Genomic DNA, 72,089 nt, shown 5'->3' with positions numbered 1-72,089 from the left:
AGTAAGAAAAACTCTAAGGGGTAGTTACAGGGAAATTTCGTACAAAGATTATACCTATGGAAAATTGATAGGAGTTTGCACACAAGAAGGATTAAACTTGTGTAATGAGTTAAAATTGTCCAGACAACTTAAGATAGATAAGCTTAAGGAAAAATCACAATTAGGAGACTTTTGCACCCAGTTCGGTTTACCCGAGACTTCTGCTCATAGCAAGAAAAAGAAAAATAGGCATCATAACCCAAACAGTCCTTATAAGAAAAAGAGTTCGAGATATAGATCCAAATAAGAGCGTGATGCTAGGAAAGCTCATCGCAAGTCTACTAGATTTACGAAAAATAGGTCAAAGCGAGATCTTGCTGATATTAAGTGTTATAAATGTGGAAAATTTGGCCATATAGCTCCAAATTGTAAGCTTCAAAAGCTGAAAACCTTAGAACTAGACGATGAGTTACGTGATAAGGTTTATGGTTTGTTATACACTTCTGGATCAGAATCTGATTATAATTCTGAGTCAGAATCTGAAGCTGAAGTCGATTTACTTGATTTATCTGATAGTGATAAAAATATTGATAATACTTGTACAACTTGCAAAGGTAATACATGTACTTGTGATGATGATGAATTTTATAAATTACAATCTCAATTTCAAGATTTGAACATGAAAACTATTACACTCTACTCAAATCTCAATTGCACCCACAAACAGGTCGAACGACTTGTGCCCCATTAGCTCAACAACACTCAAAGAAGTAACCCTGCCTTAACGCAACCGAGTGAATCCTTGTTTTAGCACATTACATACATCACGAATAACAAACTCAAATCATCCCAAGATTTTCATGTATCTGTAAAGTGTAACACATCATGCATCCAGAAATTCCTTACTCGAGTATCCTCAAAACAATTTTCTTCAAGTAATAACGGATCCTCAAACATGACTCAAATCAAAATCAATACAAAACATAACCATGCAATCAAATTGTCGATAGAATACTCCCCCACTTGGCTCAAAGCCATAGAACAAAACATTCGATAACTCACAATACCCATGCTCTATTACTGCCATAATCCTGCACTGAAATTCAACTCATAAGCTCATGAAACACAAACCATAAAATACCTCAAATCATCCGCTAAGCTCGCATTCATCCTCGTGACAGTCAGGTCAACTTTCTCAATCGACCCAAACTCAAATCGCAACACATACAACCCACTATTAGAAAGAAACTCTCCATATAATCATCTTAAGAGTCACACAACTTCAGAACACCTCGTAGGAGATAACCCACCTACTCAGCCTCAATCTGACATCTCTCTATGTCCTTTCATGGCCACAGCCTTTATGCAATCACTAAATCTTCCCGAGTCTGAACTCATCGATAAGACATAAGAATCTACTTCATCTCAAAAATGAACAAACGAAAGATCCCTCAAACTCTCATAACTCAAGACTATACAACACATCAAAAGAGAAATCAAGCACCCAATAGTCCTTTTTACATCACAAGCAACCCTTCTCGTAAGATCTAAGCCATCTGAACACATCCCGCAGTCACATGATACACATCATATAGATATCCAACCACTCACCGAGCCATAAAATCCACTCATAGGGACACTACCAGACATATAAGTCCAAAATCACATGCTCACACAATTGAAACCGCCGAGCATAAGCTGCAGTCTAAACCTAGCTTCAAGTCCTCCACACTGGCCCATCAGCAAAACACAGAAAATACATCTCACACCTCATCCATAGAATCACAAGCCGTCGATGCACAGCTGATACCGAGCGCTCACATACGCATCCGAATGAGTGGAAGGAATTCAAAGAGGTACGCTTCAAGCTAAATCAATACCGTGCGATAAGGAAATAAAGATGAGAAGTTTATCCTAAATGCCTTGTAGCCTCTCGAAGATAGATATAGACGTCATCATACCGATCTGTAAAACTCTACTAGACACTTGTTCATGACTCATAGACCCTATAAACCTAGAGTTCTGATACCAACTTGTCACGACCCAAAATCCAACTAGTCATGATGGCACCTAACCCAACTCGCTAGATAAGCTAATTAATAATAACCCAATTCAAATGAGATTTACTGAGAAAATAAATGATGAAATAGCTAAACTTTTATACAACAATCAAAGGACTGGTAGTACAAATCATGAACTTCTAAGACTTAGAGTTTACAAAGCTGGTATGAAATAAATACACCATTTATTCGAGATATACATAAACAGATTTATAAATCTAAAGCTACAAAGAACAAGAGGCAGCTATAACCGGAACGCAGGCACATCTTCAATGCCAGCTTCCGCCATGCACAGCAATGTCAGCTCCAAAATCTGCACGCAAGGTGCAGAAGTGTAGTATGAATACAACCAACCCCATATACTCAATAAATAACAAACCTAACCTTAAGTTGAAAGCAATGACGAGCTCAAAAAACGTTCAGAATCCAACACCAATAGCCAAGAATAACTCGAAACAACATAATAAAAGCAGTACAAGTAATAAGTAAAAAGATATTATGCTCAGCTCGTTCATAGTTACGGAAAAATAGACATGCTTTTCAGATATAACAGTAAAACCCAAGTCTTTCACCGAAATCACAAAAATATGAGGGTATATCAGAAAACTTTGATTTTTTTTCCAAACTTTCAACAACAGATAAGATATTTTATTTTCCAGATAACAAGGGGAAAGTACATCTCTATTCTTACATGTCAATATGTATGTCAAGTCATCAAGTATCATATACCGTCTAGCATGAGGAATATACATCTCAATGCCTACATATCATATGTACATGTCTAATAATGAATGTCATAATACCATATAGTATGAGAAAAATGCATCTATATGCCTACATGCCAAATATACTTGTCAAATGAATAATTTCATGATGATATTCCCAGGTTCTCTCACCCTCAAACATACCCATGTTGTCTATCTCAAATGTCCACTCCATCACACACACACAAAAAATCACTCAACACTGTATAAGTGCCTGGCTCATAAGCCCTTTACCCAAGCAGGTGTATATATATATATATATCATTGCGTCTGCATTCACTGTTGATATGTCAGACTCCGAAGGGGAAAATCCTTCCTAAGCACTAATATAAAGCCTATAAGGCCTGCTACGGCATGCAGCCCGGTCCACAATAATAAATAAGCCCATAAGGCCTGCTGCGGCGTGCGACCCGATCTATAATAATATAATAGTAATAAAACCAATAAGGTCTGTTGCGGCGTGGAGCCCGATCCATAATAATAATAGATAATAATAAAGCTAGTATGGCTTGCTGCGGCATGTAACCCGATCCACAATAACATTCACAACACCGCTCTCAGGCCCACCTCAATCATCAATCTCTCAAGTCTCAAGGGCTCACAATCTCATACCACTCAGCCCAATAACTCTACATATGGAAAAGAAATGATAACATGCGATGTAACCACGAATGATGAACAGAGGCTGAAATATGATATGCACATGATGAATCATGACTGAGTGTAAAATAACAATGAAATCAGCTAACTCAAAGCAACAGAAATAGTCTCATTATATCTCAATCGAATAAGCACATAGCCTAAACATAATTTCTAGCATGAATCACAGATCAATTACTCTAACATATAGGAACTTCACAAATAAAAAAGACTGGATAGTAACTCAATACATAAATCAATCTGGTTCATGTTTACCATGATGCACGCCACGCGCCCGTCACCTAGCATGTGTGTCTCCCCAACACAACACCAACAACATGTTTCACATGGATAAATACCCCCAAGTTTTGAAGTGTACTTACCTCATACAAACCAAATCCAATACTGAACAAGCCAAACAATACTCTAGAAATGCCATCCTGCATGTCTCGACCTCCGAACGGCTCAAAACTGGCCAAAAGCAACTCAAATGCATTAAATAATGCCTAAGGAAATAATCTCAAATGATAAAGGTCGAATCTTTACACATTTACTCAAAGTCAACCAAAACGTCAAACATGGGCTCGTACCTCGAAACCCGACAAAACTCATAAAAGTTGACAACCCATTCAATTACGAGTCCAACCATACTAATTTCATCCAATTCCGGCTCTGAATCGATGTTCAAAATTCAATTATTCTCTTTAGAAAAGCTTTTGATAAAAAAAACCTCAATTCTCCAACCAAAATATGGATTAATTCACAAATGAACTACTGTAATCATATTTAAATACAAAACTTAAGCTTGTATACTGTCCCCCATAAACATACGAGAAGAACACCGCGAACATCACCTCAATCGGAGCTCTAGAACTCAAGATATGCCTAAAATACCAAAAGAACACAACCTGTTTTTTTTTCATACACGGGCATTTCCGCTTTTGTGCCCAAAAAGCCACACCTGCGCATTTACAGCTGTCATTTCTGCTTTTACGGACCATCTTTCGCACTTGCGGGTCGCAGATGCGGACCTAACTTTACCTCTGCGAAGCACCAGCACCAGCTCTTTTCTCCGACACTAAAATGAGCATAACTCCCCCATACGATGTCTGAATTCGATGATTCTTTTTGCTATGGCTCCTTAATTATGATAAGGATCTAATGATTCAATCAAAACATAAATCGGAGCTATTTTATTAATGTGGTACCATTTAATCTTGAAGAAACGACGTTAAAACATCAAAAACGAGCGCACTACAACTCAAACCTATTTGTAACTCACTTGAGCCCCTCGGGACCCCGTCCAAACATACCAACAAGTTTCATAACATAAACGGACTTAATTTAGGTCTCAAATCACGTATAACAACATCAAAATCACGAATCACACCTCAAATCGAACTTAATAAACTTTTGAACTTTCAACTTTCAAAACTCGTGTCGAACCATATCAAATCAACTCGGAATGACCTCAAATTTTGCACATAAGTCACAATTGAGGTAACGAAGCTATTCAAATTTCCGGAACCACAATTCAAACCCTATATCATCAAGGTCAACTGTCGGTCAATCTTGTGAACATTCCAAATCTTCAAATTGCCAACTTTTGCCAAATATGCTGAAACCTTCTAGAAGCATCCAAATACAAATTCGGGCATATGCCCAAGTTTAAAATCACCATCCGGACCTAACGTAACCATCAAAACTTCGATTCGGGGTCAAATAAACAAAAGTCAAACTTGGTCAACTCTTCCAACTTAAAGCTTCCTAGTTGAGAATCATTTTTCCAAATCAATCCAGAATCACCTGAAAACCAAAACTGACGATTCACACAAATCATAATGCATCATATGAAGCTACTCAAGACTTCAAAGAGTTGAACATAATGCAAACGCTTAAAACAATCGGTTGGGCCGTTACAACGTATCTTATTTGAACTGGGATGGCCAAATCGGTCATGCCAATTGATATTTATTTCAGTAAACTTCTAGTTTACTGTGGCATGTGATTTCATCATCATGCTTATACTTATGTAGTATAAAATAGGAGGAAAGTCGAATAACCTATCATATTTATCTGGTATTATTATAGTAATATGAGGATATTTTATCCTCCCATCATTTATAGTCTCAATATGCCAACCACTTTGGCTAATATCTTTGGAACTCAATAAGTTTTATTTTTGTTGAGACTTAGTATAACACCATGAATAATTTTATTCATCCGGGTAATAACAAATTAGCTCTTCCGGAGTTCTTAATTAAATTTGTACTGTATATCTTTCGTCATACCATTTATATGGTGAATGTCTCCTCCACGGGATAAATCATATTATTATTGTCATAATCAAAATCATTATACACAAGACATGTTTCTTGCTTTATTTTTGCCTTTAATAATTATTATAAGTCACGATGGAATATTTTTGACGTACCACAAATACGCAACCAATGACATATTCATATGACCGCATAATAATATTCATTCTCTTTATTTTGCCCAAACATCCAGTGTAGGTAAGTTGTGGTATTTATCCCACAATACGTGAAAACGCCCTTATTCATAAAATTTTATTACAAATTGTCACATTCACTTTCAAGAATGAGTCCATTTGCAAAGCTTATCACATGTCACACTCTCTTCAAGGAATGGACTATGATCATCTAGACGTGCCTCATATTTACATACCAAATTGATGGTAAATATTTCCTTCACCTTTTGAAGGATTACTTTGAGAACCTTATTGTTCTCTTTTTTATATTTACCATAATGATGTCTATTATTATTTTTTTATTTTTGTCATGCTCATGTTTATTCGTCAATCACTTGTCTTCGTCGAAATTTATTATGCACCGCTGTCATATTCACTTCAAGAATGGAGCAAATCAAATCGAAAAAGATTCATGACTTTTCATAAAAAAATATACTACCTCTGTTCCAGTTTATGTGAACTTATTTCCTTTTTGGTCCGTTCCAAAAAGAATGACCCCTTTCTAAATTTGGAAACAGTTTTGCTTAAACTTATAATTCTACCCTTTGCTTAAAATTATAATTCTACCCTTAATGAGAAGCTTTTATAACCACACAAATACTCTGAACCCTTTTTTGAATTGTTTAGGACCACAAATTCCAAAAGTCTTCATTTTTTTTAATCTCTATGCCCAGTCAAACAGGTTCACATAAATTGGAATGGAGGTAGTATTATTTTTCCTTAATCATCATTATATCATCAATATGATGTATTGTGGCTACAACCCAATGCCTTACCAATACGAAGGCATGTTAGGCCATATAGTACGCTAGGACTCGTTCCAATATCATGATCTTATTATCATGGTGCACCAGAACTCAAACCTGATGTCTTAGCCTTAGCCAATGGCATAACAAGCCAAAGTGGACTCACTATTGAGCCTTTCATGATATACCACTTTCTAATGATAAGTTATTTTTGCCCAAAATTTAGTAAGAGTTCGCATGGATCTTTTTCGCGAACAATAACATGATCAAATATAAAGGGAGAGAACTATCTAGTCATACAAAATATATTTTGACTACAACATAAATTTAAATCCTTATTGTTTTAAAGATTAATTAGAAATATTTTTTAATAGTTAACAGTTCCATAATCTTGTCTTGCAAATTGCGCTCTCGTTTGCCACTCGAAAGCAGAATACGCCATATATATACAACTGCACAAATAAAACTAAATTGTTAAGCAACACAAATTAAGCCAAGTCTTAAATATTAACGTGAGTTAATTATAGAATTCATGGTACAATTGGAAAATGCTCTTGTATAATAGAAGCAAACAGAACATTGATATGGCATAGGAGATGCCCAGATTAACACATAGTCTCAACCAAATTGATTCAAGGTTGTTGGACATTCATAATTCCATCGTCAAATGAGTTCTAATTTGGTTAGAGGTTCGTGTTGATAACGGGTTAAGAAATTAAGCTCAAAAGGTAACAATATGAAACAGAAAATAGACAATAGACAATAGATGAATAGAAGAAGAGAGAACTTTCTTATTCTACAAGTGTTCAAATATCTATAATATCACTTCTCATCATCTATTTGTAGTATTACATAAAGGTATACAAAATAGTATCATAAATATGGCATTAAGTATTTAAGATCATGGAGGAAGATTATGTGAGAGGTTATGGAGGTATAAGAGTTACAATCATAAGTATCGAAGTAGTGGAAATTATGGAGATAATGAAGAAAAGTAGTGGATATTATTCCTTTAGGAGTTATGGACATCCACCATAATCTAATATTTTATAACAAATTTTGTTTTCATGTGAGTTTTATGACATGATTCCTAGTTACATCATGTTTTATCAAATAAATGACATGTTGAGCCTTACGTGCCAAGATAAAGTTAGGTTTAAGGGTTAAAAGAGCCAAATAAAGTTATTAATGAGGATTTTTGGCAAACACCCACCCACCACAAACTATTTACCCGCACATACCCATAAAAAGGATTTCCCTAATAAAGCGTAGAAAGCAATGTACATACATTGGAGGCTCGCTTTGAATGGTGTGAAGCAATTTATTGAGACCTCTTTCTTTTGGCCCTACAATCTTCTTCTATCCAGAATGGAACAAAAATAAAGTACCAGGCATCTTATAATATAGCAGCCCTAAACAGGAAATATGAGATGGCAGCAACAGTTGTAATACAAATTTTCATACCTAAATATTTGAAGCAGAAATTAAAAAGAGAAGTAGAGAAAAGGGAAAATATAAAAAGAATGGACACCATTTGATAAACAGGTTAAGAGATGAGTCGGAAGAAAACGAAGAAAACTATGTGTAGCGAAGACAATCTTTAGGAAGAGGCGACATTCGACACCCACCACAAACTATTTACCTGCCCCTTCCAAATTTAAACTATAATTACGATTTTAGCTTTGTACATTAGCACCCAGATGATAAAACAATAACAGTTGAAGTATATTGTTATAGTGTATTGTATATTATTTTATAGTATATTGCATATTATTACAATATACCATTACAGTATATTATATACTATTACAGTATATTATTGCAGTATAATTGTATACTTTCATAGTATATTGTATACTGTAGTTGTATACTATTGGGTAACTGTATTAAGCTTTTAATTCTCAAATCAAAGCTTCAAACCTTCTTCACGTGGACAATTTTTATTTTTATTTTCAATTATCAGCAACCAAATTCGGACTATAACCACGATTTTAACTTTTTACAATAGCACCCAGATGATTTAACAAATAGCAGTCGAAGTATACTATTATAGTATATTGCATATTATTATAGTATACCAATATATTATTGCAGTATAGTTGTATACTCATATAGTATATTGTAAACTATAGTGATATACTATTGAGTAACTATGTTCTTTAAATTTCAGCAAATTCGTCCTCAAGTACCTCAAACCAGGTCCAAATGCGACCAAATTTAACTATAAACTTTCTAAAGGTACTATAAGCAATATTTTTACCGCACCACTTTGAATTAGACATCAAATTTTCAAAATAAAATTTGGAGCTTCAAGCTCAACAATGGTGGGTCTTCAAACACACAAAAGTTTTGATATGGGAAGCTTAATATATAACTACAACAACACATGGGTTCAGAAATACAAATAAATACGCAAAAAAAGAATATACTAATATAGAAAGAGGATTTTGGAGTGAAACTCATGTAAAATAATAATATGAAAACTTGTCTTTTAAAATTTATTAGAAAATTCTAAAATAAATTTGGATAAATGCATGGGTTTGTAATGGATTTTCATCATCCACTAAAAAGACTAAGCTATGGGTGTTTTTTGAAAGGGAAAAGGAACGTTTGCGGTGTAGGACTCTGCTTGTTCAGAAATTGAAAAGGGAAAGGGGATTGGGTAGGGGAGTAAATAGTTTAGGCCGTATAGGTAGGAAAAGTAAATCTTTTAAATTTAGATATCGAAAGATAAATAATTTGGGTTTAATGGGTATAAAGTGAAATTTTCTCTTATTAAATATAGGGTGGGGGGTCACCAATGACACCATTATCATATGGCAAAAGGTTTGTGAGACTATTGCTTGAATAAATCAAAGACTGTCGATAGATTCTCTCCTAAAATGTAAAGTATAGGAAATGACAAAATCATATGGGTATGTTTTCAAATCTCCAAAGTTCATCAAGAATTGGGGTGTGACGGTACTTTTCTTATATTGCAATTATTCATCCCAAAAGACGGTAATATTGATGCTAGCACATAATAAAAAACATACGATATTATAGTGAGACGACTCAATCGATGGAGTGTTGGTCAACCATCGATATATAATATATATACACATGGTGCAAGAAAGTTATGTCACTGATCACAAGTGCTCCACATAATTGTATAGCTATGTTGATGTGTTATGTTATGCACACAATTTCAAATTAATTATGTTTTCATAAATGGTTTTATGATTTCAGAAATGATACAAAATGTTTAATGAAATATTTTATGTCGAATATACACCTATATATGCATAATTTTTCTAAAATCTCATATCATTTTTAACTGAGGATAACGATGATACTTACGAAGTACATAGTAATATTTAGGGGTGTACATTACATGAATATTATTTCGATCTTACTTTGTTAAAGTTATAGATAAAGTTTTGATAAGTGAATATATTGTCACGACCCAAAATCCAACTAGTCATGATGGCACCTAACCTCACCCGCTAGGTAAGCCAAATAACAATAATCCGATTCAATTAATATTTAACTGACTCTAATACACTCCCCAAGGACTGGTAGTACAGATCATGAGCTTCTAAGATTAGAATTTACAAAACTGGTATGAAATAAATAAATCATCTATTCGAAATGTACATAAACAGATTCTTATAAATCTAAGGCTACCATGAACAAGAGGCAGCTACAACCGGAACGCAGATACGTCTTCAATTCCAGATCCCGTCGAGTACAGCAACATCAACATCCAATATCTTCACGCAAGGTGCAGAAGTGTAGTATAAGTACAACCGACCACATGTACTCAATAAGTAACAAACCTATCCTTAGGTTGAAAGTACTCACGGGCTTGTACCAAGGTCGGGTCCACCACCAATAACCAACAACAGTTAATAACAATATAAAGCAAGTAACAAAAGAAGTAACTCAGAGATAAAATGCTCAGCTTAATCATGATTTTTGAAAATAGTTTTGCCTTTCAAGTACATCAGTGAAAATCCAAATCGTTGCCGAAATTGCCAAAAATATGAATAAGTTTGAAAAGAGTAATTTTCCCAAAAATTCTTTCAATAATAATTAATATGTTTCATTTTCTTTCCAGATAACCAGTAGAAAAATGCATCATTATGCCCATATGCCAATATGTATGAGAAATCATAAATGACGTGATATCGTACAGCATGAGGAAAATGCATCTCTATGCCTGTATGCCATATGTGCATGTCAATGTGATGCACTCAGTGATAAAACCATATGCATACTCTCAGAGTATCATTTCACTCAGTTCTCCCAGTCACTCAGTCCTCCCAATCGCTCGGCACTCGGCACTCGCACTCAATAGGTACTTGCGCTCACTGGGGGTGTGTACAGACTCCTGAGGGGCTCCTTCAGCCCAAGCGCTATAAACCGCACGGACAACTCACGTGCTGCATGGACAACTCACGTGCTATAGTATAAATATCTGGATCCGCACGGATAACTCACATGTTGCACGGACAACTCACGTGCTATATAAAGCCTATAAGGCCTGCTGCAGGCGGGCAACCCCGATCTACATAATAATAATAATGTATATAAAGCCAACATGGCCTGCTGCGGCGTGCAGCCCAATCCCAAAAATATCCTCACAGTCAGGCCATCGGCCTCTCTCAGTTATCAATTTCTCGAGTCTCTCTCATGGGCTCACAATGTCATGAAAATAGCCCAAAAATGATGATATGATATATCAATAAATAACAACGGAGACTGAGATATGATATGTAATGAAATGAATATGACTCAGTATGAATTTTCAATTTAAAACAAATAATTTACAGCAATATGACCTCTGTGGATCCCAATGATACTGACATGTAGCCTCAACATGATTTTTAATATGATTCTCAGCTTAGTTTCTTTAACACATAAAACTGCATGGAAAATGCCAAGATTATTTGACTACAAAATTCTACGGAACAATTATGTCACAATTTCTATGGTGCACTCCCACACGTCTGTCACCTAGCATGTGCGTCACCTCCAAACAATTCACATAATACGTATATTCAGGGTTCATACCCTCAGCTCCAAGATTAGAATAGTTACTTACCTCGAACAAGCCAAATCCAATACCGAGCAAGCTAAACAATGCTCCAAAAATTTCATTATGCGCGTATCAACTTCCGAACAGCTCGAATCTAGTCATAATTAATTCGATTCAATCAATTCAAATTATAGAAATTAATTCCATATAAAAATACTAATTTTCCAACAAAATCCAAAATTGCACTCAAAAATTGCCCGTGAGGCCCACATCTCAGAACCTGATAAAAGTTATAAAATTCGATAGCCTATCCAATTACAAGTTCAACCATACTAATTTTACTCAATTCTGACTCCAAATTGATGTTCAAAACTCAAATATTCGTATTATGAACTTTAGGCCAACACCCCCGATTTTCTCTTTAAATTCATCAACCAATTGCTAAAAATGAAGATAGATTCATGGAATATAATCATAAAGAAGTCAAGAACACTTACCCCAAGTTGTGTGAAAAAGTTCCTCTCCAAAGTCGCCTAAACTGAGCTCCAAAATCCGAAAATGGTGAAAAATCACGAACCCTCGAACTTAAAGGATTCTGCCCGGCACTTTCGCAGATACGGACAAGAGGTCGCACCTGCGACCCTCGCTTCTGCGAGAATAGCTTGGCCAGTCCAGATCGCTTCTGCGATTCCTAGGACCGCACCTGTGGTCGCGCTTTTGTGCAACAGGCACCGCACCTGCGAAGACCCTCGCTTCTGTGTGTGTATTGTCGCTTCTGCAACCATCGCACCTGAAAGCCCATTTCCGTAGGTGCGAAAACACCAGAACCAGTAACCTTCAAGAATGCAATAAGCAACGAAATTAATCCGAACCTCGTCCGAAACTCACCCGAGCCACTCGGGACCCCGACCAATTATACTGACAAGTCCCATAACATAACACGGACCTACTCGAGGCCTCAAATCACATCAAACAACATCAAAATGACGAATCGTACCTCAAATCAAAATCTATGAACTTGAACTTTCAAATTCTATATCTTGTGTCGAAACACATCAAATCAATCCAGAATGTCTTTAAATTTTGCACACAAGTTACATTTCACATTACGGACCTATTCAAATTTTCAGAATCAAATTCTGACCTCGATATCAAAAAATCAACCCCTCGGTCAAACTCCCCAAAATTTTAACTTTCGCCATTTCAAGCCTAATTCCAATACGGACCTCCAAATAATTTTACGGACACGCTCCTAAGTCCAAAATCACCATACGGAGCTATTGGAATTATCAGAATTCAAATCCGAGGTCGTTTACATATAAGTCAGTATCCTGTCAACTTTTCCAACTTAAGTTTTCAATTATGAGACTAAGTGTCTCATTTCACTCCAAAATCCTTCCGGACCAGAACCAACTAACCCAAGTAAAGCATAAGTTGAGCAGTAAATGGAAAAACGGAGCTGTAATACTCAAAACGACCGACTGGGTCGTTACATATATGCTTAGTAAAAAAATAGAAAAACTAACAAATATATGATCTATTAAATATTCTTATGAGAGAATTGTTTTGGTAACATATGATAGTTATTTTCTTAGTCGTCTAACAATAATTTTTCGTTGATGTACGCTTTCAAGGTTAACCGAATTTAATAATTAAACATAAAAATCAATATGATACTTAAATATTGATATGTACTATTTAATTTAAAATTATCAAAATACCATTTCAAATTCGAAAACGATATAACAATATTATAGATGTTGACATATGAATATGAAAGTGTTAGAAAATTAGTGATATCTCAAAAAGTAATATCCATCTTGGTTTGAAAAATCTTTTCTCTTTGAAGTATTATTTACATCTACTTATTATTTAGTAAATTATTTTACATTTAATAGAATCAAACTAGCCGTTAACTAGCCGTTGAAACAACGCCTATATAAATATAGTATTTGTAGAGCTAAAGACATGCCTTCTAATACACCTTTCTGAATCGTCTTTTTCTCCTATATGTTGGGTTTCTTTCTTGAATTTTCTGCTAGTTATGTTCCCAGTTTAATAACTGGAAGAGCTTGTTGAATCCTATGGGATACGCCTAATTTTATTTATCACTATGTGGACGAAATATCATGTAACGACCCGACCGGTCATTTTTTAACTATTTGAAGTCTTGAATAGTTTCATATGATGTATTATGACATGTGTGAATTTCATGTTGGAAGCTTAACTGAGAAGGGTTAACCGGAGTTTGACTTATATATAAACAACCCCGAAATAGAATTTTAATGATTCCAATAGCTCTGTATGGTGATTTTGGACTTAGGAACGTGTCCGAAAAATTATTTGGAGGTCAGTAGGAATTAGGCTTGAAATGGCGAAAGTTGAATTTTTGGGAAGTTTGACCGGGGAGTTGACTTTTTGATATCAGAGTCAGAATTCAGTTCTGAAAATTTTTATGGATCCGTTATGTAATTTATGACTTGTGTGCAAATTTAAGGTCAATCAAAATTGATTTGATATGTTTCGGCACAAAATATAGAAGTTGGAAGATTTAAAAACTCATAATTTGATTCGATGCGCGATTCGTAATTTCGACATTGTTTGGCATGGTTTGAAGCCTCAACTAAGTTCGTATTATATTTTGTGACATGTTGGTATATTTGGTTAAGGTCCCGAGGGCCTCGGGTAGATTTTGGAAGGTTAACGGAATGGATTTCGGACAAAAGAAGCTGCTGAAATATTTCTGCTACAGAAGCTGTTTTTGGATAGCAACTGGTGCTTTAGCTATAAGGAATCTAAAAATTATCAAAACATAAAATTTGTATCCCTTTGATTCTACTTTCCAGAAAGTAAAACTATTCATCATCTCGACATTTTTACTGAAAGTTATGATCGATTAACTGAAGTTGGTATTGCAGATTTTGGCTACAGCAGTGTGCATTGCTAGAAATTTCTGTTGCACAGGGCTGATTTTGGGAGGTTATATCTCGCAATCTATAATGAGATGGGCGATGAACAAAACATGAAAGTTATAGTCCTTTGTATCTAGTTTGAAGAAATATAAATCGTTTGGCAGTTGGAGTTGAGTACAAGAAGTTATGGTTGATACACTACAGGTTATCAGGAAAGAGTTTGATGTTTTCAGCATAAGCATGTAATGATCCAAAGGTCCATTTTTAGTTCTAGAGATCGAAATTCGATTTCGAGACTTCTGAGATTTTGATAATGAATTATAGGAGTAATCTGAAAAGTTTAGTCTAATTTCACCAAGTCGCGTTTGGGTTTTTAGTGTGAAACATGAGTTAATTATTTAACAAGCAAAATTGGTATCACGTTGAGCAAATTAGTTCTGAATTGAGTTTCGAATGAACGAGTAGGTTCGTATTATTATTTGTGACTTATAGAAATAAGAATCGTCGAATTCTGAGTTCATATGATGGAGTTAGAGCATTTTTAGTGAAAACAAAACTGCTGGTGTAAACAGTTCTGGTGCGCACCTTTAGCGACCAGATTTGACACTTTTAGCGACGGGATTGGACTTTTAGCGACCAGAATAGTGTTTTTTGGGCAGAAACTTAAGGACCAGAAATGGTCATTTCCTTCATTTCGTTTAAGATTTTTGGAGCACGGTTCTTGGGTGATTTTGAGGATTCTTTCAAGACTTCAACTTGGATAAGTGTCTTATATCCAAAAGTGAATATATTTCATAAATCCATGGTTATATTCATCATTTATTTCGGATTTAAATGGAAGAAATCAAGATTTTTGCAAAACTTTTCAAGAACGAAAATTTTAGATTTGGAGGTCGAGTTATTATCGGAATTTGATAAAATTAGTATGGGTGGACTCGTAATTGAATGTGTTATCAGATTTTGTGAGTTTCGTCAGATTCTGAGACGTGAGCCCCACGGGCGATTGTTGAGTTAAATTTCGGATTTTTATGGAAAATTTGCATTTTTTTATGGAATTAATTCCAATAAATTTTATTGACTGAATAGAATTATTTGTGGCTAAATTCGAGGCGTTTGGAGGACAATTCACAAGGCAAAGGCTTAGCTGAATAAGAATTTCACGGTTTGATGTAAGTAACAGTTTTAAATGTGGTCCTAAGAGTATGAAACCCCAAATTATTGTATTATGTGAGTATTTTGGAGGTGACGCACATGCTAGGTGACGGGCGTGTGGGCGTGCACCGTGGGAATTGGAACTTGGTCCATTCCGTAAAACTGAAAAGTTGAATAAGCTTGTTGTTAGCTATATGCCCTTTCTGTGCTATAAAAATTTGACCGTGAATCATGCTTAGGCTATGTGTTGGTGCTGTAAAGACCACAGAGGTCATGTATATATTGAATTATCTGCTAAATTGTTATTTTGTACTCAGTCACAGTTTACTCGTTTATTTTATCTCAGTCTCTATTATTCATTATTGATGCATCACATTATTGTTGTTTGGGCTGATTATCATAACTATTGAGAGCTCGCGAGACTGGAGAGAATTATGACTGAGTGAGACCGAGGGCCTGATTGTGAGATATTATACTATAGCACGTGAGTTGTCCGTGCGGATCTAGATATTATACTATAGCACGTGAGTTGTCCGTATAATACGTGAGTTGTCCGTGCAAATCCAGATATTATACTATAGCACGTGAGTTATACGTGCAACACGTGAGTTGTCCGTGCGGATCCAGATATTATACTATAGCACGTGAGTTGTCCGTGTAGATCCAGATATTTATATTATAGCACATGAGTTGTCTGTGCGGCACGTGAGTTGTCCGTGTAGATTATAGCACTTGGGCTGTAGGAGCCCCTCCGGAGTCTGTACACCCCCAGTGAGCGCAGGTACCTATTGAGTGTGAGGGCTGAGAGCCGAGTGATTGAGTTGTTGTGATAAATTAAGTGATTGTTGCCCTGAGAGGCTGTACTTGCTTTTCATTTGTTGTTGCACTTCGTTGCTATGTCATTATTGTGAAATCTTTGAAAGATTTTTATATCCGGATTACATGAACTTGAACGGTATACAAATTGATTTGACTTAAACAGCCGGATTTGAAAGCATGTCTATTCTTTGCTGGAATCACTGAAAATGAACTATAACTGTGTAGCTCGTCATTAACTTCAGTTCCTTATTTATTATTGTTACTTAATGAGTTGGTTGTACTCATACTACACCCTGCACTTCGTGTGCAGATTCAGGTGTTCCCGAATATAGCGAGTATTGATTCTTTCGCACAGTTTGTTTTTCGGAGATTCAAAGGTAGCTGTCGTGTTTCGCATACCTTGCCTCTCCTTCCCTATCTCCTTGTTTACTGTATTTGGTCTCAGATTATTATAGACCGTATTTTCCATACTTGTATTCATATTAGATGCTCATGTACTCAGTGACATTGGATTTTGGGAGTATTTATATTTGTACTTGTGAGATTTTCTTCCGCTGAAATTAATCATTATATTTTCGTATTTAAAAGATATGTGGTTTATTGAGATTGTCGGCTTGCCTAGTATTGAGATACGCGCCATCACGGCGGGCTAGATTTTGGGTCATGACATATCCTTAAGGATAGTGTCCTTGACACGCCTCAAGCTAGTTCTTATTTTCTATAAATCCTATTTTTCCAATAATCTTAAGGATATATTCACGTTTTTTATTATAGAGAATCAAATTGACACAGTCCAAATTATTGTTCTAATTCTGAAAGTGGGACCTACACTTCAAGTTTGCACAATGGTCTTATGGAGAATACCACTCTCTATTCAAATTATTTTTGTGAGCTACGAAATATTAATCAAGTTGTTGTTTCAATTTTGTGCATTATCGCATTATGGAGGATAAATTGTACCACAAAAATTAAGGTACACTTTTCCAATTATTTGAATGCGCCTCAGCCAATGTAAGTGCATGTATACGGGTAAAATCGAGCCCTTCGGACACCTCGGTTCTCGATGAAGTAAACGGAGCAGAGATGTGACTGTAAAGAACCTGAATCGGGGCAAGGAGCACCTCGAATCGGGGTCTGGGTAAAATACCTGCTCTCGGAAGAATCGGGGCCACGTCCCCCAGGTTCGATTCGAACCCCAAAACTTCGGAGAGCATTACCAGATAATCGAGCACGACAAACAAAGGGTTGTGATATCTATACCCAGCCGGATGTCACGACGTGATTCTCGGCATGTATCAGCAAAAAATCAATGATTAGTAAAACGAAAGATTTTTACTTCTTTTGGAATTGTACTTAGGATAAAACTCTCATATTATATAAAGGGGATTCTAACTATTTATTAGGGATCATTGTGACACGCATATCAAGGCAATATACTCTTATTTTCTCTCTTATTCAAAGTTCTTGCTTTTGTTCATCTGTTCTTTATTATCGTGAGCCCGGAATCGAAGGCAGGCATTCAATATAGTTGTTACTGAGCCCGGAATCACTCCCCTTAATCGGTTTGACAATTTATTACGTCCTTCATCTTTATTACGTCCTTGAAACCACATATAAATTTAATTACGTCCTTAAAACCACATATAAATTTAATTGTTATCTATTTTTTAGGGTAAACAGTGTAGATTTTATATAGTTATATAATTCAATCAGGAGTACAAAATTATATTTATTTAAGAAACCACTTTATTCTAAAAGCCCTCAAAAAAGTATTTTTCATGCTTTCTATTAGCATCCATACCTCACCATAATTTCTTTGAGAACTAATGTGTTTAACTTCAGCACAAACTATGTGAATTTGATAGTAGGACTTTCCTGCGGTGAATTATTTTATTCTTGTTAGATTGGTTCTTGTTGTTAATTAAGAATTATATTGAAAAATGATAACCATCTAATAGAAAAGGTGGGTTAATGAATGAATCTCTTCAATGCAAAAATTGACGAAATTTGCTATGCCAGATTTGACAAATTTTCAATTGAAATATTTTCATTTTCTTTGAAATCACATGAACAATATTTATCCAAATCGTTAGCAAGACATACGTGCTTCGGAAAAACTTTCCTTGATAAATTTCTATCTCTTGACGGATTAATTCTATTCTTGTAATTGGTGATTTGGGTGAAAGAGAAATGGAAAATCACATAAGATTAAAATGGTTTGATTTTTCTTGTGATGATGTACCGGATTTAAATATGTATTTTACTTTTATTACTTAAGATATTGGGACTTTTTAATTAATTAATAAATTACATGTTTGTTGGTCCATATGATAATCTTCGGGGTGAATCTATATTATTAGCTTGTTATTTATAAAATGGATGCCACGACTCAGAATTTCCACCTTCGGGATCGTGATAGCGCCTAACATTTCACTTGTCAAGCAAGCCAACGTTAGATAAATTTTTAGCCATTTTTAAACAAATCAAATTTAAATGATGCCAATTACTATAATAACTGAGATGGACCTAAAATAAAGTGCGAAAAATTATAACAACTAAAATATGTAAGTACATCCCCGAATCTGGTATCACAAGTTCACAAGCTACTAGAATAGTACAGATAAAGGTCTGAATGAAAATAAAGTTGTCCGAATGAAAATACACAACTAAAATAAGGCATAAGGAGACTTCGGGGTTGCGAACACGGAGTTGTTGTACCTAAAGTTTCCGTACTGATAGCCAACCTAAGCAATCTACGAACCGATCCTGGGACCGACTCTAAAATCTGCACAAGAAGTGCAGAGTATAGTATAAGTACAACCGACCTCATGTACTCTGTAAGTGCCGAGCCTAACCTCGACGAAGTAGTGGCGAAGCTAAGGCGGGTCACTTACAATAACCTGTACGCAGTATAAAATATTAACAGGAAAGGAAAATACGGAAACAAAATAAGGCAGTTAACTCATGAAAATAACTCAATCCTTAAGGAATACCACTAAATACCAAACCATTAAATACCAGATATACCAATCCTTAGATCTCATACGGAAGCACCGAGGTCAACACAATACAATAAGGAATAGAAAACACATAAATTGTTGCGGCACGCAACCCGATCCCACCTTATCCTCCCTTATTCCACCATATAAATATCGATAATAATAAGTAAATATATGTTGCGGCGCGCAACCCGATCCCACCATATAATCATAATCAATATAATAATTCACCTTTATTTCACCATATCAATCCATCTTTATTTCACCTGTTGTGGCGCGCAACCCGATCCCACAGTATCAATATAAATTCACCCTTATTTTGCCATATCAATCCACCCTTATTTCACCTGTTGCAGCGTGCAAACCGATCCCACCATACAGTATGAATAAATCAATAAATACAATCAATTTAACAACTCGAATCACAAGAATTCTCTACATTTAATGGATATGAAGCAGAACCAGAAAGAAAATATCGTCTCAAATTAAGAATTCACTATAATTAATATTAGGCAGTAAGACAAGTCAAATAAATGACAACTAAAGGGTACAAGTAAGTCAAATAAGGCAAGTAGCGGTAAATCATGGAAGCGAGAAAGAATCTTACATTTTTAACATAAGAATAATAAATGAAAAGTTGCAAATAAAGGCATGGGAAGCATTTAAAGCATGTAACAATTAAGACATGGAATCAAATAATTAATGTAATACTGAAAAAGCAGGGAAATAAATATTTTGATGGCGCATATGCACTCGTCACCTCGCATATATGCCGTTACACATGAATTTCATATAGCACGTATCTCAAGGGTTCCTAATTCGCTCAAATCAAGGTTAAACCCAACACTTACCTCACTCTGCAATCAACTCAGAGCTTTACCGGGGCCTTTCCTCTAGAATCCGTCTCCAAACCAATAAAATCTAACCAAAATCAACTCAATAACATCAAATAATGCTAGAAAAATTAATTACAACACATAAAGTTAAGATTTTTATACTTTTCCCAAAAAGTCAAAAAACGTCAACCCTAGGCCCGCTTGGTCAAAATCCGAGATTTGGATCAAAACCCATTTATCCATTCACCTTCGAGCCCGATTATGTAATTAGTTTTGAAATCTGACCCCAAATTGAGGTCTAAATCTCAAATTTGCAAACCCCTCCCCCTCCCCAATTCTTCCCAAATCCATAGTTTTCTACCCTGGAAGAACAAAGATTAAGGCTAGAAATTAATAGGTGATTATGGAAATGGAATATAATAAGTTAAAGTATACTAACCTATGAAAGGATGATCAACTTTCTCTTCCAAATCGCCTGTAGGCCGAGCTCTAATGAAAAGATGGTGGAAAATGGGTGAAATCCCGTATTTGAAATGTTTTGAGATCTGGGCATCAGGCCTTCTTTGCATTTGTGAAGGGCCTGCCGTGATCGCGATACACAGCGGCCCAAATGGTCTACGCGTTCGCGAGTTCACTCACGCGCTCGCGAAGGCTGCTCCTCCCAAGTATTCGCGTTTGCAAGCCAATGCTTGCGTTCGCGTAGAGTAAAATACTGATCCCCCTTCCTAGGTCCAAGCCCTAAGCGTTCGCGAGAAGCTGGTCACGTTCGCGAAAGGTAAATCCCCCATCGCTTCGCATTCGCGACCCAGTTATCGCGTTCACGATTAAGAAAATCCACCCCAGTCCCAACAACTCTTCGCGATCGGGGGAGTATCTTCGCGATCGCGAAGAAGCACGTACCAGAAACCAGTAGAAGCCAAAATCATAAATTTTCCTTTAGTTCAAAACACTCATAGCCTATCCGAAACTCACCCGAGCCCTCGGGGTTCCAAACCAAACATGCACACAAGTCCAAAACTCTCATATGAACTCTCTCGCGTGATTAAACCACCAAAATAACATCTAGAACTACGAATCGGACACCAAAACGAAAGAAATTTTTAATGAAACTTAAGAACAAGAAATATTCAACCGGACGTCTGTATCACGTCAAATCAACTCCATTTTATCCCAAATTTTGCAGAGAAAACATAAATACAGTAATAGACTTATACCAAGTTCTGAAACCCGAATTCGAACCCGGTAGCAACAGAGTCAAACTACGGTCAAACTTGAAATTTCTTTAAACCTTTAAAGTTCAAATTTTCAACAAATTACGATAATTCATGCTAGGGACTTTCGAATTCGATTCCGGGCATACGCCCAAGTCCTAAATCACGATATGGACCCACCGAGATGGTCAAAATATTGATCCGGATTTGTTTCCTCAAAACATTGACCGAAGTCAACTTAGATAAGTTTTAAGGCACGATTTCATATTTTAGTTAATTTTTCTCATAAAACCCTTATGGAAAAAGTCACGGGATGCACATGCAAATCGAGGAAGGCTAAACGGAGCTATTTAAGGTTTTGAAATACATAATTAAGGGTTAAAGCTATAAATGTCGTATCGGGTCATCACATTCTCCGACTCTAAAACAAACATTCGCCCTCGAACGGACATAGAAAAGTACTTGGACTGGTGAAAAGGTGGGGATATCTACTCCGCATGTCTGACTCAGACTCCCAATTGGCTGCCTCGATCGGCTGACCTCTCTACTACACCGAATTGAAGGATAACTCTTGGGCCTCAGCTGTCGGATCTGCCAGGCTAGAATAGCTACCAGCTCTTCCTCATAAGTCAAATCCTTGTCCAATTGGACTGAGCTGAAATCTAACACATGGGACAGATCACCGTGATACTTCCGGAGCATGGACACATGGAACAACTGATGGACTGCTGATAAACTAGGTGGCAATGCGAACATGTAGGCCACCTCACCCACTCTCTCAAATATATCAAAGGGTTCGATATACCTAGGGCTCAACTTGCCCTTCTTTCCGAAACTCATCACACCCTTCATAGGTGAAACCCGGAGCAATACCCTCTCTCCAACCATGAATGCAACATCACGAAATCTACGGTCGGCATAACTCTTCTTCCTAGACTGAGTTGTGCAAAGTCAATCCTGAATAATCTTGACCTTATCCAAGGCATCCTGTACCAAATCTATACCCAACAACCGAGTCTCCCCTGGCTCGAACCATCCAACTGGCGAACGGCACCGCCTCCTGTATAATGCCTCATAAGGAGACATCTGAATGCTCGACTGGTAGATGTTGTTGTAGTAAAACTCCGTAAGTGGCAAGAACTAGTCCCAAGAATCCCTGAAATCTATAACACAAGCGCGAAGCATATCCTCCAATATCTGAATGGTGCGCTCAGACTGTCCGTCCGTCTGGGGATGAAATGATGTGCTCAACTCAACCTGCATGCCAACTCACGTTGTACGTCCCTCCAAAAGTGGGAGGTAAACTTCGTACCTCGATCAAAAATGATAGACATGGGGACACCATGAAGACGAACGATCTCGCGGATGTAGATCTCAGCTAACCACTCTGAAGAATATGTAACTGCCACTAGAATGAAATGTGCTGACTTTGCCAACCTGTCCACAATAACCCATACCATGTCGAACTTCCTCTGAGTCCACGGGAGTCCAACAACAAAATTCATAGTGATACGCTCCCACTTCCATTCAGGAATCTCTAACTTCTGAAGCAAACCACCAAGCCTCTAATGCTCGTACTTAACCTGCTGATAATTTAGACACCGAGTTACATATGCAACTATGTCATTCTTCATCCTTCTCCACCAATAATACTGTCACAAGTCCTGATACATCTTGGCGGTGCCCGGATGAATAAAATATCAGTAATTGTGGGCCTCCTCAAGAATCAACTCACGAAGTCCATCCACGTTGGGCACACAAATATGACCCTGCATCCTCAAAACTCCATCATCTCCAACAGTAATCTGCTTGGCACCACCGTGCCTCACTGTGTCCTTAAGGACAAGCAAATGGGGATCATCATACTGACGCTCTCTGATGCGCTCATACAAGGAAGACCGAGTGACTGTGCAAGCTAGAACACGACTAGACTCGGAAATATCTAATGTAACGAACAGATTGGCCGAAGTCTGAACATCTGCTGCAAGTGTTCTCTCATCAACTGGGATATATGCAAGGCTACCCATACTCACTGCCTTTCTACTCAAAGCACCGGCTACCACATTGGCCTTCCCGGGATGATACAAAATGGGGATATCATAGTCTTTCAATAGCTCCAACCGCCTCTTCTGCATCAAGTTGAGATCTTTTGCTTGAACAAGTACTGCAGACTTTGATGATCCGTGAATACCTCACACAACACAGCGTAAATATAGTGCATCCAAATCTTTCGCGCATGAACAATGGCTGCCAACTCTAAGTCATGAACAGGGTAATTCTTCTCATGAACCTTCAACTGTCGTGATGCATATGCAATTACCCTGCCATCCTGCATCAATACTGCACCGAGCCAAATGCGGGATGAATCACAATACACCATGTAAGATCCTGAACCGGTGGGCAACACCAATACTGGCGTCGTAGTCAAAGCAGTCTTGAGCTTCTAAAAGCTCAACTCACACTCATCCAACCATCTGAACGGGGCACCCTTCTAGGTCAATCTGGTCAATGGAGTTTCTATGGATGAAAACCCCTCCACAAACCGGCAGTGATAACCCGCAAAACCCTGGAAACTCTAGATCTCTGTAGCTGAAGTAGGTCTAGGTTAGTTCTGAATTGCCTCAATATTCTTAGGATCTACCTTTATGCCCTCTTTTGATACAACATGCCCCAAAAGGCGACTGAATCAAACCAAAACTTACACTTTGAAAACTTGGCATATAACTAGCTATCCCTTAGAGTTTGAAGTTATAATCCGAAGATGCTGCTCATGCTCCTCTCAACTGCGGAAGTCGATCAAGATATCATCAGTGAATACAATCACAAAGGAATCCAAATAGGGCTTGAACACTCGGTTCATCAAATCCATAAATATTGTTGGGGCATTTGCCAACCCAAATGACATCACTAGAAACTCATAATGCCCATACCGAGTCCGAAAAGCAGTCTTAGGGACATCAGATGCTCTAATATTCAACTGATGGTAGCCAGACCTCAAATTAATCTTCGAGAACACTTTGGCACCCTGAAGCTGATCAAATAAGTCATCAATCCTCGACAACAGATACTTGTTCTTAATAGTGACCTTGTTCAACTACCGATAATCTATACACATCCTCATCGATCCATATTTCTTCTTCACGAACAACACGGGCGCTCCCCAGGGCGAGACACTAGGTCTAATGAACTCTTATCAAGAAAATCTTGTAACTGCTCATTCAACTCTAGTGGGGCCATACAGTATGGCGTAATAGAAATGGGCTGAGTGCTCGGAGCCAAATCAATATATAAATCAATATCTCTGTCGGGTGGCATCCCCGGCAGATCTGCAAGAAACACTTCTGGAAACTCACGTACAACTGGTGCTGAATCCATGGAAGGAACCTCCGTACTAGAATCGCGAATATAAGCCAAATAAGCTAGACACCCCTTTTCGACCGTGCGTCGAGCCTTCACATAAGAGATAACCATGCTGGTAGAATGGCCAGGAGTCCCTCTCCACTCTAATCGAGGCAACCCCGGCATGACTAAGGTCACCGTCTTGGCGTGACAACCCAATATAGCATAATAAGGTGACAGCCAATCCATACCCAAGATGACATTAAAATCTACTATATCAAGAAGTAGGAGATATATGCTAGTCTTAAAATTCCCAATAGTAACCACACACGAGCGATAGACATGATCTGTAACAATAGAATCTCCCACAAGTATGGACACATACACAAGAGCACTCAAAGAATCACGAGGCACAACCAGACATGCAGCAAAATAGGATGACATGTAGGAATAAGTAGAGCTTGGATCAAATAGAACCGAAGTATCTCTATGGAAAACTGGAACAATACATGTGATAACGGCGTCAGATGACTCGACCTCAGGCCTAGCTAGGAAAGCATAGCATCGGGGTTGGGCCCTACCACTATGAACTACATCCTCACCCTCTCTCTCTCTCTCAGTAGGAAGCAACATAATGGCATGACGAGCTAGGTCCACAAAATGGGTCTCGTACTAAGTGACAGTCATACTTCCCTGCTGAAGAAGCTCAAACTGCCTGCGGTACTCCTCTCTCGGGGTGACATGGATGAACTTCTCTAGAAATAGCTGTGAGAACTGATCCCAAGTAAGTGCAGGCGACCCAGCTGGTCTGGTCAACATAAAATCTCTCCACCACCTCTTGGCGGAACCCGTCATCTGAAACACAGTAAAATCGACCCCAATGGTCTCAAATATACCCATGTTTTGCAGCACCTCATGGCAACGGTCAAGATAGCCCTGTGGGTCCTCAGAAGGTGCACCACTGAAGTGAACTGGAAAGAGCTTAGTAAACTTTTCCAATCTCATTAAAGTCTCAGAAGACATGGAGGGCCTATCACTGACCTGTGCCACAACAACCGGCTGAACTACCCCAACTAGCGGGGCTGCTGGAGTCTGATACTAGGGAGCCATCTGCTCCAGGGTGTGAGTAGCGGGAGTCTGTGCTCCTTCCCCAGCCTGAGAGACAGCTGGTGCCACCGGGAATGTACCGGCCTAGGCCACACTCTCTATAAGGCCCATCGAATGGACTAGAGCGTCCTGAAGCATTGGAGGGGCTATGAGCCCCTCCGGGACCTGAGCTAGTCCAACAGGTACAGTCTGAGCTGGAACCTCCTCATCAAAATCTACCTGAGGCTCCACTGCTGGTGCTGGTGCTGATGCTCGAGCTCTAGGCTGAGCTCTACCCCTACCTCGGCCTCTGGCGCAACCTCGGCCTCGACCTCTACCCCTAGTAGGAGTTACCACTGGGGGTTCCGGCTGTTGTCCAGCTGTAGATGCAGTACGTATTCTCACCATCTGCAAAAGAACAGAAATAGAAGAGTTCAATCATCAATGATAGAATAAAATCGCATGACAGAGAAGAATAGAAGTGAAATTATTCCTAAACTTCACAGCCTTTAGAAGATAAGTACATATGTCTCCGTACCAATCCTCCAGACTCTACTAAGCTTGCTCAAGACTTGTGAGACCTAGGTAACCTAGTGCTATGATACCAACTTGTCACGACCCAGAATTCCTACCTTCGAGATCGTGATGGCACCTAACATTTTACTTGCCAGGCAAGCCAACGTTAGATAAATTTTTAGCCATTTTTAAACAAATCAAATTTAAATGATGCCAATTAATAAAATAACTGAGATGGAACTGAAATAAAGTGGGAAAAACCATAACAACTGAAATATGTAAGTACATCCCCGAATCTGGTGTGACAAGTTCACGAGCTACTAGAATAGTACAGATAAAGGTTTGAATAAAAATAAAGTTGTCTAAATAAAAATACACAGTTAAAATAAGGCAGAAGGGGACTTTAGGGCTGCGAACGCCGCTACGAACGCCGAGCAGTTGTACCTCAAGTCTTTGTACTGATAGCCAACCCGAGCAATCTACAAACCGATGTTGGGACCGACTCCAAAATCTGCACAAGAAGTGCAGAGTGTAGTATGAGTACAACCGATCCCATGTACTCTATAAGTGTCAAGCCTAACCTCGACAAAGTAGTGACGAGGCTAAGGTGGGTCACTTACAATAACATATACACAGTATAAAATATTGACAGTAAAGGAAAATACGAAAATGAAATAAGGCAGTTAACTCATGGAAATAACTCAATCCTCAGGGAAAACCAGTAAATAATAGAGATACCAATCCTTAGAGTCACATACAAAAGCACCAAGGTCAACACAATACAATAAGGAATAGAAAACACATAAACTGTTGCGACGAGTAACCCGATCCCATCGTACGACATTATCCTCCCTTATTCCACCATATAAATATCGATAATAATAAGTAAATATATGTTGCGGCGCGCAACCCGATCCCACCATATAATCATAATCAATATCAAATTCACCCTTATTTCACCATATCAATCCACCATTAATTCACCTATTGCAGCACGCACCTCGATCCCACCGTATCAATATAAATTCACCCTTATTTCACCATATCAATCCACTCTTATTTCACTTGTTGCAGCGCGCAACCCTATCCCACCGTACAGTATGAATAAATCAATAAATGCAATCAATTTAACAACTCGAATCACAAGAATTCTCTACGTTTAATGGATATAAAGCAGAACTAGAAAGGAAATCTCGTCTCAAATTAAGAATTCACTATAATTAATACTAGGCAGTAAAACAAGTCAAATAAATGACAACTAAAGGATACAAGTAAGTCAATTAAGGCAAGTAGCGGTAAATCATGGAAGCATGAAAGAATCTAATATTTTTAACACAAGAATAATAAATAACAAGTAGCAAATAAAGGCATGGGAAGCATTTAAAGCATGTAACAATTAAGACATGGAATCAAATAATTAATGTAATACGAAAAAAGCAGGGAAACAAGTAATTTGACGGCGCATATGCACCTATCACCTCGCATATATGTCGTTACACATGAATTTCACATAGCACATAGCTCAAGGGTTCCTAATTCCCTCAAATCAAGGTTAAACCCAACACTTACCTCACTCAGCAATCAACTCAGAGCTCTATCGGGGCCTTTCCTCTAGAATCCGTCTCCAAACCAATAAAATCTAACCAAAATTGACTCAATAACATCAAATAATGTTAGGGAAATCAGTTACAACACATAAAGTTAAGATTTTTACACTTTTCCCAAAAAGTCAAAAAATGTCAACTCCGGGTCCGCTTGGTCAAAACCCGAGATTCGGATTAAAACCCATTTATCCATTCACCCCCGAGTCCGATTATATAATTAGTTTTGAAATCCGACCCCAAATTGAGGTCTAAATCTCAAATTTGTAAAACAAACCCAATTCTTCCCAAATCCCTAGTTTTCTACCATGGAAGATTAATGGGTGATGATGGAAATGGAAGAAAATAAGTTAAAGTATACTAACCTATGAAAGGATGATGAACTTTCTCTTCCAAATAGCCTCTAGGCCGAGCTCTAATGAAAAGATGGTGAAAAATGGGTGAAATCTTGTATTTGAAATGTTTTGAGTTCTAGGCATCAGGCCTTCTTCGCGTTCGCTAAGGGTCTGCCGTGATCGCGATACACAGCTTCCCAAATGGCCTACGCGTTCGCGAGTTCACTCACGCGTTAGCGAAGGCTGCTCCCCCAGGCCTTCGTGTTCGCGAGCCAATGCTCGCGTTCGCGTAGAGTAAAACACTGATCTCCCTTCCCAGGTCCAAGCCCTACACGTTCGCGAGAAGCTGGTCACGTTCGCGAGGGATAAATCTCACATCGCTCCGCGTTCAAGACCCAGTTATCGCGTTTGCGATTAAGAAAATCCACCTTATTCCCAACAACTCTTCGCGATCATGGGAGTATCTTCGCGATCGCGAAGAAGCACACACCAGAAACCAGCATAAGCCAAAATTAGAAGTTTTCCTTAAGTTCAAAACACCCGTAGCCTATCTGAAACTCACCCGAACCCTCGGGGCTCCAAACCAAACATACACAAAAGTCCAAAAACCTCATACAAACTCGCTTGAGCTATCAAAACACTGAAATAACACCTAGAACTACGAATCGGACACCAAAATAAAGGAAAATTTTAATGAAACATAAGAACGTGAAACTTTCAACCGGACGTCTGAATCACGTCAAATCAACTCCGTTTTGCATCAAATTTTGCAGACAAGTCATAAATACAGTAATGAACTTATACCAAGTTTTGAAACTAGAATCCGGACCCGGTAGCAATAAAGTCAAACTACGATCAAACTTGAAATTTCTTTAAACCTTTAAACTTCAAATTTTAAGAAATTACGATAATTCAGGCTAGGGACTTCTGAATTCGATTCCAAGTATACGCCCAAGTCCTAAATCATGATACTGGCCCACCGGGATCATCAAAATACTTATCTGGGTCCGTTTTCTCAAAACGTTGACCGATGTCAACTCAGATGAGTTTTAAGGCACGATTTCATATTTTAGTCAATTATTCACATAAAAATCTTCTGAAAAAAGTCACGGACTGCGCATGCAAATCGAGGAAGGCTAAACTGAGCTATTTAAGGTTTCAAAATATAAAATTAAGGTTTTAAAGTGTGGGAGCCGAGGTGTCCAGAGTTATATAGTCTGATCCTAAGAAGGGAAAAGGTAGAATTTGTTTTTATTAAAATTACAATGAAGCCTTACAAAATTGAGATTTTTTCTGGCAAAAATTTGTATTAGAAGATTAAAAAAAATTGTACTTCTGGCTCTGAAAAATTATTTTGCTCATATTATCATCTGTCTTCTACTAATTTGAGATATTTCTGTAAAAGTTATAGTTGCTTCTATATTTAGAAAATTTTATTTTGGTATTTGAATATGGAAGGTACCGAAAGAAAATAAATTTTAATATGTGTTGAAAAATATTTCAAAAGGTATTTGTATGGAAGTCAAGTTTCATTTCATTTGAGATGATTGTATGCCTTAGTTGAGAAGTACTGTGAGTTAGTACTCTATATGCGAATTTTCTACTGTATGAGAAAGATACAGTGATGATATTGAATCTCTAATTCAGATGAGAAAAATTCACTGGTGATTGTGTAAATACCTTTTGGTGGGGTGTTGTAGTATTGAAATTGCCTGGCAATAAGGTTGATTAAGCAACCTCTTGATGAGTATTCCACTAGGAGTTAAACCGACTATATTTGTTTCGATGAATTGTGATTGCCAAGGTGCAATAGCTATTGTAAGAAAATAAATCTTTCAATGGGAAGAACAAACATATTCTCTTGTGACATAATGTGATAAAGCAATTGCTTAGAGATCAAAAAATTTATACATATTATATGTAGTCAAAAGTGGATTTGGTCGATCCTTTGACTTATAAGTAAAAAATCGAGGGGAATGTGACTTTTGCCAATTTGAGATGTATCAACAATGATGGTAACCCAACCTATGTGATTAGAGATCCCATGAAGTAGGTTCATATAGGTAATAACAAGTCATTAGTTGATCAAATATGCACTATTAAATTATGTCCCTTCCTATGGTGTATGTATATAGTGCAAGACTGCAAGGAATGTGAGGTTGAGTTATTAAACTCTTAATCCAATAATCCATAGCCTTTTGTAGGTGGTGTATTGCACTGCATAATACACTTGATGGATGGACCTATATGAGTGTGGAGTGGGGCCGCTCCTATGAAATTTGTAGCAAAATTTCTGGAGCACTCATGAAAACCAGGCGCTCGCATGGCCTATTAGCGCAAATCGCGATAACAACAAAAATTGTGGGGGTGTAATATGATGAATAAGATCCCTAGATTACAACAAGAATTTTTGCTTCATAGAAGTTATTAATTTCACCAATTATTCTGTAAGTTAAATCTTATTTTATCTATATCTAGTTCATAGTCTATAAGACACCCAATAAATTTCATTATACCCGAAACCCATACTCTCTTTCTTTCTTTGTTTACTATTTATTTTTTATATCCCTTTTGAGATACGTGGGGGATTATTGGAAAATTAGTGATATCTCAAAAGGTAATGTCCATCTTGGTTTGAAAAATCTTTTGTCTTTGAAGTATTATTTACATCTACTTATTATTTAGTAAATTATTTTATATTTAATAGAGTCAAACTAGCCGTTATCTAGCTGTAAATTAGCCATTGAAGCAACGCCTATATAAACATGGTCTTTGGAGAGCTAAAGACACACCTTCTAATACAACTTTCTAAATCGTCAATTCCTCCTATATGCTGGGTTCTTTCTTGAATTTTCTGCTAGTTTGGTTCCCAGTTTAATAACTAGAAGAGCTTGTTGAATCCTGGGGGATATGCCTAATTTTATTTATCACTATGTGGGCGAAATATCCTTAAGGATAATGTCCTTGACACACCTTAAGATAATTCTTATTCTCCATAACTCCTATTTTTCCAACAGACAAAAGAAACATATTGACACATTTTAATAACACTTAATAAGAAAGTGATGATACAATCCATTATTTAAAGTAAATAAAAATGGATGCACTTCATAGTTCTATTAAATATTACATCCCATGAGAAGATGTCACGAACCGGAATCCCAACCTCGGGGTTGTGATGGCGCCTAACATCCACTTGCTAGGCAAGCTGACGTGAAATAATCAATTAACCAATTATTAACAATTAAAAACACAATAATGGTATTCAACGAGAAATAAGAGTCAAGTCTAACAAAATACTAATAAAACCACGCAATAATATCTACTCCCAGAAATTCGGAGTCACGAGTACACGAGCAACTAGAAGTCTACAAGTAAGGTCTGAAATAAATATAATTATTTCGAAAGAAATAAATAGTAAAAGTGGGAAATGAAAGGGAACTTCAAGGTCTGTGGACACCATCAGATCTTCCTCGAGTCTCCGTATGCAATGATCTGAGCTGACGTACCTCACGCACCACTGGGACCAATACCAGTATCTTCACAAGAAGTGCAAAAGTATAGCATAAGTACAATCGACCCATGTACTCTGTAAGTATCGAGTCTAACCTCAACGAGGTAGTGACGAGGTTATGATAAAACACCTACGTAAATAAAGTTGTACAAGTACATATAAAGAAGCAATAATAGCAAAGAATGATAATGTACTAACGGGGAGGGGACATGTGGAAAGGGGAAGATATAATAAATACGGCAAGTATGAAATCACGAAATAACCAAGTAAATCACCAAAACCAGAAATCATTAAAATCAATGATATGAAAATGGCACGGCATCATCCTTCGTGCTTTTACTCTCGTCCTCACCATGTAATAATATGAATACAATGGCACAACATCACCCTTCGTGCTTTTACTCTCTTTCTCACCATCTAATAATGATAATATGAATGAAATAGCATGGCATCACTCTTCGTACTTTTACTCTCTTTCTCACCATGTAATAATCATAATATGAATTCGAATAATAAACAATACGGAGAATAATTTAACTTCAAATATGGTGCCATGATATCAAACTTCAACTTCCAAAAATATTCAACAACTTTGAAATAAGCAATAAATACGAAATGGATAATCAAAGAAGTAATAATCTAACCTAAGCATAGATATCATAATTAAAGGAATAATATAATACAAAAAAATAATTTTCACCCGCATGCTTTAACCTAATGACAATGCATAGGTACTCGTTACCTCACATATACATTGTCCCCGTACATAAAACACATAGCAAATAGACCACCAAGTCCTAATCCCTCAAGTCAAGGTTAACTATGACACTTACCTCACTTCGCAACCAAATCAATGCTCAACCGCAACTTTTCCTCTAGAATTAACCTCCAAACCAATCAAATCTAACCAAATATAGTTCAAATAATTCAAAATAAGCTTTAGAAACTACCCACAAGTGAAAAAGATTCAATCTTTAATATTTTTGAAAAATATCAACAAAAGTCAACCCCGGACTTGCAGGGTCAAAACCCGAGATTCGGACCCAAAATCAATTATCCATTCACCCCCGAACCCGGTTATGAAATTAGTTTCGAAATCTGACTTCAATTTGAGGTCTAAATCTCAATTTCTCAAAATCTCCAATTTCTACCAGGAAAAAGCGTAGATTAAAGGTTAAAATCAATGGGTGTTTATGGAAATATAAAGAAACAAGTTAAAATCTACTAACCTATGATGTTGGGATGAAAAAACTCTTCAAAATTTCCTCTAGGCCAAGCTCAAACTTGAAAATGGTGAGAAATGGGATAAATCCCGACTTTTGGTTCTGTTTTAATTACTGACATAAGGTCCTCTTCACGTTCACGAAGGACCTAACGCGATTGAAAAATAGCAGCACAAAGGCCTTCGCGTTCGCGAAGGCTTACTCCCCCTAACTTCGCATTCGCGGTCCAATGATTGCGTTCGTGAAAAGTAACTGTCAAGCTCCCTTCCTAGGCCCCATAACCCTATATGTTCGCGGGAGGCTGGTCGCATTCGCGAAGGGTAAACCCTCCAATGCTTCGCATTTGCGACCATGCCATCGCGTTTGCGATGAAGGAATCCACCCCAGTCCCAAGTTTCCCCTTCGCGATCGCGAAGCACAAATTCTCAGACACCAACAACAGCAAAACCAGCAGATTCCTTAAGTCCAAAAATGATCTGTAGCCTATCCGAAACTCACTCGAGTCCCTCGGGCTTCAAACCAAACATGCACACAAGTGTAATAACATCATACGAACTCGCTCGCGTGATTAAAACACCAAAATAACACCTAACACTACGAATCGGATATCAAAATACATGAAATTTTCAAAAAAAACTCAAGAACTTGCAAATTCACAACTAAGCGTCCGAATCCTATCAAATCTACCCCGTTTTGCACCAAATTTTGCAGACAAGTTTTAAATAATAGAATGAACCTATACGAAATTCTAGAACTGAAATCCGAACTCGGTAGCTATAAAGTCAACCTACGGTCAAACTTCAAAATTCTTTAAACCTTCAAATTACTAGTTTTCAACAAATCACGCCAAAACAAGTTAAAGACTTCTAAATTCAATTTCGGGCAAACACCCAAGTCCAAAATTATGATACGAACCCATCAAGATCGTCAAAATACCGATCCGGGTCCGTTTACACAAAATATTGACCGTAGCCAACTCAAATCATTTTGAAGGCTAAAATTCACATTTTTTTCAGTTTTCACATAAAAACTTTCTGGAAAAAAGACATAGATTGCGCATGCAAATCAAGAATAACTAAACGGAGCTAATCGAGGTCTTAAAATACTGAAATAAAGGCTAAAACTCAAAATGACCTATCAAGTCATCACAGGAGATCCCAAATATTTTTAGATTTTTTTAAAAAAAATTGTATATAAAGTCTTAAAAGTATATATAAAATATTATATATTTATATGTCGGATTGGTTCGTATTTTTTACTCAATACCAAACCAAATCAGACCAAACCTAATTAGATTTTTAAATCGATTTGATTTGGCTTTTCGGTTTGGTGCGGTCTACAATTCTATTTGAACACGCTAAAAACTTACCCGCACCGGGTGTTTATACCAATTCTAGCTAAGATAATCATAGGAAAACTAAAGTTTATTAGGAGTCTTTTTTCAATAAATAATTATTATTTTTTTAAAAGATAATAAAACCATAATAAAAAAGTTTTAGGGCTCCGTTTATGTCTTTGTTATAATTCCGTCAATCTTCTTGAAAGATTTAGTTTATCAAATGTAAGGCTGTCATATTACTACCTCAATCACCTACAACCAAAAAATAATTTGTTCCCCATACTTCGTAAAGTAATTAAACTTCCAAAAACCTGTAACATCTAAAGCTAGAAAAGTAGAGTGAGAGGGATCTAATTTCTTGAGATTGGTACAAAGAGTCTTTTTGATGGAATAGAGCTTTGCTTCTTGGAACTTTTGTACCAAAATATATTCCATTTCAATGATTGGCCAGCACTTAGTTTGGGCAGAATAGGAGAACTACAATTATTCCTCACAATTAACTGCCAGTAAAAGTCATGTAACTAAAAGTATAATTATTGAAAAATCTTGGCCACAAGAAATAAATGATTGTATAGTCAAACTTCTCTATAACGGCTGTGTTTGTTCCGATATTTTTTTGATGCTATAGTAGGTGTTGTTATAAAGGACATATATAATAACATAACATGAAAGATCGGTTCCGAAAAAACTTAATTTTTATAGTGAATGACTGTTATATAGAGATGTTGTTATAGAGAGGTATGACTGTATTATAAAAAGGGAAATTTGTAAATGGCAATAAAGAAATAATTTCTAGACTTCTTATCACTCCATAAGACTTATTGGAATATTTTGGCCACAAGAATTGATAAAAATGATTCACTATTTTTATTCAATCTACTTGCTGTTAAGAGCACAAGGGAATAGCAAGGTGATCAAGTATAATTTTATATTATTATTTAAGATCATGCATAAAGTAAAAGGTAGCTAACCATAATTAAGTACTAATAATTGTAGTTAAATATAGTAACAAGTGTCATTCATTTATTTGTTTGATGTAAACATCCTATGCGAGTAAGTTTTTACCGTTTGGACACCCCTAGTTATGTTCATGCCCTTCCAGGGTCATTGTTCTTTCTGTATCGCAGATATAACTGCGATTGGAGACCGGACGCGAGCGCTGCGTCGATCTCTCCTTCTCAACTTTTGGTGAGCCCCACTACAATTTAGTGGTGGCCAGTTTCATGTCTTATTCTTTTGCATAGCCGAGAACATATCCCGTGCATAGTCATCTTTTATACATCATAGAGATTCTGTGATACAGTATAGGAGATCTAAACATGTACATAGGTTACTTTATGACATTTATTGCATATGTATTGATTTTCTTATTATGGTGAGGGAAGTGCACAGATAGTCACTTATTAGAGATATTTTTACTTTTTAGCCACTATTTTAAATATATTTATTTTTTAGCCAGTGCTTAATAAGTTTTTACCCGCCGGACAAAAATACCCTTGTGCTAGACATAGGTGTTGTGTAAATATTTAGAACAAAGTGTCCTGTATTTGCACCTTCTGCTGCTAAACTTTAGGACATCATGTCCTTAACTTCATATGTGCAGTGTAAATGTTAAGGACATGGTGTCCTTAACTTCATGTGTGCAATGTAAATGTTAAGGACATAATATCATTAACTTGCATTTGCAACTTCTGTTGTTAAACTTTAGGACATCATGTCATTAACTTCATATGTATAGTGTAAATGTTAAGGACATGGTGTCCTTAAATTCATGTATGTAATGTAAATGTTAAAGACATAATGTCCTTAACTTGTATTTGCACCTCCTGTTGTTAAACTTTAGGACATCATGTCCTTAACTTCATATGTGCAGTGTAAATATTAAGGACGTGGTGTCCTTAACTTCATGTATTCATTGTAAATGTTAAGGACATAGTGTCCTTAACTTCATGAGTGATGTGTAAATATTAAGGACAAAGTGTCCTATATTTGCACCTTCTGCTGCTAAACTTTAGGACATCATGTCCTTAACTTCATATGTGCAGTGTAAATTTTAAGGACGTGGTGTCCTTTACTTCATGTATGTAATGTAAATGTTAAAGACATAATGTCCTTAACTTGTATTTGCACCTCATGTTGTTAAACTTTAGGACATCATGTCCTTAACTTCATATGTGCAGTGTAAATGTTAAGGACGTGGTGTCCTTAACTTCATGTATTCATTGTAAATGTTAAGGACATAGTGTCCTTAACTTCATGAGTGATGTGTAAATATTAAAGACAAAGTGTCCTATATTTGCACCTTCTGCTGCTAAACTTTAGGACATCATGTCCTTAACTTCATATGTGCAGTGTAAATTTTAAGGACGTGGTGTCCTTTACTTCATATGTGTAATGTAAATGTTAAGGATAAAATATCATTAACTTGTATTTGCACCTCCTGTTGTTAAACTTTAGGACATCATGTCCTTAACTTCATATGTGCAGTGTAAATGTTAAGGACATGGTGTCATTAACTTCATGTGTTCATTGTAAATGTTAAGGACATAGTGTCCTTAATATTTTACACATCACTCATCAAGTTAAGGATACCATGTCCTTAATATTTACACATCACTCATGAAGAAAGGGTAAAAAAGACTTTTCGTATCAATTTTAATAGAATAGTGGCTATTTTTGCTCAACATTAAAATCACTGGCTAAAAAATAAATAACACTTAAAAAAATGGCTATACTACGCCATTTCTACCCTTTCGTGAGCCCCACTATTAACTATGCCTTTTATTGTTTCGACCGACTTTTAAGAACCATCACCAACAATTACCAATCAATCAATCATCTATACCTAAATCTTAAATTACTTAGATTAGATACATGAATCTCTAAATTTAATGCTTAATAATTTGTCATTTAAGGTAAGGTAAAAGTTTTCTAAAGTTAGACGCACTATTTTAAAAGGCATTTTTGGGGCGAGCCCCGGGACGATGGTGTGGGGCGAAAGTCTCAAGAGGCGTATGCCCCGCAATTTGGGGCGTACGCCCGGGCGTTCGAGGCGCGTGTTTTTAGTAAGGAGTAAGCCCCAGAGACTTTTTCAAATTAAAATAAAATTTGTTGAATTAGTCATTCATATAATACCCAAATTCTCAAAAGTCAGTTTGGTAATTACTCAAAAGGTTTAAAAAGGAACTCAAAAGTATTAAATTTAAAATTAAAGACCTTTTTTATTGATTTAAGCCCTAATTCATGGTTTTTCCAATTTTTTATCTTGTCCGCTAGTGTCACGCCCCAAAACCGAGGAGCGCGACTGGCGTTCAACCGAGTGAACCCGACCGAGCAAGCCTGTTAGATTCCTTCTACCCAAACCCATTCATGAATAAAGAGAATATATGTTTTCCTTAATTAATAAATAAAGTGGTCATGTCTGCAATTACCAATTTCTTACCATAAGTTTCACTATTTTTAAAGTTTCAAATGGACAAGTAATACAACCACAACATAGCATAGTTTGTCTTTTCCAGCACCAATACACAACCCACACTATGTCTACGAAGCCTTTATAGATCAAGATGAGTACAATGATAATACCGGCAACAAGGCCCCGACTATACCTCAAACAGAATACACAAAGTACAAAAGATCCATGACCCCGGAATGAAGTGGGGCTCACCAAGTCAGCTGGGAAGAAGGTGCACTGCTATCACTGACCAATATCTCCTGCTGTGGAACCACCTGCATCCATTGAAAGATGCAGCACCCCGGCAAAAGGGACGTTAGTACTGTCGAATAGCACTAGTATGTATAACTAAACACCCTCTCAATAGAATGACAAATAATACAAATAAGATTATCATAATATCAATGAAAGCCTTAATTAACATCAAACCTCAATTTAGGATCAAGACAGTGTTCAAATTAATTTCCGTATCTCACACTGGGAGATTATTAATATCGATATACCATTGTCCATAATACCAGTACCATTATTTACCATACCAATACCACTATTCACAATACCATTATTCATAAAACTAGTACCACCACACTCTTAGCACGGAGTCCGATCACAACCCGATCGGATAGGCTATCTCAGTAGAGACATCAACCACAATTTCTCTCAATATCAATACCACCGTCTTTAACATGGAGTCTGATTACGACCCGATCGGCTAGGCTATCCATTAGGGACATCGACCACAATCACGATTTCAATTACAATTTCCAGCACAATCACCACCATGTATGCAGCATGGTGTCCGATCACGACCCGACCGGCTAGGCTGTCTTATTTGAGACATCAATCTTTTTATATCAATCATCGCATTTCATATTACTTTCACATATTTTTATTTTATTGGCACTAGTGGCCATAATTATAAGATCATTCTTGGCACGTTGGCCATATTCAGTATTTCATGCTCACATTATCAATTTCAAATATCATCCTCATCATCAACAACAAACACAACTCAAATCAAGGTGTGTAGTACATGTGTGAGCAATTTAGAATCTAATGCACATAGAGATATTTCACAAAATTTGGCATAATAGCCTTCATTTGAACTTGACTTAAAGTCGAAACATTATTAATGCATAACCTATATTTTAACACATCCTCAATTGGTAACATAACATGAATAGAGCTTTTGAGATGCTTGTTGAACATATATCTTTCAACCCAATCTTACTCGGAATAGCCAATTTCATAATGAATCACTCGGGACTTACATAATTTATATGAATATCGTGGGATTCAATTCTAAGAGAAGAGTTTAGCCAACATACCTTAATTGAGCTTCCTTAAACTCTAAAATGTTCCGGAATTCTTAGCAACTTCAATCTATTTTAGAAATATAACAAATTGAATCAAAATTAGAAAGATGATTATGGTTCGAGCTCATTTGAGCATTTTATCAAACACTAGGTGTGCATTAAGGTTCCAAGGTCCTTTTATGGAGAATTCCATCATCCCACAACGCACTCTTTACCATTTTTATCTCAACAATCTTCCTACACCCTTTGATAACACATGCATGTAAAATAAACAACTCTCATGCCCAAATATTATCTTGCTAGTTACCCATTTTCAAAAAAAATCGAAATTAGGGTTTAGGGTGTAGAATCTTACCTCTAGGATGAAAACCTAGTGAGCTTCCCTTCTTAATCTCCCAAAACTTGAGCAAGAATTGAAGAAAAATTATTGAAGAACACCTTCTCACTCTAAGTCACTCTCTCTCACTCTAAAAATATCAGATTATGTCACAAAAATGGCCCAAAGAGTGTATTTAACGAAATAGGGTCGGGTTTTAAAAACCCAAAAATGGAGCTCCGGAACAAGGTATGCGATCGCATAACCGATATGCGGACCGCATATCGGTCGCATAATTAGTTACAAAATAGCCAAAAGAAATATTTGTGTATGCGGTCACTATGCGGTCGCATAGTTGCATCCAACTGACCCAATTAACTGCCTCACTCTGCGGCCATTATGCGGTCCGCAGAGTGGTTCTGCGGTCGCATAATGGATTGCAGAAATGTACTTTTCCGTCAAAACTTTTCCTTTACTCTCTGGTGCATTGTTCAACCCAAAAAGTCTGAGTCTGGCTCGCAAGCTCGCCGCGAAGAATTTCTACAATCCTCAAACACGTAAGCCTAGTCCAGCACCATGAAACATTATTTTCTTTGCAAATTCTACCGGGCTTTACACTTAAGTACTTCGAAATTTTTCCGAGATGTTACAGCTAGTCTGCTAATATCTCCCAAAAGTAACGAATATTTAATTTTTTTTATACAAATACAAAGAGAACTACATTCTTCTTCATAGCAGCAAATTCAAAGTTCAAATTGCAGGTTAATCATCCTTTTTGTTCCTCCATATAGAAAACTTTATTCTTTTAGACTCAAATTACTTGTGCTTGTAAGTAACGTATAATAGATTGTTTTGATTAGTTTTTTGTGGGGATGGAGCACACATATATATATAATTTTCTTCAATTTTTATGCAATTTTGCCTGTTTATAAATATTTATTGTCATTATATTATTTTATAAAATATTAAAAATTAAGCCCCGTGCCGGGGGGCTTACGCCCCGCTGAGGCATATGTAAAATGCCTCGCCTTACGCCCACGCCTTTTAAAACACTAGTTAGACGTTCTTTACCAAGTAAAGATTAGAGGTTCTTTTAAGTATTCAACTTTAAAGATGTACAAATATGTAACCAAGTAAAGATTACTAACAAACCTATATCTACATAAATTTAATAACTATGTTTCAACCCTAATTATTCCCTCCGTCTCAAGTTATGTGGCAAAATTTGAATATGCACCAAGTTAAATAAAATGAAGGCTTTTGAAACTTATATGCTATAAAATTTATTCGGTTAGACTTTTGAAACTTATAATCTTAACATTTGTACGACTATAAAAACTTTTTATAAAGGATAAAATAAAAAATTTAACTTAAGAATTTTCAAATTTAAAAAGGTCGCATTCTTTTTTTAAAACAGACCAAAAGAAAATGCTTTCACAAAAACTGAAGTGGAGCGAGTAGTTGTTATAGCCCATTGCGATCTTCAGCTTCCATTATGTTCTTTTTTTAGTTAAATGCATTGAACCAATAAATTATACATCTATTCAGACTATTCCTCTTCACATGCTTTTAGGTCTATCTTATCCACTTTTAACACCTCCAATCATCACAATATCACACCTAACAGCCTGTATCTTGAGATCTATATAATGACCTTACCTCATTTATCACCAACAATTACCCGCTCCCAAAAAGGGGCAACTCTGCAAGGACTTTTCTTGGAAGAAGCTAGAATTTATAACCAGAATAGCAACAACAGTAAGTCCTGTTAAGCAGGCCAGAGCTGTGCCAAATTTAGACACTGAAAAGAATTGAAAGAGTACCATACAATGATATTCTTTTATTGCTATAATGAGATACAGCTTCAAATACTGTTCATTATGAAGCATGACAAGCTATTGAACGGTGTGGTGGACATGGTAGTTGTAGGGATGGCGATTAGGAGCAGGGTTACAGAGGATTTATTGCTTCAACTTTGACATGAACGAACACCTACAAGTCGAAGGATATTATATTCAAACAAGTGCCACAGCTTCCCTGTTGGGAATTATATTTGTCTGTGCCAGTGGAGGGAGTTCACTCCCTAATTGCAGCTTTGCTGATCCTACACCATTTGCCTGACCTGATTCCAGATCCTTCTGAGGGTAACATCTTCCACTCCCGCAGACTAGATCCTTTATTTTTTTCATGAGGTCTTTATCGTCAAGCAAGGATTCCATCGTCACATGTACACCTGAGAGCAAAGAAGAGTAAGAACAAGATGGAAAAAAAAATCTCCTATCATCAATATGTAGCAAAATTGCCCTATCAGTTGACGGTAGAGTAAGCCATTGGAACAAAAATGTAAACAAATTGCTAGTGAAGCTTTGTTGCACTTCTATCCACATTGATGTCTTTGATAAGTTCACCGCAATATGCTCCACAAACAATTAAATTCAAATTTGAAACGAGATTTACAGTATTAGTTTAAATTAATATGTGCAGCCCTGCATGCACTATTTAACAGACAAATTCACGTTGTCATCCTTTTTATCTCATTATATTTGCAGTAGCTTGTTTCATGTAACACCAGCAGCCACAAGCAAGAGCAACGTATTCTATATGAATCAAGCATTCCTACCTGAAGGACACTGCAAAAGAAGACATTCATCATAGAGAACATTGCAGATCTTTCCAAATTTGCTATCAGCAAAAGCAGCCAAAACTCTTAAAACTTCTATCCTATTGTATTGAAGAGTCGCCTTGAAAGCCAAGGAGAATATACTAGTTACAAAAAATATGTTCTGTACCGGTCTATACTGTGGTAAAAGTTTGCCAGTTCTGCATAGATACACTTTTAGCATCTTAAATTGCACTTCTACCAATCACTTTCATTCCCAAAAAAAGAATATTAAAGTAGACTATTCCAGGCACTGATGGTGTTTCACGCAGTACTAGTAAGAACTCGAATAGGTTCTTGTTCCAGTTGCTTATATATCAATTTGTCCTAAATTTTGACAACCAAGTCGGTTTATCAAATAATAAAGGCTGGCAGACCATCCAGTTCTTTTTGTATCGAGTAGGAGAAATCCAACTTAAGCAATCACAGTACAACTTTGTGCACGAATAGATAAAAATGAAACCAAATAATACCGCTTTCATAATATGGGAAAAAGACTTTATAGACTGCTTTAAATTCTCTCAAATTCTCAACAAAATCCCCTAACTCATTTCAAAACTCATCTGGCATTATAATTTTCCATTTGGTAACACCTAAGCTCTTCAACGAGTATAATCAAGGAGGAGTTTTCATAGTACCAAAGAAAGACCAGAGCTTTATTGAATCTAAAATAAAATTATTGGGGCTTTCTAAAAGTTTTAAATCATACCATGAAGAGAACTTAAATGCAACCAGATGATAAATTAAAGTTTCAAAGCTATAGCACAGATCAAGAGTTTGGATAAAAATGTGATATTTTCTTGATCTATAGTTATTTAATCTTAATAGAGATCTCTCCAACATTGAGATGTAGCATATTATTTTTTTTTGTTAAAAAATAGAAGAAAAACAAAATACATATCATAATGATGTGAAACGTAGTTTGAGATGCATTTTAATCCAAATTTGCAAGTATTCAATTAAACCTATATTTCTTTCATTTTACTTTCTTATGTTGGTGGCTTTCCGGCGAGCTTGGCGCACCTCGACCATTCTACAGGGTACCTACTACCTCCCACTAGCATCGGTACCGGGTAATTCTGTCAACCAAAGCTTAAGCAGATGGGAAAGAATCATCTAGTGTTTTTTGGCCTTGCTAGGCTTTGAACTTGAGACCTCCTGATTTTCGTCACTTCATTAACCACTAGGCCACACCTTTAGGTGTTATGTAGTTACACCTCTTTTTTAGTATGGAAAAAACCCCTCTTTTTTGGTTAATTAGAGTAGTGTGATGCAAGATATCAATACATTACTTCGTATGAACATTCACAACTTTATTTAACCAAAAAAAACAGTTTTACTAAATAGTTACAATTTGAATTTAAACACATCATTTAAAAGATTATAATGTTTTCTTTAGTTTATTTTACTTAGTAAATTGACGAATATACAAACATATTCTGTTATCATTCTCAAAAAAAAATATACAAAACACCACATATGAGAAATTATTAGTTTTTGCTAAAATAACCATGAATATACCACAAATTTACAAACCGCAATTCTAATACAAATAACAGATTCTCAACAAAGTGGTCAGACTTGTTCCGCTGATATATTCTGCAACTTATTTTAGGTTCAAGAAGAGCACCTAACACTAACATATGGTAGTATTAACCTATGCTTTTCTTGACCGTCAGAAAAGTGAATGCCATGTGAGTCAAGATTCAAGGATAAGTTCAAGGGCTCCATTAAGATTCTGATAGAATTTAGGCTTGCAGAAATTCTTTCTTTCCCTAAAAAGTCCTCTAAAAGATCAACTAATAATGTTGAGGTAGGGGTTCCTGGGATTCTATGGCCAAGTAGGTGACCGGTAGGTAAACGTGACACACCCATAATGCGTGACACCTGACTCTCAAGATGAAATTTTACCCTCTTAGATCATATAAGTTTAATGAGACACAACAAATTGCATGGAAGAAGAACCACTGACTTTTGATACTTGTGATCTGAAATCTATTTAAATTTAAAAAAATGATAATAAGGAAATTGGATAAAATTAGGGGTGGCAAATGGGCTGTTTGGGCTGTATTTGGGCTGGGCTGGGCTGACTCATTACCCAAAGTTCACTTGGGTCAAGATGGGTTGGGTCAAGATGGGCTAATCAATGGGTTGTAACCCAACCCGCCCAAATTGACCCAAATCTTTGCAATATTCTCTACTTTTAAACAATCATATATAAAAATTATCTTATGTTTTGAAAAAATTGTTAATTCACGCCAAATGATTTCTTTCCTCAGTTTGGATTTAGAATTTTATTTGATAGTTCTTCATCTTATAATAATAACAAAGATCAGAATAATAAAAAGTACCAAAATTAGAATAATTAGTATTACTACTTATGAAAACATTGTGAAGTATGTGGTAGAACTGTTATCAGGAACATGTAACACAACCCAGCATTTTTCTGTACATTTTAATTTAAAGACCTGATTAAAACTTTAGTTTTGATCAAATCACAGATATACAAGAAAGGTAAGTTTCCTCTTATGTTTCTGTTTTGGGAGGTGGGTGGGGGACAGAGAGACAACAAAGAGGACGAATGCACATACGGTATCGCCAGTAATGTTTTGGGTTTGTTGGATCATTGATTGTCTCTTCCACTGCAGACCGCGTTGTGTAATCTTCTTTGAGTGCTAGCAAATCCTGTTCATTATGTTGCAATTTTGTCAGTGCCGTGGAAGAAAATACTGAACGTTGAGATGAGCATTGAAACATTAATCCTGCTGGGCAGCTCATTAACATCATAAAAGAAATTGCAAATAGTGGAAAGCACAATGTCAAGATCACATGCTTCACAAGAAATGATACCATGACAAACAACCACCTAATTTTTCTCATGACTGCTTGAGAGTAGAACAGAAAAGATGCTCATTAAGTGGCATATTTAGTCACAAAGTGGTTTAGTAGCCCTGACTAAACATTAGTACAATTAAATATCCATGCATTTCAATGCGCACTTGAATAAGTACATAGTTCTAACTTTTTGAACGCCGGTAGATGAAACACAACCATTCAACCATTTCCACAGAGCTACAGAATCTATGCTTTCCTAACTGTTTAAAAACATCCATTCCGAGAAATAAAATCACCATCTCTTTTGTAGAGCTAAAAAGTCGTAAGATGTCAATATGGTGAACAATCAAACGAATTTGTTTAGAAAGTTTTTTCTTTTGGGGGTGGTGGGAGGGGATAACTAATTTATTACGTAGGATCTTTGCATCAACATCCTTTCCAAATTGAATTTGATTGTTCGAAATTAGCTAAAAGCTTCCAAGAAAAGGAATTTTGACTTTTTCTTGCTCTTGCTCTTGCTCTTGCTCTTGCTCTTGCTCTTGGAACTAAGTTGCTCCGACACGGCAGTTTAGGTGCTGCACCCATGTCAACACGACACTAGTGTGGGTGTGGGTATGGGATCCGTACAGGATTTGGTCAGACAATTTTGGATACTTTCACCACAACGGACGGAAAAATTCGAGATGAGATACAATTTGATTCCCGAAATCAGAACCACAACTAGGGTAAATTTGAAGAAAATAGCATACCATATCTAGGAAATCAATCATTTACTTATCTACAACTTGAGAATAAAAAAGAAATTCACACTTTACAAAATATACGCAAGTATTCCACAAAATTTCTCATAATCTAGAGATATTTTTATATTTTTATTTTTTTGAATTATTTTTAGCCGGATCCCTGCACCCGTATCCGTATTATGATCCATACCCCCGAATCTCAGAATTTACATCTAGTAGGATCCGCACCCGTGTCCGAGCAACTTAGTCTTGGGACAAAAGGGCATTATCCTTTAGAAGCCTAGCAAGCTAATGCCTTTAGAAGGAATTAAGGGATCATTGAAAGGACATAGAACCCACTAATCACCATGCTGCATCAGTGATATGAAGCTTCGAGGCATGTGAGCGAGCCAATTTAGCACTAACTACTAATCAAGCATCAAGTACATGCTACAAAAAGAGTGGCAGGATCTATATATCAATGAAGTACCTGGAGCGGAAAGATTGACCACATCGATGGAGCTTCAACATGCTGCCGCAAGACAAAGTGCACAATTTCAGGAGTGCATTGATCAGGTGGCAACTCATCAGATCCCACGACTGCTTGAAAAAAGCGGTGCCTTCTCTCTTCATCTTCCTCCCACCAAGCACGTAGAGTGGAACAGTCATGGCATGATGGAGCACAAACCTGAGTTTAAAAGTAGCAAACTTTATTTGGCTAGCCTTTAAGCAACAAGGACTAGTATGCATTAAATTACTTAGATGACAAAAGCACTCCTAAAAATCTTACAAGGCTTCCATAGAAAAAAAAGGAAGCAAATTCAAAGGTGTCTTGACAATTTTCATCCAATATATCCCGAAGAGTAAGCATTAAAAGCAGAACAATATTTAGTTCTTTCAAATTTTTTTCATGTTAAGCAAGATTAGTGTTTGCATCTAGTTTCCATTGACTTTGAGCAGACTTCCAGTCCATCAGTGTGTTTTCATTTAAAAGGTAGAATGACAGAGAACAGGAGTAACAATCAAGAGTTTTGTCAAGCCCCCAGGTGCTGTTTTCTTACAGCCAGAGGGAGCACTTGGACAAATTTTATAGCAACACGATGTATAATCACATGAAGAAAATGCTCAGATTCAATTTGAGTACCTAAGGTAACATCATAAAATTGTTCAGCCTTTTTATATTTCTGTCATGGTTTGATTATATTTGCTTAATAAGTTAAGCATGTTTTACATTTTTACAGAAAAAGGTTTGTACAGTAGATTATCATAGAAACTGCTCCACATAAGACTAACGTCCATTGGTCCTTCGTCGTTCAAGTAATTTGATTTGGTTTATCAAAATATATGCACTAGTTTAAAAAGTGAAAAATGCTCTCAGGCACAGTTTATGAGGTGAGGTCTTAAATCTTTTTCTGAGAGCAATTCAGGTCATCGGAGGTTACTGGAGGAACTGCGTTTTCTTCAATGTCGTCAGATCGATTAAAAACATGGTTCGTGAACATGCAAACAAGATCAAAAGGGTCTTTTTCACGGTGGTGGACAAATCTTTTGATATCACAGAGAACTTTTCTGGTTCAGTTCTGTGGTATGACCAGGTGGAGAGAGCTGAATTTAATGTGTAGGATAACAGTTAGTAAGAAAGTTCTGCTATGCATTTGTGATTTATGACATGGAGACAGGGGCATAAGGATACAAGTATAAAAGTTGGAAGTTAATGACCATTTACACAACTATTATTGCTCTCAAAAGTACAACAGATATGGCAGATTCATTAGTATCATGGCAGTACTTGGCGAGAGGAGATCAGTCACTAAAGTTCCTGAACTGTCTCCAAACAAGGGATGGGGAGTCATAGATGGAAAAATCGAAAATTTTGTTCTTGAAGGTGGGATTAACCATGTAGTGAGTCAACCCAAGAAGATGAATAATTCTTATGCTGATACGATTGCCCAAAGCAAATGGGAAACTAGGGAAGGAACATCAGCTTCGAGCAGAAGAACGAGTGCATCAACATCTCCGGTTCTGAAGCCATATCTGATAATGATATACTTGGCAGGTGCCTGGTTGGGAGTTTCTCTGGAAAGACTGAAGGCCCACTCGCTCGGATCTACACAGATGGGCAGCGGAGAAATGGAAATCTGATTTCGGAGTCTAGATCTATGATTTAAATGAGCTGGAATTTCTTTTTGAATTCCCCAACAGGAAGATAGCAGAACAAGTTATGCTCGGCGACTGGAGGTAGAAGCAAGAGCCTCTCAAACTGAAATGCTGGCGCCAGCGCGTTCAGTCATTGATTGGTTGTGTATCAGGGCCATTGGCCTGACTCTTCATCTCTGGTCTACAGAGATAATAATGGAAATAGGTTAAAGTTAGAAACAAAGGAGGAGACTATCTTGAAAAATCTCCTAAAGTGGGCAAGAATCAAAGTTAGAGGTCCTGCAGATAAGATTCACAAACTTTGTAGAAATGTCTCCTGAGAGTATCTTTTTTATGACGAAGTGGCAGTCAATCTCAATGTGTTTAGTTCTCGCAATATGACAGGCAGCTTGATTATCACACACAAATACCATTTGACCCGATTTCACCAAATTTCAACTCTTTAAGCAACTGTTTGATCCAAACTAGTTCACATATTGCCATAGTCATAGCTCGATATTCTGCTTCTGCGCTAGACCGAGCAACCACATTCTGTTTCTTGCTCTTCCAAGACACCAAATTACCTCCTACCAAAACACAATATCCAGACATAGATCCTGCCCAATCAGCATCCGAGTACCCAACGATCTGTCATACTTGGAAAGCATGTATGAATTTTCCGTAATTGTGAACGAGTTGAACATGATATCTTTGAGTTTATTTACTTTTACTGTCTCCATTATATTCTGAGTTGATATGGATTATTGGTGTTTGACATTGACCTTCTTCCAAGCTCGTCACTACTTTCAGCCTGAGGTTAGATTTGTTACTTATTGAATACATGGGGCCGGTTGTACTCATACTACACTTCTGCACCTTGCGTGCAGATCTTGGAGATGATGCTGCCGGGAGCTGGCATTGAAGATGTACCTGCTTTTCCGGACATAGCTACCACTTGTCCTTGGTAGTTTTAGATTCGTATTCCGTTTATGCATATTCCAAGTTTCCAACCAGATGTTATTTATTTTCATACCAACTTTGTAAATCTAGGTCTTAGTGACTCATGACTTGTACTACCAATCCTTGGGTTATTGTATAGAAATTCAGTTATTTCACTTATTGATCTCTTGTTATTTTCATGAAAATTTTGTAACTGTCGTTGTCATACCTAGTGGGTTGGGTTAGGTGCCATCACGACTAGGTAGATTTTGGATCGTGACAATGGATATCTTTTTGCATCAAAACAATAAAAATTTCCATGAATGATTCCCCTGAAGGCTTTTTCTCATCGAAAGAGGTCTGGGACAAGGTGATGCCCTGTCACCTTTTCTCTTTCTCATTGTAATAGAAGGGTTGAATCAGATGCTTAAGGTGGCACAAGGTAATGGCTGGCTGAAGGGTTTCAAAACTTCTAACAGGGAAGGGAGTAGCATAGAAATCACTTATCTCCTTTAAGCAGATAACTCACTGGTTTTTTATGATGTTGATGCAGACCAACTAAAACATCTAAGGCTCATTTTGGTTAACTTTGTAAGGTAAGATAAAGAATTGATGCATTAAGGAGGAATTCCATTAAATAGAGATAAGAATGCCAACCATCTGGTTAATTGGAACACTCTCATCACTAGTAAAGGACAAGGGGGCTGGGCATCAGGAACCTCAAGGCACACAAACAAAGCCTTCTCTTGAAGTGGCTATAGAGGTATAATCTGGAGACTAATGCCTTATGGAGAAGAGTTATCTGCTACAAGTATAGTCAGGATGGACAGTAGTGCACTAGGTCTGTCAATAGTCATTATGGGGTGAGTGTTTGGAAATCCATTAGAATGCACTCGAACTCTCTGGCTACAAATTGCAGGATACAACAACAACAAACCCAGTGGGGTTTGGGAAGAGTAGAGTGTACGCAGGCCTTACCCCTATCCGGAGAAGGTAGAGATGATGTTTCTGATAGACCCTCGGCTCAGGAAAGATGAAACGAAGCAGTAGCAACAAGCAATAACAACAACAAGATACTGAGAAAACCAAAGCGAAAGATAGTGAGAGAACAGCACATAACAAGAGCAATCTAAGAGCCAGAAAAATAGATGGAAAGAAGCAGTAGCAACAAACAGTACCAATAGCAAGATACCAAGAAACCGAAGCGAAAGATAATGAAAAAACAGCAGGTAAATAGCAATCTAAGAACAAGAAAAACTAACAAACTAACACTAATACCACCGGTACGGCAACGAAAAATGTTCGACTACCTACTAGCCTTCTACCCTCCTATCAAAGGGTCATGTCCTCGGTAAGTTGAAGTCGTGTCATGTCCCGCCTGATCACCTCCTCAATATTTCGTTGGCCTCCATCTACCTTTTCTCATACCCACCAAAACCAACCGCCCACACCCTCTTACTGGAACATCTATCCCTCTCCTCTTCACATGCCTGAATCACCTCAACCTCGCTTCCCGCATCTTGTCCTCCACGGGAATCACTCCCACTTTTACCCAAATATCATCATTCCTAATGTTATCCAACCTCGTATGCTCGCATATCCATCTCAACATACATTCTTGACTGGCTAACACTCTGCCCCGTACAACATAGTCGTTCTAACCACCACTCTATAAAACTTACCTTTAAGCCTCGGTGGCACATTCTTATCACACAAGACGCCGGATGCTAGCCTCCAATTCATCCACCTCGTTCCGATACGATGTGTGACATCCTCATCAATCTCCTCATTCCCTTGGATAACATACCCAAGATACTTGAAACTTCCTCATTTGGGGATGACTTGTGAATCAAGCCTCACGTCCATGTTTGCTTCCTCGGTCACGGCACGGAACTTGCACTCCAAGTATTCGGTCTTAGTCTTGCTCAACTTGAAACCTTTAGACTCTAGGGTCTGTCTCCAAACCTCCAGCCTCTCGTTGACACCACCTCGCGTCTCGTCAATCAGTACAATGTCGCCTGCGAATAACATACACCATGGCACCTCCCCTTGAATATGGCGCATCAATGCATCCATCGCTAGGGAAAATAAGAAAACTGAAAAGGGTGGATAAGGGTGGGAAATGGAAGGAAAACTCTATTCTAGAGTGATAATTGGCTGGGACATGGTCCACTTAAAGAATTGTATTCCCTGAATACCTACAGCCAATCTAGAAGGAGTTAAGGGTCAGCAAGAGTTGAACATCACTTTCAAAAAATATTTAACCGATTGGGAACTTGAGAGAGTTGGGGAATTCTTTAACACTGGGGAGACTTTTCAAGGATTCACAGACGATACTTTACATTGGAATAATTGTAGGAATGGGATTTTCACTGTCAGATCTGCCTATCTTTTATCCTTAATGACCGGTCAACTTGTAGATCAGTGGCCATGGAAGTATATTTGGAGAGTCAAAGCTCCCATCATGGTGGTCTGTTTTCCTTGGCTAGTGGCAAGAGACTCTTGTCTTACTCAAGAAAATCTTAAAAGAAGAGGCCTTCAGCTATGTTCTAGATGTCTAATGTGTAAGGCAAATAGGGAGAGTAATAGCCATCTATTCATGCATTGACCTATTTCTGTTCAACTGTCAACTCTTTCCCAATATTTTGGGTTTTAGAAGGACTATGCCAGAAACCACTAGTGAATTTTTTAAGTGTTGGAATTATAATTGAGGGTCTGTGAGACAGAAGAAATGGAGGAGACTAGTTCCAGCTCGCATATGGTGGACAGTTTGGATGGAGAGAAACTTAAGAGTTTTTGAAGACAAATACAATTTCAGGTTGTCAAGATGAATTGTATTCTTTTGTTTCATTTTTGGTGTAAAGAAAGTTATGTAAATGAGACAGAATCCTTAGTTGACATGTTAGGTTTTTTGTGATCCAAGGTGATCTAGCTTTGATTTTTGCTACCCTGTAATTTTTGCTTTGCACTGCCTTAGTGCATTACTTTCTTTCATATATAGATTTAAACATGTTACCATTCTCAAAAAAAAAAACTAACTTCCATTAAAATAAGTTGTGTTTTAGTAGCAAAAATCTCAAGAGGATTTTACCGTCATGTAGCTGTACTGAGAAGGAATACCAAATTCTAGACCAGGTTCACTTGGCATGCGTTGAATGCGTAAGCCTACTAAGCCCAATTCTTGCATCACCTGCATCAAAGTGGTCATCATTCAAATTGAAAATTTGAATGATGCAAGAAGTGAAGCAACAATGAAGTATGATTCCGGAGGAATGTTGGTACTGAGTAGCATACAGGATGAACACAGGAAGGAATTAGGCCAAGGTCTTCCCCACAAGCGAGCATATTTGATGAGTTCAAAAGAACAGGCAGAGTTTTCAAAGCATTTTGACGCCAAAGACCTTCTTGTCGCTGGAAGTAGTAATCATAGTACAATTTTTTTAGGACATTTTGACTGCAATAGTAAACAGATCATAAGAAACCGGATGAATTAGCATAATTCCCTCAGAAAATAGAGGCTAAAACCCTATTATTCTTCACATGCAGAGAGGAAGGTATAGACATCTAAATGGATGAAGGATAGGCAGTGAAGTTTACTTTGAAAAAGTTACTGCAGTTTATCAATCTGAGATCAGATAGTGCAAACTAGATAAACACTTGAGCTACCTGTGCTGATCCAAATCCTTGAAGCTTTTCGTGTCTTCAATATTGAAGCGAGGGTAAAACTTTCTCAAATCTTCTGGATCCTTAATTAGAGCTACATTCTGTGATAAAGTAGGGAGGATGAATATAAAGACAAGCATCAGTTGTAGAATAAGCATCAATGCAGAAAAAGCATAAATTTGTATATACGAGAAGAGACAAAATTAGACTTCTGGACATCAATGCAATGTATACTACACCTGCAGAAGATCAAAGAGTTTTCGTCGTAGCTTCTCTTCACTCTCTACCAACATGGATGTTTCCAAGAATGACTTCAACACAGATGCAATTTTCTTCTCAGTATTGCATTCCACCTTGAACTACATTGAAAGAAGTAGAATATATTCACTTGGAACTACGCGCATAGCAACCTCAATGAAAGAACCCTCCAGCCCCATAGCTGAGATACCACTATGACATAAAGATATAGGTACATGATGCAACAAAGAGAACTGCAGAAATGAGCCCTTCCAAAAGAAAATAAAAGTTTGTGCTTTCAACGAGGTTGCTAGTTCTATTTACGCTAGAACTAAGATGGTTGTGCATAAACTGAAAGCAATATTGTATCAATAAATCAAGAGATAAAAAAAGGAAGAATGCATCAGCTCTGTCCGGGTGAGGGACAGATATCTCACGAGAAATCCCAAATCAGACTCCTACTTAATAATATCCCATAGGTTCCCATATCCCTGTCCCAAACTGTCACTGCGAAGTCCAGCCTAGTGCAGTGGTCTTAAAACGTAATTAGGACTCAGAATAGACATTTGAAAAAAATTGCGAAGAAAACCCCAAGTAATTTAATACTAGTATTTCACAACAAGAAGAGAAAAAACCCAATTAATTTAGTAAATGAAAAAAACTTAATAAAAAAAATTAGTAAATGAAAAAATGACAAGAAATTAAAATAGCAATTAAAAAATAGTAAGTCTAAGTCTCATGACAATAACTAATAAAGTTACTCCTAAAATTTAAGAATGTCTATTCAGGTATAAGTAGAAAGTATAAAAGCACATACGTTAACTAATACAAGACTAGGAGATAAATGTTCCAGATACTAGATTTTACATTCAATTGTGTCAACTGTAACAGTATTGGAATATAAGTTTTGCTATTCACATTCACATAAGTATTAAAACTGCAAAACCCATATTCTTATACCTCTCTAGTGTCTCTTGATCTCAAACCCATCTCATATTGTATATTAGCTACCAAACAGGTATCTTATTTGGGGGTTTTGGGAACACGGAGCCCAAACAAACTTCGAACAACAAGTGAAACAGCAAAGGTCACCTTCTTTTGCAGTTTTTGCAATTGAAAGGTTGAAATTGCACAAACTCATGATATTCAGAAATCTGATACAGCATTCCGGAATAAATAAATAATTAATTAATTTTACAAACTATCTTTTCATGGAAATCTGCCTAACACCTGAGAAAATAAGCCAACCATACTTCTGCAGTGGCAAAGATGGCGTCATCCAGCAGAGGCCACCCTTGAACTAGCTACAGCACGGAAAGAATGCACAATGATACAAGGGAAACTTGAAGAGCTGTTGCAGCTTATTGAGCTTGGTGAGCACATCTATCTTCTACTAATAGCATATTGATACTACTGTCATACTTGCCTGCACTGTGCAGGGCTTGGGAGAGTGCGGCTCCCTTTCAAAGGACAAGATTAGAATTTTAAATTACACTTACCTACACCTACCCTGCCTCCTCCTTACACCACCAAAGGGGAGAGAGAGAGAGAGAGAGAGAGAGAGAGAGAAACCGCATACAGGATTTTGAAATGTTTCATTTGACCTACCATATATAGGATTTCAAACGTTTCATTTGAACTACTTAGAAGTAGTTTGAACAGACTTCTAACAGAATTAAAATAAAAGCAACAAATAAAGAAATTTCAGCAATATGTCTTCTCAAAATCACCTCATAAAAGCCCTTCTGATATTCATTCAAAAAGGTAGAAGCTATTATTGTCCAAGAAGCTCCAAATTTTTCCTGTAAAATAAGCAGGGAAAGGTCAAAATCAGACATCGCAAAAGATATTACAAGGACATAAGGCAGGCAGGATTATGAAATTATGTACCTGTAAAAGCTCTTGTCCAATATAAGGCTGGGTCAGACGGTTGAAGTCCCATAATCCTTCTGACTCGAGCTCTTCCTGCAAGGAAACTAGTTAGTGCATTTAATACGAGAATTCGAAGAATTGTACGCAGTTTCCGCACAAGCAAAGTATTAGATACCTGACTAATAGGAATAGAAGGTCGAAATTTTCCACAGAGGCCAGTCATTGCATGATCTGGAAGCTCCCATATTCTGAAGAATCCCAATATGTGATCAATCCTATAAGCTGTAAAGTACTTTCCCATCTGTAAAGTAACAACATTGATATAGTTAAAAATAAACACCAGAAAATTAAAGTACCAGCGTTGAGAAGGAAAAAACAGAACTTAGTAGTAAGCTTTAGGTACCTGTGTTAGACGAGCACGCCACCACCCATAGTTATCTTTTGACATTTCTTCCCAATTATAAGTGGGGAATCCCCAATTCTGGCCATTTTTATCAAAATAGTCAGGGGGTGCCCCAGTTGAGGTGTTCATGCGAAACAAATTTGGGTAGACCCAGGTATCCACACTATTCCTATCAACACCAATGGGCAGGTCACCTTTCAGCACTACACCTTTCTTTCGTGCGTATTCCGCAGCTTCTGATAACTGATATGAAAACCCCAAATGTATGATAGCAGCTTTCTTATACAAGAGAGATAATATTCATAGCGGAGTAGCAAAATGCATAAAGCTTGTCTTTACTTACTTGTAGATGCAAATGGAACTGGATGTAGTAATGAAAACTAACAACTTCATAATGCAAGCTTTCTTTTGAGACGAGTTTCTCAAGCTGCAGAGACAGGAAATACATTGTAAGTCCGAAAGTATCAGGGAGATTATGAGGCTACCTGAAGTGAATTGTTTCAATGCTTTACCTTCTCTTTTGAAAATTCAGAAAACCGGCCCCATTGGCTGCGGTCAGATGTTTCAAAGAAGTCCCGCAGAAAACAGAAAGCAGCATAGGGTTTCAACCATTCCTACACTCGATAATAAGCGACCGACGCAAAAACATAATTAAGATCATCATATTCCAGTCAATTTGTAGGGGGCAAAACATATTATTCGTGTTATGCTTACAAGCTAAAAGCTACATGAAAAGGATCTCAAGATTGTTTTCTTTTTTTCTTCTCATTTCTTTTCCTCCAGCCATTAAGAGTAAAACTGCCAAAACAAATGTCTCCAACCTAAAGTTTTGAATCGCAAATGTAATAAAATTAAACCCTTACAAACCTGATTTTCAGAAAAGAACTCCAGGAATGATTTTGAATTTAGTATGCTCTCCTTCTCACGAGTGAAAATTTTCTTGGCAATAGAAAGTTTTGTAGCCATGGCAGCCTCATAATCTACATCCTGCAATAATCATAGGTCAGGCAAAAAGATAAAGAAAACTATCAGATTTATGAATACATATGCCCTTCATGATGGAACTGTTTGAACTTGAAGAGGATGTTCAACAAATTCACACGTAAGAGGCTATAGACAAAGGAATAGCATGCTGTAATCATGGTGATAGATTGTTAGTGGTGAAGTAACACAGTCACAGCATTACTAGTATGGTAGCAGTCGCAGTCTAGGAGGTTTAAGAGAGCAATTATGTGTTACATAAAAAAGAGCCTGTATAGTAGCTGCAATTAAGATGAAAATGCTTTCCTAGTCTAGGAGATTTAAGAGAGCATTTATGTGTTACATCAAAAGGAGCCTGTATAGCATCTGCAATTAAGATGAAAATACTTTCCTGGAATGCCTTTGTCCCTGACAAACTGCGAAAGCAGATTAAGAAACAAGGAATTGTGTGAATACCTTTTTATCCAACTGAACTCTTGCCTCCCTGATCTCTTGCTGCAAATGAGTAGAAATATAGTTACCCATAAAATGGCATTTTAGCTGTTCAGCTCATCCAACAAAAATGCTGTTGTTTTATATACAGACACAAAAATAATAATGACTAAAATGACACCTTGATATCTTCTTGAATATTTTCTGAAATTGCCTCTACCCTTAGGTATAATGGGTGCAGTGCAAAAACTGAGAGTGAGCTGCATAGCCATCAAGCAAGAAAATGGAACAGATAGTATCAAATTATTAGTCCTATACATAATAGAGCTTGAAATAATAACAGAAAATGCATTAGCTCACCGAATAGCCACAAGGTTAAAAGGATAAAGCTGGTAGTTCACTACTAAATTGGCCAATTTTATGAACTGGGGCTCGCAAAAATTTCATGCACTCTCTTTTCTTTAAACAGAACAAATCATTCTATTAAGATTATCTTATGGTTTATGCAGTTACAAACCCCATCAGAATGCTTTCAGAAAGAACTTAGGAAATGCATATAGTTCTTTTAAATCGATTTTTCCCTTGCTATTCAACCTGACAAGGGAGTACTCCATCCAAATATGAGACCTGAATTCTTAATTCCCTAATGTAGGATTAAATAGGAATCTCTGTAGCATTATTCTTTTTCTAGTCAGCTTAGGTTGTAGGTGGAGGTACATTTAGTATGATGCTATAGGGAATAGGAGTACAGGTATACGGTCAAACTGTTTATTCCGGGTTTTGCTATCGCTGACAATATACTTCTTAGATTTAGAACTTGAACTGTATTTATGTGGCTGAAAGTTTGCACTTTTACTAATGAACGGTCAATGTAATTTTGACCATAATCCTGGTAGTAACTTGTTTCAGATCTCTGAGGATTTAGCAGTTTCTATTCAATCTCTTAAGTAGAGATCACACAACTATTGCGGATGTTATCTGTGGACAAAATTGTCCTTTAAGCTGTTGATAGAATACTTCTTGATTACCCTGTGAGTTCAAGCTATTTAATAACATCTATTGTGCAGTTCAAGCTTCTTGGATTCGATCGTATTTCATCTTGTTGTTATTCCTACTTGTTGCAATTACCTTTTCTTTTTCAGTCGTTCTCTAGCCGAGGGTCTATCAGAAACAGCCTCTCTGCCCTTCCAGGGGTAGGGGTAAGGCTGCGTACATCTTACCCTCCCCGGACCCCACTTGTGGGAAACTACTGGTATGTTGTTGTATTGTGCAGTTGTTTGATAAAATAGGTTCCAGAAATCAGGAGATAACATCAGAAAAGAATATCAACAGAGCTAAAATGTCTAAGTCAAGCTTTTCCTATCCACTTAACAAGAACCAGAAAGATATAATTTCTTGCAGCCCTTTTTCCTCCCTTTTCGATCTTGATATTTAACCCATTTTACGTTTTTAAAAATTTCCGTCCAGCATGCAAATCAGTCTATCAGCATTACGGTAGGCTGCCTACATCACACCCTTGAGGTGCGGCCCTTCCCCGGACATTGCGTGAACTCAGGATGCTTTGTGCACTGGCGGCCCTTTTTTTCATGCAAATCAGTCTAGCTATTTCAACAAGGAAATCTTCTCTTTACAATCCTTAACTAAAAAATGTATTCAAGGTGAAAACAAGTAGCCAACACGTGAAATTGGGATTCTCTCCTACAATATTTTGTTCTGATAAGCAAATAATTTTACAGAAGAAGCACTAAGGGAAAACCATCCATGTACATCGAACTAAAAAATTTTTTTTTTTTTTTGAGAAGAGGTAAGTATACATCGAACTATACTAAGACCCACACTCAAACAACATAAAGTTTCTCCCCAAAAGACAATTTCCTTCAAACTCTTGAAGCGAAAGATGGATCATAACCATGGATCTTTAAATGTTGTACTTTCAACATATAGAATAGTAGAGGTGTCCGCAAAGCTTGGACTACACTGCACAGGAACTTATCATGCGTAACTTCAGTACATAAGGAGAAAAAAGAATAATTAGAAAATAAAAGGAGGGAAATAGTTTATTAATGTATCTCAACAGGCAAAGGCTCTAAAGACTCATGAGGCCACAAGCAGGCCAATTAAGTAAAAGTGAAAAACATATTATAAAGCAGAGTTCAAAAGCACAAAAGCTGGATAAACAATATTCTGTCATCAACTCACTATTCATGGTTGTTGATAAAATATCAAGATGGCATGAATCTGATCTACATGATTATTCGGAGCTTAAATCTAAAACCTTAAGAGTGAAAATTACCTATATGGATAAGAATCCCACCACATACAGTTGACCGATGTATCATTGATGGGCAAAAGCTGAACCAAATGAAAGCCAGATTCAACGGCCCAATCTACAAGTAACTTCAGGTCAAGAAACTCCCCAACTCCAAGATCAGCCTCTGATCGTACAGAAAACATGGGTACTGCGACACCCGCACCCCTCCAAGGCATTTCCTGATAATAGCACAGGTTGAGATCTTTCTTTTCAGCTTATACTCCAGTATCAGATTGAGGAGCATAGCAGGCCACTGATTATATCTTGTTGCTGACTTACCCGCATTAAGCCATCTGAAAGAAGTACAAATCTAGATTCACCTGTTGCAACATCAACAGAAAGCTCTCGACTTGCACCACATTCCACTGAGGTTCCAGCCTTACCGTATTTACAATATTTGTATGTTTAAAGTATTAAGGATGAAAGCAAGTAAGGGGAAGAAATTACTATCAAGTTTATGACAAAATGGAACGACATTTAGCCTACAACTCAGCAGGCAAAGGATATTTTAAAGGAAAGTCATCTTTTCCCATAATGCAATCTGCCTGCCAAAATGAATCACCAGCATACGCGAGCTTAAGGCCATCCTGAATCTTCCATTGCCCAAGTTTTAAGGAGCTACCAATCACATAAATCTACAGGATAACATGTATGTCAGGTCTGACTTCAAGATGGATTGCAAGGATATTATTGACCACATATACAAGCAAACATATAGCAAAGGTTGTTCTGTGAAAAGAGATCTTACAGATGTTCCTTCCTCTAAATAGGGGCAGCAGATTCTGAATTGCAGAACTGAACCTGTTTCAACAGTAATTTTAGAAAGCACATTCCAAATAACAATGTTTCATAAATAGAGAATCAGACAGAGAGAAAATTACCATCCTGGTCAGACTTATTCTGAGTTATCCCCAGGGGCCTTTCAACACCCAAACTCCAACTTCTCCCAAAAATGACATCCTTAAATGCACTGCTAAAAGGGATATTGTCAGAACCAGTCTGCAATAGAAGAAAGAGTATAAGTTGTTGGAGCGAAGAGGCAAAACTAATAGGACATTGTTGAATTCGGTAGTTGTTTACAAAGAAAAATCAAATACATAAGAAGCATGTTTGAGGTCATGTTGCAGAAATTATTGACAATCATGCCAGTTATCAACAATAAAAAGTATTAAGATAGAAAAGAACATTTGTAGAGTATTCATAGCTTATAGCTTCTTCATACACTCATGTCTGACTAAAGCACATTTTTTCAAATTGTCACTACTTATATAAAGAGTCAAACAGCTTACTAATCTGCCCCAAAAATTATGTGGTAAAGATCATTCGGCATCTAAAGCTAATGACTATTTTGTTATCAATGATAATGAGATTTTTCTTACCAGGCCTGGGGGTTCTAAAATTATGTTAAGTCAAAGTGCAGTTGGCTTGACAGCATGAAGTTCTACAATTTTTGTGGAACAGCGAAAAGCATTTAGAACATCTGTCATCTTTTGCTTAATAGTTTAGTTCATATTATGTGTCTTTGACAACTAAAATACAAGCGGAAGAGTTGTACAGCGTAAGAGAGAATTTTAACAGCTACTCGCATACCTTCCTTTCTCATAATTAAGTTCGTCCAGGGGACATGCATGCTAGGTAGTGTAGTATTCACAAAACAGTATGGAAAAGAGAAGCAACTAAAATTAGCACCTGCCAAAGATCATGAAGTTCTAACAACTGCCCATCCTGAAGCCCATCAGGCAGCAACAGTTTCCTTTTCTTTCCAACCTCCCATCGCAGGATATTTCTTGTATCATCCACCACATAGTAACTGTACTCGCTTTGGAATCCAGGAGGAACTGGAATGCTTCCAGACCATATCAGCTCTTCCCCTTGGTGAGAAGGCTTCAATAATAGACCCTTTTTCACATTCCATGAACCAAGCAACGCATCTGAACCGCATATCAGAAGATGCTGCCCCCACTGAGTATAATATGGGATTCTGAAGCTCACCTTCCTTGACTTCAAAGGCTTGTTCCCAGTAAACAACCCCAAATTCACCATCTTAAATTGAAGAGGAACTCCTCAAAATCTAGCAAAACCAATTAATTAGCGCGTGAAAATTCTACATATAATTCATGAACGATGTCAACAGCTCTCAGAGTAGAGATTCAATTTGCATAAATGGTAACCATATAGTACTCAAAATGTATGACAGACTTTCGGACTCCTTCAATTGAACTTCCAAGAATAAAATCCTAGGCTAATTGGAATTTAATCTTTATAAAAACTGGAACACCTAACAGAACAATCATTTAAAACGAAGAATATGGTTTTAGGAAGTTCATAATGCAAGATTAAATTCAAATCACGTACTTACAAAATATCTACTATTAAATGCATTTTGCCATAAATATCAACTGTAGTACCACAACTTTAACCAATCAAACCCAATTGAAAGAAAAACTCAGCAGTTACCTTCAGTAAAACGGGCAAATTCAATCAATATTTGAATTCTGAGCTGATTAAAACTTAATGCTTGTACTAAGTCTAGACTCACCTAACAGAAAAGCCTATTAATCATTAGAGAAGAATGTATTATTATTGGTAGTACAAATTTATAACATTGACAATAACTATACAATTACTTGAATCAGTGACAAGCCAAATCATAAACAATTCAGTAGTTAACTGGGAAAGAGCTCAACTGTTACCTTTAGTCCAATGAAGTATCCAATTCTGAAGAGGATGAATTTGTTAAAGAAGATGAGGAGAAAAGGAATTAGAAAGCGGCGGTTCTCTTCCTCTGAAGGAAAAATACAAGAAGGACTCCAAAGAATATCTTAGATTGTATGAGAGATTTTTTATTGGAATAGTAATAAAGTGAGTAGAAGCAGTGAGAAGGAGGGTAGTGTTCGTCTTTTAGTGAGAGCAAAGCAATTGAGTGGCCATTACTGTTGTGTGATGACGATTGACGATGACTTCTACGAATCCGTGAATTTTGGACGACGGATCTTCACTCCCTCACGATTCTTCTATTTTTTATTACAATAAATTTACTTCCATTTCTTTTCCCTTTTTCCTCATAGTTTATTTTTATTTTTCGTTATATTTGAGAGAGAAGGGGAAAGATTAATAAGAATCACATCTTTGCACGTTGCCGTTTGTAAGACATGCGTGTTAACAATTTAAGGCTGTCCTACCCTCGTCCCACTTAATTCTAAACGGGATGATTCCATGTTAAACGGGACACGGAATGGGACGGGATGGCCATTTCGTCCCATTTATCCCGTCCCGCCTGTTCTGCGTCCTATTTTCTTTTGTGCATTATATACAAGAAACTTATAATTTTGCTTTTCAAGGTTTTCCTAAGACCACGGTTAGAAATGATGTTTTTAAATTTCAAACCAAATATCTTCAGTATATTCGTTGTGTATTTTTTTCATTTAGATTGTAAAGTGTCTATCACATCTGATATAGGTCGTAGTCCTAATGGTTGTGATTATTTAACTGTTACATGTCATTGGGTTGATCATCACTGGAACATGCAAAAACGTATTATTGGTTATAAATTTGTTGATTCAAAACACACTGGAGCATATATTGCAACTACTGTTCTACAAATTGTTGATTTTTATGGACTCATTGATAAAGTTTTAACTATCACCTTAGATAATGCTTCTACTAAGTGCTAACACAACGGCTGCAACTAGCTTAATGAAATGATTGCAAAGTTAATCCAACTTATGCACCGACCATTAATGAAATAATTGCAAAATTTAAAAAGTATTTTTTTCATATTCTCCAAGTTTATTTAATTTCTACTATACTTAACCCATCTTTAAAATTAAGAGGTGCAAATGGACTTGTTCGTAAAATTTATGAGAATTTAGCAATTCAAGAAAATGAACAACAATTTCTCGAAGACTGCCAAGCTAACATATATTCTTATGTTAAATCAATGTTTGATAAATATAAATCTATGAAAGTGAAACTACGGAAGAAGAAGAATACAATGAGATACTTAGCACTAGGAGCGATGACGGCATGGAACTCATGGAACATCAATTAACATTGCCAATTCCAGAACAATGTCCGAGAGAAATTATAGATAAGTTACAATGAAGTTATATAGGAGCTTACAAATATTAGTATGATAATTTGTAATTGGCTACTAAGAAGCCTAGTTCAAACAGAACCCTTCCTAGGAGGTGGCTGCGTAGATTAGGTGCTCTTCAAAAGAATTATATTTGTATGTGAGATTTGAAAGTTCTATTAATAAAATAAAAGGTTTTAAGCGTTGAATTTTTTTTATGAATTGTCTTACACTCTTACTTAGTTACTTAATAGCTTGAAATTATATTAAATAAATTATAACTCTATTATAAATTTATAATTACTAGAATATTTCATACAAGTCTATTTTTTTTAATATTTTATAATTCTTTATTTAGTTTCCTAATTTCTGTTTAATTTTTAAGTTTATTAAATAAGTCAAAAAACTAGTTGTTGCAAACTTTTAAAACTTAGTCATTGTCAAAAGAATAGTCGTTGCCAAACTCAATGCTTAAATAATTTTTTTTTTAAAACGGCACTTAAGGCCCGTCCGTCCCGGTCCCATCCCGTTTGTTAGCGGGACGGGATGGGCTTACCGTTTCGTCCCGTTTATCCCGTCCCGGCTAAATATCGTCATGTCCCGTCCCGTCCCGTCCCGTTGGGCAGCCATAGTTAACATCACAACTTGGTCTTAAATTACTAATGTGCACATGCTAGAATCTAGATTCTCCGTTTTTAATTAGATTTTCAATAACAGTGGATCATATGCAGATGATAAGGAACATTTTCAAAATTTTTACACGGTAGAACTCTTATAAAATAGTATTTATATTAGTGTTACCATATTTGGATTATTCCAATAATAGCAGATTCTAGCATATTTGAATAAAATACTAATATTTAATAGTAACTCATTTATTCTCTAACGCTTCCCGGAAACAAGGGATTATATTTAAATTATTAATATATTATTTCTCTTTCTATCTCATATCACTCCACTATGGACTCTCCTTGGAATTTCCAATCTTTCACTGCTTTTCTCTATTGCCTTTCCAAGTATCAAATTCCTTCTTTTAATTTTCACCCTTCCATTAGTTTGTCAATTTGTTCGATCTAATTTTTTATATTTTCTTGTGATTTGGTATGAATCTCAAAAGTTTAGAACTTGAGACAATGATGACGAAACATTTATATACGCAATCAAGCTATGAAAGCTTATCACATATATACCATGAACATATCTTTGTTATATCAAGTAAATATACACACAAAATAAACAAATACATATATACGGAATACCATCATTATACCATCTATATAATTATATATACACACTTTAACCGAAGCAACATCCATGCATTGATCTTTCTAAGAATATACCGTATTATTAATTATACATGTTTATTATTGTATAATTATATAAGATTTTTATTATACCAAACGTATAAATAATTTATAACGCATGTATACCATATATATATATATATATATATATATATATATATATATATATATATATATATATATATATATATATATATATATATATATATATATATATATTTCACTAAATATGTGTATTTTATATTTTTCAGAATATAAGGATGTTTGTGGTAAATATACATGATTTCTTCCAGTATTATACATATTATTAATTATACATGTTTTGATGAAAAATTAATGAAAATATTATTAAAGAGAACACATTGACTGGATGTATATTTCAATTCAAGAAGAGTAGCAATCACTTTAAAATTATAATAATTCACGGAAGTGCCGTTATTTATTTGTGATTGGTAGGACTTGTGTATCATTAATTAATATGCCTATTTTAGTGGAATTTGGAAGGGAGTTTTATTTTTGGATGAACGTTATCATCTTTCCTTTTATTATTGCTTATTTCTAGGAATTATTAACTAACATCCCTATTTTAATAGGATTGAGTGATTTTCTGCTATGCAATATATTTATTTAGTAGCCAAGAATGTAAAATAGCTATTGCTGCTAGGTTTTTGAATTTTTTTCTTAAATATTGCCTACTTATGTTTTTTCCCCAATATTTTTATAGAGAGAAAACTACTTAGTTTAGTCTTTTAGAGCAGAAATATACTAATATTAGTCAATTCATAAAATGCTATTACTATTAGCCAAAAGCTACCAATATTAACCCTAAATCCTCTTTTTATTACAAAGTGGTTTACGATTTTGTTTACCCGTAAAAACGATATAATTGACTTTGCGATATGGTTTATAGACACGTGATTTAGTTTGATTCAAGAATATAAAATAACTATGAACATAAATAAATAAATTAAAGAAACTTGAAGAAAATACGAGTCTGACTGTGAAATGAGCTTCTCCGGAAGCAAGAATAAAAATAGTGTATAGAGCAGAAAGAAAGAATGTTAATATAATAAAAGTAAGTTTAGCCTTTTTTGCATACAAATATTTTGTGTCTACAATGAGTACAAATTCTTCTATTTATAGCCAAATTCATAGGGACAAGATCATCAAATCAAGCTCCTCTTTAATAAAAATAAAGACCCCTCTTGATGGTTGCATAACGGTTGAGTATAAATGCAAAGATAATTTGTAACATCGCTCCTTGAATGCTGCCTTCTCCAACCGATATCTTCCTTTTAACCTTCATCCCTGGTTCCAGTGTCTTCAGATTTCACATAACACTGGTCACATGTTCGTAACCGGTGTCAACTATTTGCTGACTCATATCCTACCTGTCTTTACTGCCACGTGTTAGCTTGGCGAGCATCCACCTGTCATTCATCAATTTTACCTCATACAGATAGTCCATCTACTTTTCGGTGACTAAATATTATATTACCGGAAAGTAGATAAGACTCTTTTACTTGGCGGAAAAGTTTCTGAATGCTTTCTGACATTTCAAAGGATGCACGCCTCCTTGTATTTAATGAGCCGAACATGTGTTATCTCGTGATTCGACAAATATTTTCACCAGTTACCTAGGTAATGATGGCTTTGCATTCTGCCTCCTATAAACTTCCCCCTTCTTACTACTTTTACCTTTCACTTTTACAAACCTTTCTTCTTCGAATTTTCTAAGAGCTTTTCTGCAACTCCCTCTTTCTTAGTAAAACTTTCTTATTCACATTTTCCATCACCGTGTCTTCTAAGTATCTCTTCCTCGGCAACTCATACACTTATATCGGTGGTGGCCCATCCAAGAAGAATAAATATACGGAAGTGGATGCTGGTCCTCCTATTACTAGCACAATCATCCCCTCTCAACTAAATTGTGATACGGACCTCCAAGTTCAACAGGAACCCTGTAACCCTAAAAATGACAGAAACAAACATGTTAGTAGATATCCTTCTTCAATTCATCCTGCTAGTATTCCCGTCATGAAAGAAGATTGTGGCTGGAACAATATTAAAGTTTTAGCCCCTAATAAAGTGGAAAGGGTCACTTTCAGTAAACCAGGGTTCATGTACACTTACATGTACTCTTTCACTTTAATGATGGGCCAAGTCATCGATCCCATCATCTTAGAATTGTGCCAAAACTACCGAGTTTGCTTAGTTCAAGTAGGTCAGTCAATATGGTGAGCGATAGCTTGCCTTCGCTTTCTGAGTTCCTGGGCCGGTGAAACCCTCTTAGCAAACGCGGTCACCACGCCATCATCATAAGCGTTGATGATGATAATGACTTGGTTGGATGGAGAGGTTCGTTGTCATCGCCATCAAGTACATTCTACCAACATCAGCACCTCCTATCCTTGAATCTTGGAACTTCACATGTGAGTTTTCCAAGAATCCCTTTTTCACTGTATTAAAGAAAATTCCCTTTTTTACTAACTTTCACTTCTATCATTTCAGCCACCTATTGGGTTCCTCCAATGGTTCAAAACCTAACCCAATGAGTATAATTTATTTTTAGATATTTCCATAATAGACTCCCGTAAGTGGAAGGACATTTCACACAGATTCAACTGGAAGGCCAAGAACCATGGTAAATAAAACTTTCACTTTTCATTTTTGATCTTCAACTTTATGCCGTATAAGTTTTTTAACTTTGTTTCATAACATGTAGGCCTTCCGAAGGGGTTTTCTGTCTGCCCCGTTGTCAAGGTTTTCCATGACCCAAGGGTGGCTCATCAACAAATACAAGAAGCCTTTGATCGGAAGAGGGATCGTGATGCCGCTCTTGCTTCCGGTGAAGGCCCTACTTCGCAGAGTCCCCATCCCAAGGAGAAAAAAATCAAAAAGAAGACGTACCTCCAAGGCTGAAACACAGAAAAAGCCTCCAATAAAAAGAAAATCCAGTAGGACCGGACACAGTGGTCCTTGATGAAGAGGAAACCAAGGACAATGATTAAGCGATTTATCTTCAAAGAAAAAGAAGAAGAGGTACTTTTCCAGCTCAATCGGATACTCAACTGTATGACATGCAAGGAGTCTTTATGGAGTCAGAAATAGTTGAAAACACTAAGTCATATTTCCGAGCCCCATTTGTCGCTTTCGGTCAAAGGGGTTACACTTTTGATATTCCTCCACCTCCAACTTCAACACCAGCTACCACACCACCATCTCCTGCTCTCCACCGGACTCTATTGAACAAGTGGAAAATGTTCGTTTCCCTCGGTCACCCGATCATGGGAACATTGAAAATACTTTCCCGGCACCCATCCGAAACCCCAATGATAAACATAGTGTTACCTTTTCGGTTTTGAATGAGTGACACTTGCTTTCCAAGCCGGTGGAAGTTGCCAACTACTTGAAGCCTTTAGCTTCAAACAAGGACCGGAGAAAGATGGAGGCTCTTTCTGCGGAATACCTAATCAATTACAACATGCACTTTCCTCCTCAGGTATCATCTTATTCTTCTCTTTTTTCCCTTTTTCATACTAACCATTATCTTCAATAACTTTAATCTTTACTTTTTCAAGCTAACCTCTTTGCCTTTAATGGTTTACAAAAGATGATCTTTTCCAAAGAAGAACTTGTGCCGAGCATGATCAAATTTCCGCTGAATGAGACCAACTCGTTGAGCGCTTCCCGATTTTAGAGGCAAGACTTGCTCAGATGTGCGAGCTTGAAGCCCAGATGGATCAATATGAGCAAGAAAAGATGGTGCATAGCCAAGAGGCCACTCAGTTGCATATAGATCTTGCTGAGTTAAAGGCTAAGTGGGCTGAGATGCAGGATGTTGTGACTGTGGCAGTGGAACTAGAGTTTGCTTCCATGGAACAAATCAATAACCTGGAAGAAAAATTGCGTTCCAAAATCGAGGAAGCTATTGCGGTCGAGGAGAAGAGAGCAAGAATAGAGAAAGGGCTCAAAAGGGTCATGGAGTAAAACCGCGAACACGTGAAGACAAATACTGACCTTTGTCGGACTTATGACATCGTGAGGTCTGAAAATGACCAGATGCAGCCCAAAATCAAAAAGCTCCAAGCAAAAATCAAGGATTAAGAAGATTCTTTCCTCCTTGAGAAAGCTTATGCGATTCATCACATGAGGAGGAAGACTTTGGAGGAGGCCAAAGAAGGCATTTCAAACATAGATGACTACATTGCTGAAGCTCTAAAATTGGAGACAACTGCCTTCGAGAACATTCCTGCCCGACCGACTGCTTCAAGCTCCTTGAGCACTTGTTTTGAGTCCTAGAAAACTGAAGAGAAGCTGAAGAAGAAGATAAGGACAAGGATGAAGGCGTTGAACCAGATGCGGAATAGTTGTCATATTCAAAAGATGCAACAGAGACTTCTCGTCCTTCAGACTCTACTAATAAAATCAATTAATGTAGATTTTGTTTTGTAATTATGCCGAAACCTCTATTGAGTTCGGCATTTTGAGAAATAAAAGACATCTTTTACTTAATTTTTGCACAAATACATCATTTGATAAAGTTCAAGAATTTTTACATCCGATAACTTTAATACCGAATATTCATACTTCCGGCTTTTACCCTTTAACTATGAGGGTTTCATAAGAGAGGACCTTTATATTTACAGTGCTCTTGAAAAGGATGTCTCATGTTCATTCCATCACTAGTATTTGAATTTTAAATAACTTTCTAATGAAAATGACCATATTGTATCATTTGGACAAGAAATAAGATAAAAACTATAAGACTTTAATTTATTCCTTCCATTTCCAAAAGTACATTTACATGAGCAAAAATTCGCTTAAGTAAATAAAGCTACCAATACATGTGGCTAACTTGTATTATTTATTTCTACGGGGCTAATCATTCAGTCCCGGTCCTGGCTCGAGGCCTTTCAAAATAGCTGAACTTTTAAATTTTAAGTTCAAGATACAGCTTCTGGTTCTAACAGTCCCTAGTTTCATTGACACTTTAGTGCCCTGATATATAATAGTCCCCCGCCCCCGCCCCCGCCAATGTTCAATTCAAAGATGAGAATTCAAACACTGGAGTTCTTGTTGTTGTCAACGATCCTTCTCGTAGTATGCTTTACGTTGTTGCCTCATTAAAAAACTGGACGAAGGGAAAAAGAGTGTAGCACATACTTTAAGTATATTAAGGATCTTTAATAGTAATACCTTTTAAGGTGGGTCGTTCCAATTGCTTGGTAATTTTACTCCATCTTGATTTTCTAACTGATATGAACCTTTACCGGTTATAGCTGAAATCTGTTAAGGTCCTTCTCATGTTGGTCCTAGCTTTCCAGCATTGACTTCTCGAGTACTTTAAGTTACCTTCCGCAAAACCAAATCTCCAACTTTGAAATATCAAAGATTTATTCTGTGATTATAGTATCTTTCCATCCTTTGATTTTGTGCTACCATCCTCACATATGCTAAATTCTGATGCTCCTCAAGTAAATCCAGCTTAATCAACATTGCTTCATTATTCTCCTCCTCATTTGCCCGGGAACACCTTATGGTCGGTTTCCCAATCTCCATTGGAATCAAAGCTTTTGTACCGTACACAAGGAAAAAGGTGTTTCTCCTATGCTTGACATTGCCGTTGTTCGATATGTCCGTAACACTCCCGACAAATCTTCTGGCCAACTGTCTTTTGTTACCCAAAATTGCACACGCAAGTATACATAGTCAATCAAGTAATAAAGAGTGAGAAGAGTATCGTTCCCATGAGGACTTGTGATTAATTATCAACTAAATCAAGTAAATTCTAATTTATTGAGTCAAGAAGAATTTCAAGGTGATTTTTGTTTGATTAATTCTACTAACTAAAATTGCGATTAAAAGAAAACTAATTAACTAGCACACTTAGCACAAAGATTTTAATTCAATGAGAAATAATATTCCAGGGTCATGGTTAAGTAACAATCCTGCTGAATTCTTCAATTGACTCGACTTATTAATTTATCTGGGTTATTAACATGCAAGGAGAAGAATACTCGTAGATATTTGACAACTTCTACTCGCCTATTCAATTTATTCTTAACCTTATATTCCTATGAGATTAAAGATAAAAAGAACACATTAATAATCTCTTGGACAATTGGCTAAGCATGACAAATAGGTATATTTCTATCTGTATTCGCAAATCAATTCCTCAATGACTAGGTTCAAGATCACGCTCTATTTAATCCTATTGCAATCAAGAATTACCCCTTTAAAGGTCAAGTCAAGATTCATATATAGTATTTTATTATTAGCTAGGCAGTAAAATAATTAGGCTCAGGATATGAATAAATAACCCAATATGATAAAATAAAGCGTCAAATCAATATCTGAATATCAACATTCACGTAAAGACATAAACCCAGAATAAACGAATTTATCCATACATAGTCATGGTAGCAATCACAATTAATTCCCAAGAATACATAAAATAATAATAGAAGGGAAAAGAAGAACTCAAGACGAATTTCATGGTTTTCGAACTCTGTGATGGCTTTTCTCCGATTCCAAGTGTGTTAGATGACCTAAAAGAGGCATTTTGTTTACTTATATATTGCATATACAAGTTATGGGCCAAAGTTTTCCTTTTCCTTTTTCGGGTCAGATTCAAGGATTGATGCTCAACTGGATGCTTCACGTCCCCCTCAGCTTGAACTTCTCTGCATCAGATGGTAGGGTGGATGCTTCGCGTCCACCCTCTGTTCCTTCAACTTTGTTGCGCCCAGGTGCGGATGCTAAGGTGGATGTTAAGGGTACTTGAAATGTCATTATTTTCTAGGTTGGATGCGACACATCCAACCTCTTCTCTATAGTTGGAGCATCTTTTCTTCATATTTTTGTACTCCAAACGTCCTAAATCATCACACACAACTTAATTAGCTAAAAACCAATAATTAACATATGTTGGGCATTTTCAACACAAAATATCATGAAATAGTGGTTATAATACGGGTAAAGTAATGTTAATACATATAGAAATATGCTAAACATCACCACCCCCACACTTAAACCTTTTTTCGTTCTCGAGCAAAGTAAAATCAACCTATAATAGATCGAACAATCCCAGATTAAGTTGGTCCCCGCACTTAAACCTTTTTTCGTTTTCGAGCAAAGTAAAATCAACCTACAATAGATCGAACAATCCCAGATTAAGTTGGTCCCCACACTTAAACCTTTTTTCGTTCTCGAGCAAAGTAAAATCAACCTATAATAGATCGAACAATCCTAGATTAAGTTGGTTTAGTTAACTTCGCAATACCCATCCACATCAAGGACTGAATGCAACATCTGAACAACTACACCAGAATCAACTCCTTTTATTTTTGTAGACGATCCTAAATTGACCAACGCATCTGCCTCGATGTTCTCTTCCCTTGGGATATGAATCACCAACCACTCCCTGAACCGGGAAAGTAAATGTTATGACAAAAAATCCTAACCACGGGTCCGTGATGGCGTCTAATATTCACTAGTTAGGCAAGCCAACTCTAGTCCAACACTTGTCCAATTTTAGTAATTTAAAAGCAAGCGAATATGAATCTTAAGTCTGAAATACCGATAATATGATAAACTAAAATCAATACAGTCTAGCCTACACCTAGAAATAGGTGATACAAGTACATGAGCTGCTAAAAGTGCTATAAACAAGGTCCAAAATAAAATACAAATAACCGAATGAAATAACAGTATAAAAGGAAGGAAGGGGACTCCAGGGTCTGCAAATGCCGTGCAACTCTACCTCAAGTCTCTGAATGAATGGCAGTCCGAGTAAGCCTCCGCTAAACGCCACTGAGACCAGCACCAGAATCAACACAAGAAGTGCAGAA

At 36.8% G+C, this 72,089-nt stretch overlaps 1 protein-coding gene across 2 annotated transcripts; it reads right to left on the bottom strand.

Moving 5' to 3' along the window:
• Positions 1 to 41,478: 41,478 nt before the first annotated feature.
• LOC104115671 (4-alpha-glucanotransferase DPE2) lies at positions 41,479 to 61,851 on the bottom strand. Of its 2 annotated transcripts, none has more exons than XM_009626348.4 (23): positions 61,551 to 61,851; positions 60,547 to 60,928; positions 59,739 to 59,856; positions 59,606 to 59,658; positions 59,365 to 59,492; positions 59,137 to 59,260; positions 58,840 to 59,036; positions 56,728 to 56,806; positions 56,571 to 56,609; positions 56,001 to 56,120; positions 55,646 to 55,747; positions 55,477 to 55,560; positions 55,134 to 55,376; positions 54,906 to 55,031; positions 54,749 to 54,823; positions 54,589 to 54,660; positions 52,861 to 52,980; positions 52,625 to 52,722; positions 52,253 to 52,412; positions 52,050 to 52,148; positions 46,374 to 46,571; positions 44,918 to 45,011; positions 41,479 to 41,900 (listed from the first exon to the last, which is right to left on the bottom strand). In XM_009626348.4, exons 2-23 carry the CDS (start codon positions 60,898 to 60,900, stop codon positions 41,683 to 41,685), a joined length of 2,901 nt encoding a protein of 966 aa, XP_009624643.1. In that variant the 5' UTR covers positions 60,901 to 60,928; positions 61,551 to 61,851; the 3' UTR covers positions 41,479 to 41,682. The 2 variants fall into 2 exon arrangements, with proteins under 2 accessions (XP_009624643.1, XP_009624651.1); XM_009626356.4 differs by lacking the exon at positions 61,551 to 61,851 and adding an exon at positions 61,315 to 61,403.
• Between the last annotated feature and the right edge of the window lie 10,238 nt (positions 61,852 to 72,089).

The sequence above is a fragment of the Nicotiana tomentosiformis genome, chromosome 6, assembly GCF_000390325.3.
Source record: "Nicotiana tomentosiformis chromosome 6, ASM39032v3, whole genome shotgun sequence".
In the NCBI taxonomy this organism is placed as follows: domain Eukaryota; kingdom Viridiplantae; phylum Streptophyta; class Magnoliopsida; order Solanales; family Solanaceae; genus Nicotiana; species Nicotiana tomentosiformis.
This window is presented reverse-complemented; position numbering and strand designations above follow the sequence as displayed.

Bases quoted from the DNA above. Each gene is read 5' to 3' on its own strand.
- LOC104115671 (XM_009626348.4), bottom strand. From the start codon at position 60,900: ATGGTGAATTTGGGGTTGTTTACTGGGAACAAGCCTTTGAAGTCAAGG. The intron at 59,261-59,364 runs ATATCCTTTGCC...AATACTTTAAAC, and splicing joins AAAGATGACTTTCCTTTAAA to ATACAAATATTGTAAATACG. The intron at 46,572-52,049 runs GTAAAATCCTCT...TTTTAAACTCAG, and splicing joins CTCAGTACAGCTACATGACG to GTTTGTGCTCCATCATGCCA.